General features: G+C 44.2%; 6 protein-coding genes and 1 long non-coding RNA gene across 13 annotated transcripts; 6 read left to right on the top strand and 1 right to left on the bottom strand.

Moving 5' to 3' along the window:
* The first annotated feature begins 25566 nt into the window (after positions 1-25566).
* On the top strand, positions 25567-28323 carry LOC124669985. The gene is made up of 6 exons (XM_047206508.1): positions 25567-25596; positions 26301-26460; positions 26556-27212; positions 27371-27815; positions 27946-28027; positions 28111-28323. Exons 1-6 carry the CDS (start codon positions 25567-25569, stop codon positions 28321-28323), a joined length of 1587 nt encoding a protein of 528 aa, XP_047062464.1.
* A 5617-nt stretch (positions 28324-33940) lies between these two features.
* Positions 33941-42273, top strand: LOC124677431 (serine/threonine-protein phosphatase 6 regulatory subunit 3-like). Of its 3 annotated transcripts, none has more exons than XM_047213417.1 (20): positions 33941-34015; positions 34997-35152; positions 35240-35343; positions 35786-35872; positions 35942-36017; positions 36120-36194; positions 36293-36346; positions 36773-36832; positions 36996-37112; positions 37809-37903; positions 38025-38227; positions 38782-38879; positions 39150-39253; positions 39323-39488; positions 39581-39703; positions 39889-39971; positions 40271-40415; positions 40853-40882; positions 41006-41076; positions 41173-41321. In XM_047213417.1, exons 2-20 carry the CDS (start codon positions 35114-35116, stop codon positions 41207-41209), a joined length of 1767 nt encoding a protein of 588 aa, XP_047069373.1. In that variant the 5' UTR covers positions 33941-34015; positions 34997-35113; the 3' UTR covers positions 41210-41321. The 3 variants fall into 3 exon arrangements, with proteins under 3 accessions (XP_047069373.1, XP_047069374.1, XP_047069372.1); XM_047213418.1 differs by having other exon boundaries at positions 33948-34015; positions 34988-35152; positions 41159-42273; XM_047213416.1 differs by having other exon boundaries at positions 33948-34015; positions 34988-35152.
* A 303-nt stretch (positions 42274-42576) lies between these two features.
* Positions 42577-44165, bottom strand: LOC124671325 (RPM1-interacting protein 4-like). Its single transcript, XM_047207712.1, has 3 exons — positions 44133-44165; positions 42791-43042; positions 42577-42690 (listed from the first exon to the last, which is right to left on the bottom strand). Exons 1-3 carry the CDS (start codon positions 44163-44165, stop codon positions 42661-42663), a joined length of 315 nt encoding a protein of 104 aa, XP_047063668.1. The 3' UTR covers positions 42577-42660.
* A 562-nt stretch (positions 44166-44727) lies between these two features.
* Positions 44728-51765, top strand: LOC124673881 (nucleolin 2-like). Of its 5 annotated transcripts, none has more exons than XM_047209925.1 (21): positions 44728-44831; positions 45880-45964; positions 46050-46207; positions 46437-46616; positions 46849-47019; positions 47127-47285; positions 48368-48457; positions 48545-48646; positions 48799-48882; positions 48966-49040; positions 49301-49405; positions 49484-49543; positions 49636-49701; positions 49774-49914; positions 50000-50088; positions 50166-50283; positions 50388-50476; positions 50610-50700; positions 50789-50880; positions 50968-51323; positions 51416-51765. In XM_047209925.1, exons 2-21 carry the CDS (start codon positions 45892-45894, stop codon positions 51442-51444), a joined length of 2328 nt encoding a protein of 775 aa, XP_047065881.1. In that variant the 5' UTR covers positions 44728-44831; positions 45880-45891; the 3' UTR covers positions 51445-51765. The 5 variants fall into 5 exon arrangements, with proteins under 5 accessions (XP_047065881.1, XP_047065880.1, XP_047065884.1 ...); XM_047209924.1 differs by having other exon boundaries at positions 44740-44831; positions 45873-45964; XM_047209928.1 differs by lacking the exon at positions 46437-46616 and having other exon boundaries at positions 44740-44831; positions 45873-45964.
* An 801-nt stretch (positions 51766-52566) lies between these two features.
* LOC124671324 (disease resistance protein RGA2-like) lies at positions 52567-58129 on the top strand. Its single transcript, XM_047207711.1, has 4 exons — positions 52567-52682; positions 52797-53141; positions 53468-56009; positions 56092-58129. The coding sequence occupies exons 2-4, from the start codon at positions 52838-52840 to the stop codon at positions 58127-58129; spliced, it is 4884 nt and encodes a 1627-aa protein (XP_047063667.1). The 5' UTR covers positions 52567-52682; positions 52797-52837.
* A 2741-nt stretch (positions 58130-60870) lies between these two features.
* Positions 60871-61234, top strand: LOC124673882. Its single transcript, XR_006992858.1, has 2 exons — positions 60871-60901; positions 61000-61234. It is a non-coding gene; the product is annotated as an uncharacterized LOC124673882 (long non-coding RNA).
* A 1985-nt stretch (positions 61235-63219) lies between these two features.
* On the top strand, positions 63220-66550 carry LOC124671323 (disease resistance protein RGA5-like). The gene is made up of 4 exons (XM_047207710.1): positions 63220-64040; positions 64366-66006; positions 66112-66325; positions 66446-66550. Exons 1-4 carry the CDS (start codon positions 63220-63222, stop codon positions 66548-66550), a joined length of 2781 nt encoding a protein of 926 aa, XP_047063666.1.
* The last annotated feature ends 2219 nt before the right edge of the window (positions 66551-68769 follow it).

The raw sequence follows: 68769 nt of genomic DNA, 5'->3' as shown, positions 1-68769 counted from the left end.
CACAAGCTCAGTGGTGAGCAATGACCCCCGCCTCAGCCTCCAGTTCACCCAGGTTACAGTGGGTGGCATTCTGCACAGGTTCCGTGGAGTGATCTTGATTCTTGCATTCAAAGGTCCAACCTCACTCGCCGCTCTCCGGATGCCCCTGACACTGATGAAGAAGAAGAAGAGGAGTACCAGTCCGACAATGACGATGGCTCCGAGTGATCTCCATGGGGCGAGTAGCATCGCGCTTGTCCCCCTTTTTGGCGTCTCGATGCCAAAGGGGGAGAAGTGTTCTATTAGGAACTATCTCGACGATTTGCATGGTGGTTTGGGCACAAGCATATGCGTTTATCACTCTTTTATTGCTTGTGTTCCCTCTTATTTGAACTATTTGGTTTGCTTGTGTTCCGTTTAAAACTATGTGCTATGTGGTGTGAGACATTGTTATGGTTTTCGGAGTTCTATATGTTGAGATCAAGGCTATTATATTATGTGTGATGCTATATCTCCGTATTATATATCTACACATGGGTATGATTTCGAGCATCCTATCTCAACTTCATATATGTCTATGTCTCTTGTTAGAGCTCATGTTGGATACCTCTTGTGTTGAGGCACCTCTCTCCTATGTGTTGTGTATTTGTATTCAAATGCAAATTACTTATATGCACACATGTAGGGGGAGTGCCTCTATGTTTTGCCATCATGCTTGTCTCTATAGTGATTATCTTGCAAATCCGTATATTGTCATCAAACACCAAAAAGGGGGAGATTGAAAGAACATCTCTCATATTATGTTTTGTGTGTTTGATGTCAATGTATGAGATACACTAATGTTTGTTTAAGTGGTACATGGATTATATAGATACATTTTTATGTGTGTTGGATGTGGTCAGTGATGTCTACGTTTCCCCTCCTTTCCTGTAGACAGTGTTGGGCCTCCAAGAGCAGAGGTTTGTAGAACAGCAGCAAGTTTTCCCTTAAGTGGATCACCCAAGGTTTATCGAACTCAGGGAGGAAGAGGTCAAAGATATCCCTCTCATGCAACCCTGCAACCACAAAGCAAGAAGTCTCTTGTGTCCCCAACACACCTAATAGGTGCACTAGTTCGGCGAAGAGATAGTGAAATACAGGTGGTATGAATATATATGAGCAGTAGCAACGGTGCCGTGAAAATAGCTTGCCGGCGTGTAGTTGATGGTGGTAGTATTGCAGCAGTAGTAACGCAGTAAAACAAGTAAACAAGCGTAGTAACGATAGCAGTATTTAGGAACAAGGCCTAGGATTACACTTTCACTAGTGGACACTCTCAACATTGATCACATAACAGAATAGATAAATGCATACTCTACACTCTTGTTGGATGATGAACACATTGCGTAGGATTACACGAACCCTCAATGCCGGAGTTAACAAGCTCCACAATTTGTTCATATTTAAGTAACCTTATAGTGTAAGATAGACCAACGCTACTAAACCAAGTACTAACATAGCATGCACACTGTCACCTTCATGCATATGTAGGAGGAATAGATCACATCAATATTATCATAGCAATAGTTAACTTCGCAATCTACAAGAGATCATGATCATAGCATAAACCAAGTACTAACACGGTGCACACACTCGTCACCTTTACACACGTGCAGGAGGAATAGAACTACTTTAATAACTTTGCTAGAGTAGCACATAGATAGTAGTGATACAAAACTCATATGAATCTCAATCATGTAAAGCAGCTCATGAGATCATTGTATTGAGGTACATGGGAGAGAGCTGAACCACATAGCTACGGCGGAGCCCTCAGCCCTCGGGGTGGATTACTCCCTCCTCATCATGGAGGCAGCGATGGCGGTGAAGATGGCGGTGAAGACGGCGGTGGAGATGGCTCCGGGGCAATTCCTCGTCCGGCAGGGTGCCGGAACGAGAGTTCTGTCCCCCGAATTGGAGTTTCGCGACGGTGGCGGCGCCCCGGAGTCTTTCTCGGAGTTTCGTCAATTGGTACCGCGTTTTTAGGTCGAAAGGGCTTTTATAGGCGAAGAGGCGGCGCAGGGGGGCACTCGGGGCGCCACACCCTAGGCCGGCGCGGCCTAGGCCCGGCCCGCGCCGCCATGTGGTGTGGTGGCCCCCTGGCCCCTCTCCGACTCTTCTTCGGTGTTCGGACGCTTCCGGGAAAAATAGGAGGTTTGGCGTTGATTTCGTCCAATTCCGAGAATATTGCCCGAACAGCCTTTCCGGAACCAAAAACAAGCAGAAAACAGAACTCGGCACTCGTGGCATCTTGTTAATAGGTTAGTTCCGGAAAATGCATGAAAATGATATAAAGTGTGAACAAAATATGTTGGTATTGTCATAAAACAAGCATGGAACATCGGAAATTATAGATACGTTGGAGACGTATCAGTCAGTTCTGTCAAAAAGATGCAGCAAAAAGATCATCAGGCCGGATAATCCGGGCCGGATATTTCCAAAATATCCGGCCCCCAATTTTTCGGCTAAGGACTTGAGGATTTGCGACGCAGTATAGGGGCCGGACATTTGCCCGGATATTGTCCCGGTTTTGTCCCAAGGCCGGATTATCCGGGCCGGACATTTCGAAAATATCCGGCCCCCTCGAAAATGGCTAAGGACCTGAAGAAAAACAAGTCTGGTTAGTGGCCGGATATTTGACCGGACATTGTCCCTGTTTTGTACCTGAGGCCGGATTATCCGGGGGGGGGGGGGCGGATTATCCGGCCCTTACTTAGGCCGGAATATCCGGCCCCCCGGAAGCCCCAACGGTTGGATTTTGGGGAGGGGTATTTATACCCCTCTTCTTCTTCCTTCCTCCTTTGCTCAATCATTGCAAGAAAAATCTGCCAAGCTTCACCACCATTAGAGCCACCTCAAGAACACAAGATTTACAAGATCTCCTTCCTCCCCCAACCAAAGCTCTTGATCTTTGGAGATTCGAAGGAGAAGACACCGATCTACATCCTCACCGAAGCATTTTTCATTTCCCCTCATTTGTTTGAGGGATCTCATGCTAGTGTTCCTATTTGGTTCCCTAGTTGATTTGTGTTGATGTATTGTTGTTGATTGTTGTGTTGTAACAGATTTGGGAGCCTCCAATTCGGTTGTGGATGTGTGCCCCAAGAACCTTGTAAAGGTCCGGTTTCCGCCTCGAGGAAATCCCTTAGTGGAAGTGGGCTAGGCCTTCGTGGCGTTGCTCACAGGAGATCTGAGTGAAGCCTTCGTGGCTGTTGGTTTGGCTTTCGTAGCAACCACACTCCTCCAAACGTAGACGTACCTTCTTGCAAAGGAAGGGAACTACGGGAATCATCTCCGTGTCATCGCGTGCTCCACTCTCGGTTACCTCTATCCTATTCTATCTCCTATATATATTGTGTAGCTATATCTTGCTTAGTTGATAACCTTGTCATATAGGGAAATTCACTTAGTTGCATATCTAGAGAGTTTACCTTTGTGTCAAGCCTAAATTGAAAAAGAACTAAAAATTGGTTAGCACCTATTCACCCCCCCTCTAGGTGCGGCATACGATCCTTTCAACATCAGCGCATCGAGTGGTTAAGATGCCCATGTCCTTAGTCTTATCAATCTTCACACAAACGGATTTCTCGGTCTAGATTAAGTAAGATCACCATGTGTCCATTGCCAATCCATCTTCTTCAATGTGAAAGTCTAGAAGGTGCCTTGTTTTGTAGTTGACTAAGAAGTACTGAAATCGAAATAAAATCATGCATATGTTAGTTAATTACTAGTTTCTATCTACATTTTCAACATGAAATTCAAAGTATCATTAAACATGACTTGCTATAATTACTTACCTCTTGCTTTTGCCAACGATGGCATTGACTTTGTCACCTGAAAAACATACAAAGAAATGTAAGGAACACATTCATGCACGTGTCTCCTAAGACGATTGAATTGTAACCTAGTCATATCTAGGTAATTGGCACATACGATGTGACGCTCAAACATTTTTTCGCTTTAATGTACGGGCCTATTTATAATATACATAAGCATGAATAGTTTGTGCTACTTACAAGATAACTGTACAAACAAGTCAGCATATTGATTAAATCAAAACTCTATGATAAACTTAGTTTTGTTTTGGTTATCGTACTCTGTGCTGAATAGGACACTCGTTATCAGCATTGCTACCACTGGTAATGGCAATGAAAACTGTGGATGCCATTCCTAAATCATCAAAAGTGAACAATGAAAATCCTACATCTGAACAAATGAAATCCTACTAAAAATAAGAGCAAGAGTGAAAACAAGAAAACCCTAATTAGCCGGCTAAGCTTTAGTTGGGGGAGATTGATATTCATCTAAAATATGGATAATTACTACGGATCCGAGGGAGATCTAGCTTCATCTCCACCAAGATATAAATTATCCCCTCGAATCCGATAAATATCGGAGGTTATTTCGTGAGAAAGACGGTCTAATACTAGTAGAAAAGGGAGCAATAGTAACTAACCTTGTGCGCTGCATATACGGAGTCGAGGAGGTGGCTTCTTTTGTTTGTCGCCATCAACTAGAGAAGATAAAATTAGGAGAGTGAAAAGAAGAAACATGGGGTCAGTGAGGGTTTTTCATATCTGAAAGTGCATGGAGCCCTCACCTGCGGTTTTGGTAATTAATGATAATCCCTATGGACTAATGTTTGCATTGAGTTATATTTGTAGAAATTGTCCATAGGCAATGCTTGAACCATGTGTTGGCTTCAAGGTTGCAATAATAATAAATTGATGAAGAATATCAATTGTCAAGTATGTCTTGAAGATGAAGATGAAGATGAAGTGAGCCCTCAAGTTCTTCAAGACATTGATACGTCTCCGACGTATCGATAATTTCTTATGTTCCATGCCACATTATTGATGATATCTACATGTTTTATACATACTTTATGTCATATTTATGCATTTTCCGGAACTAACCTATTGACGAGATGCCGAAGGGCCAGTTGCTGTTTTCTGTTGTTTTTGGTTTCGAAATCCTAGTAAGGAAATATTCTCGGAATTGGATGAAATCAACGCCAAGCATCTTAGAATCCCCGGAGCTTCCGAACACCCGAGAGCCGCCGGAGAGGGGACACAGTGGGCCCACACATGGTGGCGGCGCGGCCCAGGAGGGGGCGCGCCGCCCTAGTGTCCGGTGGCCCCGGACCCCTCTCGACGCCGCCCTTCCGCCTACTTAAGGTCTCCGTCGCGAAAACCCTACCACGTTCGACGAAACCAGAAAAAACCTTCCAGAGCCGCCGCCATCGCGAAGCCAAGATCTGGGGGACAGGAGTCTTGTTCCGGCACGCCGCCGGGACGGGGAAGTGCCCCCGGAAGGCTTCTCCATCGACACCACCGCCATCTTCATCAACGCTGTTGTCTCCCATGAGGAGGGAGTAGTTGTCCATCGAGGCTCGGGGCTGTACCGGTAGCTATGTGGTTCATCTCTCTCCTATGTACTTCAATACAATAATCTCATGAGCTCCCTTACATGATTGAGATTCATATGATGATGCTTGTAATCTAGATGTCATTATGCTAGTCAAGTGGATTTTACTTATGTGATCTCCGGAGACTCCTTGTCCCACGTGGTAAAGGTGACAGTGTGTGCACCGTGTGGGTCTCTTAGGCTATATTTCACGTGAATACTTATTCGTTTGTTATGAATGGCATAGTGAAGTGCTTATTTATATCTCTTTATGATTGCAATGTGTTTTGTATCACAATATATCTGTGTGCTACTCTAGTGATGTTATTAAAGTAGTTTATTCCTCCTGCACGGTGTAATGGTGACAGTGTGTGCATCGTATAGTACTTGGCGTAGGCTATGATTGTGATCTCTTGTAGATTATGAAGTTAACTATTGCTATGATAGTATTGATGTGATCTATTCCTCCTTTCGTAGTGTGAAGGTGTTGACGTCCGAAACCCACCGGCGGGCAGCGACGGGCAACACCGTAGAGCCGGGAACAACCTAGGGCTGCGGCTGGCCGAGGTCCCTCCGAGCGACGGCCCGCAAAGCCTTCTGGTCACACGTCCGATGCTGATTGCAAGGCGTGCCACCGACCTATACCCGGTCGTGAAGGTGATGGAGATGCCTCGCTTAGTTTCTCGCATGGCATACACGTAAACATTAAATACGAGCCTCGATCGGCTCTCAGGTTATCCTCGTGAATCGGCTCAAGGAGCCGATCCACCCATGATTCGTACGGGGTGCACGAATATATGGTGGTCCCGCTTGATCAAGATAAAGCTAATGAGATCTACGGCGATTTAGGGTTTTCACCGCATAATCGGATCATCCTACTCGAGATTGGGCCTCGCGGCCACGCACGGTGATCGTAAGCCGATCCTAGACAAGGCCTAAAAACCAACACGAGGTTGATCCCCGGAACATCCTGTCTAGGACTAGCAAACGACACCCTACGTGCCGCTGGATCCTCCCGCCCTTTGTAAGGCCTAACTATTGCGAGATATTAAACTAATCCTTGATGAACAAGGAGTAACCGTAACGGATCGGATCTACTAAATAATGATCAAGCGGGTGCCGCCCCTACACCTAAGATAGGTGTAAGGGCGGCTAGACATGCAAGGGTTGCACTACGATAGCATGTTACACGAAGAACTATGCTAACCCTAACACATCTATGATAACTACGTTGCTCGCCAAAAAAGGCTTCGATGACGAGCAACGCATGAACAATGTGGAGCTTGTCTCTGCCTAGATCGCAAGATGCGATCTAGGCAGCATGTTGCTTACCGGTAGAAACCCTCGAGACGAAGGAGTTGGCGATGCGCCGAGATTGATTTGATTGGTTGAACGTTTGTTGTTGTTTATTCCATAAACCCTAGATACATATTTATAGTCCAGGGGACTTTCTAACGTGGGAATAATCCCCACCGTGCACGATACAAACTCTAACTTTTAATCTAAGATACAATCTACTATAACTAAAGATACACGGGCAGTCTAGCCCAAACTCTTCGCGCAAGGCCGCGTCAGAGATCTTCCACGTGTGATCTTCCAAGCCCATCTCTCTTACGGCCCACTTCCTGATTTGGCCAAAATCTGGTGATAACATATGCCCCCTGGTTTTGGTAATGATAATTTCAAAACCACTCTGTTTTTCCTTCGAAGGGTCATGTCGTGGCAGAGCAGACCTGTCGCAGTATTCTTCATCATGATGCCCTGTCTTTTCAGCTTCTCTGCAAAATTCGATAGCTTTGGCATCACTTCCTCGGAAACTGCCATGGCATTAAATTTCCACCAGGCTTCTCATTATTTAACCGTGCCGATTGATTAGCCCTCTTCATCCCCTTCCTCTGTTCCAGCTATCGGCACCCAAAAACCCTCTTCTCCTGTAGCGATGTCTTCCTCTTCCTCTGTCTCCTCTGGCCTCTCCCTCCAATCCTTCTCTTCGAGCGAGCCGGAGTGGAACTCTGATCACGCGCTAGAGGGCGACATGCCTCTGACCGATGGGGAAGAGGACCTCAAGTTCCTCATCGATGGGGAGCTGATAAGCGAAAGTGAAGACGACCTCCATCCCTGGGCGGACCCCACCTCCCCCAACGGGAAGGGGGAAGAAGTAGAGGAAGAAGAAGAAAAAGAGGAGGGCGGCCCCTCTTCCCCCGCTAAGCTTCTGCCGGCCAAGCGATTCCGCGCTTGGGCGGACGAGCAAGACGATGATGATGACGAGGAGGAAGAGGAGGAGGATGAATCCTCCTCCTCCATCGGGTATCCGCCGACCAAGCGCTTCCGCTCCCGGGCGGACAGCGAGGATGATGATGATGACGAGGAAGACGAGGCTCCGGCCAAGGGCCGGGCAGCAGCGACGAGGAGCTTCTCAGGAGCAGCGCCGACGACATCGACGGCGGTGATGACGAGGACAGCGACGACTAGTAGAATAGGACTAGTAGTAGCAGTGCACTAGGCACCGAGATCCTCTTTTGAGAGCCATCGGCTCTTTCCTGTAAAGCCGCTCCTTTGAATTAATGAAAATTGTTCTTTCAATTCATCTTTCAATTAATCCAATTTCATTCCTTCCGCCTGTCATGCCAAGACCGATAGCAACGTATCGGATTCCTTTTCGTTTGGACGCCCCTGAAGCCAGACTCACATGTCGATTAGCCCGTCAGTCAAGCACTTCTCAAATTCAGGCTGCGATTTGATATCCGACCATAATCTTTCGCAATCCCTTAGCCGATGACTACTCATCGGCTATTTTGAGACTCCAGTCCCTTTCCTTTTCTTGCAGCGACAGGACGGTCCAAAACTCCGTAAAGCCGACGGCCTCCTTTTCCGGTTCCTCTCCGTAGCTTTAGCAGTTTTCCTTTGCAACACCTGAACTGCTTTCAGAGAAGATCACGATGCAGGGTCAATCGATGCGACTCCAATCGGATCCCAAAATAGAACATCTACCAAATTAGCTGCCCCCCGAGCCTTAATCAAGGCGAGAATGCCGGCGAGGATGCACAGATCGTTGATCAGCTTTATTCCACTGAACGTCGATGTTGATGTGAACTTTGAGCACATAGCCAGTGGGTCTTGGTCTTGTGTAACTGTACTAGAGTCGATGGCTGCGCATCGGCTGCTTCTCAATTCTAAAGTCGATGCCCTTGCATCGGCTGTCTGTTAAAAAACTTTTTTTTTACTGGCCGATTTTTCTCTAATCGGCCCCTAATGTTTCGTTGTACACATGTTTACTGCACATGTTCATCTGACTATATGCCCCCCGAGCCGAATCTGCCAGGTGACTGCAGATATCGGCTTTTATGGTTAGCCAGGGCACTGCACTTGTATGTCGGCTCCGCAAGGATTCGTGCTGACGCTCATCTGCCGACGTGGCCGCTGCCCAGTAGATCGATGCTGAACACAGGCATAACATGTGGTGAAGATAATTTTGGCCGATTGCTGGAATCGGCCTCCATATCCATTGAAGCGCTGACTGAAGGTTCTGTAATGCTCCTTCATAATTTTTGGGGCCGATCACAAGGATCAGCCTTGCCACGTTTGCTCATCGCTTTTGCTTCAGCTACATGGTCAGGCCAGTGGATAAAACCAGCTTAACCCTTCCCTTCGTCACGTCGATGCGCTCGCAGTCGTCCAAATTGATCCCTGAGAGGGGTTCTTGGCCTGCTGCTTCCCATGCGTTCATGCCAGCCCGTTGAAATTTCGGGCTGAGTCATCGGCCCGGACGACCTCTACCTCATCTCCATCCCACCGAATTATGCATTGGTGCATCGTGGAGGGAATGCAACAGCTTGGCGTGGATCCAATCTCTTCCTAGCGTAACAGCATAAGTGCTCGTGCTATCGACGATGAAGAACGTTGTAGGGATAGTTTTCCTTCCTACGGTCGGATCCACGTTCGTAACACCTTGTGCGTCGACGCTTGGCCGTTGAAATCGCTCAATGTCACGTTGGTCTTGATTAGATCCGAGCTAGAGCGTCCCGGCCCGACGTAGCATAGAGTACGGCATGATGTTGATCGCCGCTCCGGTGTCTACCAAGCATCTTATTTACAGTGCCTCCCATCGATATAACCTCGCAAGTACAGGGCCTTCGGATGTCCGTAGCTTCTTTCTCGTGGCTTCTCAAAGATAACCGGCCGTGGGCCGCGACCAAGTTGTGCCACAGGTGCCTCGTCTAATCCTGGAGCACTGAACTCCGAAGGGAGGATGAACACCATGTTTGTACCAGCCGATGTTTCATCATCGGCTTTCCTTTGCTTGGGACGCCACTCCATTTTCCGTGGACGACCCTCTTCATCCAGGGTTCGCTGAACCTTCACAGCCAGATCAGGTCGTGCCTTCCTTAGCGTATGCAAGTATAACCTTTCGGCTTCCTCCGAGCCGCGCAATCGCCGAACCCCGCGCTTTTGGGAACGGCTGAGTCCATCAGGGCACCACCTTGGACGGTGGTACCTGTTTTCTTCTTCTTCTTGTCCCTCGTCTTCTGAATCCTCGAGATCCGCCCACCGAGGGGACTCAGCGCGTTTGCTTTGTGGTGGGAGAGGCCCTAAGCGCCTGAACACAGATACGTTGGCTGCCTCCTTCTTCTTCTGGTTGCATTCGGGCAATTGCCGATTGTGGGCAATCGGCTCATTCCCGAATCCCGAGCAGTGTCCGAAGAAGGGGCAGTCCCAAGGCTCTGTCGTTGTCATCTTGCTCCCTTGATTCTCCTTTGGCACGGCGCTCGTGCTCCTCCTCATCGCGATCATGCCGACGATGTCTTCTCGGCTTCTCTAGCCGGACGATCTCTTTCATCATCATAGCCGGACCGTCGGCGTTGGTCATACCGACTTACATACTTGTTGAGGAGGTGATCGAGAGGGGTCGCCGATATCTTATGTTCTTCACTTCTCCTCTCGTGACGTAGCGCTTGCCATCATGATGGAGCCGATCGCGTGGAGCGGCCTCCTCCGTGTCCTTGCTACGAGAGCAGCTGCCCTCGTCTCCATCTTTGCCAGAGTGGTGCCCAGGTCCTACCATGTTGATGTTAAACGAGGATCCCGGGCCGGCAACCTTCGTGGTAAGTGCATTCTACCATGTTAACGGCGGGGAAGGGCCGGGTGTCGACCTTCATGGCGTACCGGTTGAAAATCGGACGCCCTTTTTCTATCGCCGCTTGGATGTGCCGACGCCATACCCTGCGGCCGTTGGTGGCATGGGAGAGCGAGTTATGCCATTTGCGTATGGCTTTCCGTTCAGCTCTTGCACCGTGGGGAATTTGAGACCTTCGGGAATCGTCAACCGCTTCTCCTTGAGCAGGAGGTCGAAGATTTGCTCGGCTTTGGTCACGTCAAAATCAAACCCTCGGGGCGGGCTCGGTGGCTTTACCCATTTGCGGGACACGGGGTTCCTCCCCGAGTCCATTCAGCCACCTGCTACCTCTTGACCTCCCGCAGAAACTCCGTCTTCCTCTCGCATCGACCAGGACCACCGCACGTTTGAATTTATCCCGGTACAGTCCGGGTGGCGCTGTTCATATGCCGACGCTTCGAACCATGTGCGCCGATGAGGGGTAGTCTCGCTTGGGAGGCCATGTCCTTGAGCGGTGTTACAAGGCCCGCTACCGCCAACTCGATCGCTTCCTTTTCGTTATACGAACCGAATAACATCGGTTCCTAAGATTCCTGAAGCGCTGGATGTATTCTCGTCACTCGTTTCTCCACGCTTCGACGTAATTGTGCTAGATCGGCAATGCCGGACTCGAAGCCTCTCGAATGGTACCGCATATGGAACTGCTCTTCCAACTGCTTCCAAGTCCGGATGGAGTCTGGTGGTAGCGAGGTGTACCATCCGAAAGCCGATCCCGTGAGGGACTGTGAGAAGAGCCTCACGCGTAGTTGATCCGACACTGAAGCCGGTCCTAGCTGTGCCAAATATCGGCCTACGTGCTCGATGGAGCTGGACCCATCTGATCCACTGAATTTGGAGAAATCAGGGAGCCGATATTTAGGTGGCAGCGGGATCATCTCGTAGTCGTCAGGGTACGGCTTGGAATAGTCGATTGCCCTCCTTTTCGGCACCATGCCGAACTGATCTCTCGCATGGTACCGATCCGATCCGCTGTGGCTGGGCCGGCAGGAGTTGAACTCCGAAGATTCGCCGGGGTGGCGTACTTAGCCAGCCATGTTCGCTTTCCAGCTTTGAGCCAACCTGCAGGAGCTGAGCTCGGAGGTTCGTCGGGGTGGCGTACTTAGTTAGCCACGTCTCGCTTCTCAAGCTCGTCGCCGACGTCCCTCCTCGCTTTCCTAGAAGTCCCCGATGTTGTGGCCTGGTTTGTGAGTGCCCGAGCTACCACAATCCGGCACATACGTGCACGTGTACCCGTGAGGGATCTCCTTAGGCGCCTCGAGCAAGAACCGGTAGTCACTAGGGTCACCACCGATCTTGTAGACGACGAATGCCGGTGAAGCCGGCACTTCTGGTGCTGCCAACGCATATGGCAGCGGCGGACGGGACTGGAGTGGCAACTCTCCTTGATGCGTCCCGAGAGCTGGTCCTGACGGCGAGTACTGGTGCCTCATGATCTCCTGGATCACGCGAAGAGCGACACGCTCCAACGTGTTGACCAGGTTCTCAGAGTGGCGGTGTAGCGAGTGAGCCACCAAGTAGTTGATCTCCTCGCCGCAGGGACTCGGTGCGTTCTTCCGACGGGCGCAGAGGTCTATCCCATCTAGTGCACCATTAGGCGAGAACCCCTTCCACCTGATGCCATGTGAACGGGTTCTGTGGAAAGAGCCGATGAGGTCGGCTTCGAGGATGACTTTGATCTCGTCATACTTCTTCTTGAGTTCGTCGGTCAGATCCTCGTATGTGACTGGCGTGCCGTCCGCCATCTCAGATGTAGATAGCGATGTGGTTGATGTAGAAGTCTGTCCCACCGGGCGTGCCAGAATGTGTTGACGTCCGAAACCCACCGGCGGGCAGCGACGGGCAACACCGTAGAGCCGGGAACAACCTAGGGCTGCGGCTGGCCGAGGTCCCTCCGAGCGACGGCCCGCAAAGCCTTCCGGTCACACGTCCGATGCTGATTGCAAGGGCGTGCCACCTGACCTATACCCGGCCGGGAAGGTGATGGAGATGCCTCGCTTAGTTTCCTGCATGGCATACACGTAAACATTAAATACGAGCCTCGATCGGCTCTCGGGTTATCCCGTGAATCGGCTCAAGGAGCCGATCCACCCATGATTCGTACGGGGTGCACGAATATATGGTGGTCCCGCTTGATCAAGATAAAGCTAATGAGATCTACGACGATTTAGGGTTTTCACCGCATAATCGGATCATCCTACTCAGGATTGGGCCTCGCGGCCACGCACGGTGATCGTAAGCCGATCCTAGACAAGGCCTAAAAACCAACACGAGGTTGATCCCCGGAACATCCTGTCTAGGACTAGCAAACGACACCCTACGTGCCGCTGGATCCTCCCGCCCTTTGTAAGGCCTAACTATTGCAGATATTAAACTAATCCTTGATGAACAAGGAGTAACCGTAACGGATCGGATCTACTAAATAATGATCAAGCGGGTGCCGCCCCTACACCTAAGATAGGTGTAAGGGCGGCTAGACATGCAAGGGTTGCACTACGATAGCATGTTACACGAAGAACTATGCTAACCCTAACACATCTATGATAACTACGTTGCTCGCCAAAAAAGGCTTCAGTACGAGCAACGCATGAACAACGTGGAGCTTGTGCTGCCTAGATCGCATCTTGCGATCTAGGCAGCATGTTGCTTACCGGTAGAAACCCTCGAGACGAAGGAGTTGGCGATGCGCCGAGATTGATTTGATTGGTTGAACGTTTGTTGCTGTTTATTCCATAAACCCTAGATACATATTTATAGTCCAGGGGACTTTCTAACGTGGGAATAATCCCCACCATGCACGATACAAACTCTAACTTTTAATCTAAGATACAATCTACTATAACTAAAGATACACGGGCAGTCTAGCCCAAACTCTTCGCGCAAGGCCGCTTCAGAGATCTTCCACGTGTGATCTTCCAAGCCCATCTCTCTTACGGCCCACTTCCTGATTTGGCCAAAATCTGGTGATAACAGAAGGTGACAGTGTGCATGCTATGTTAGTACTTGGTTTGGTTATGTTGATCTGTTATGCACTCTAAGGTTATTTAAATATGAACATTGAATATTGTGGAGCTTGTTAACTCCGGCATTGAGGGTTCGTGTAATCCTACACAGTTAGTGGTGTTCATCATCCAACAAGAGGGTGTAGAGTTTAGCATCTATTTATTTATTCTGTTATGTGATCAATGTTGAGAGTGTCCACTAGTGAAAGTATGATCCCTAGGCCTTGTTCCTAAATATCGCTATCGCCGCTTGTTTCATCGTTTTATCGCTTGTTTACTTCTCGCAATATTACTACCATCAATCGCACGCCTGGCAAGCACTTTTCTCGGCGCCGTTACTACTGCTCATATTCATTCATACCACTTGTATTTCACTATCTCTTCGCCGAACTAGTGCACCTATTAGGTGTGTTGGGGACACAAGAGACTTCTTGCTTTGTGGTTGCAGGGTTGCATGAGAGGGATATCTTTGACCTCTTCCTCCCCGAGTTCGATAAACCTTGGGTGATCCACTTAAGGGAAACTTGCTCGCTGTTCTACAAACCTCTGCTCTTGGAGGCCCAACACTGTCTACAAGAATAGAAGCACCCGTAGACATCAAGCACTTTTCTGGTGCCGTTGCCGGGGAGGAAAGGTAAACGGCACTCACACACCGGATCCCGGCAACGAAGCACTTTTCTGGTGCCGTTGCCGGGGAGGAAAGGTAAAAGGCACTCACACTCCGGTCCCAGGTAACTAAGTACTTTTCTGTTGCCGTTGTGTATGTGCTCGAAGCTATTTCCTTTAGATCCTGCAATTGCATCTTTTTGTTTCTTGTTTACACTAGTTAGGCATAATGGACAACAATAAGCTTCTTATTCTATTTCCTGATTTAAGACATGGATGGTTTGATGCAAAAATTAAAAAACCTATGGAACATATTAGTATGAACGCTTTGAACACCATTGTTGCTAATGATATGGAAAATTCTAAGCTTGGGGAAGCTGGCTTTGATGAGCATGATATTTTTAGTCCCCCAAGCATTGAGGAGAAAATTTACTTTGATGATACTTTGCCTCCTATTTATGATGATTATAATGATATTGGTCTTTTAGTACCGCCTGTTATGGAGGATAAATTTGATTATGATTACAATATGCCTCCTATATTTGTTGATGAGACTAATAATGATAGCTACTTTGTTGAATTTGCTCCCACTGCAATTAATAAGAATGACTATGCTTATGTGGAGAGTAATGATACTTTTATGCATGTGAATAAGAATGCTTTATGTGATACTTATATTGTTGAGTTTGTTCATGATGCCTCTGAAAATTATTATGAGAGAGGAAAATATGGTTGTAGAAATTTTCATGTTACTAAAACACCTCTCTATATGTTGAAATTTTTGAAGTTACACTGGTTTTATCTTCCTATGCTTGTTACTTTGCTCTTCATGAACTTGTTTATTTACAAGATTCCTATGCATAGGAAGCATGTTAGACTTAAATGTGTTTTGAATTTGCTTCTTGATGCTCTCTTTTGCTTCAACTCTTATTTCTTGCGAGTGCATCATTGAAATTTCTGAGCCCATCTTAATGGCTATAAAGAAAGAACTTCTTGGGAGATAACCCATGTGTTTATTTTGCTACAGTACTTTTGTTTTATATTTGAGTCTTGGAAGTTGTTACTACTGTAGCAACCTCTCCTTATCTTATTTTATTGCATTTGTTGTGCCAAGTAAAGTCTTTGATAGTAAGGTTGATACTAGATTTGGATTACTGCGCAGAAACAGATTCTGTCTGTCACGAATCTGGGCAGAATTCTCTGTAGGAAACTCAAAACAATCTGCCAATTTACGTGCGTGATCCTCAGATATGTACGCAACTTTCATTCAATTTGGGAATTTTCATCTGAGCAAGTCTGGTGCCATTTTAAAATTCGTCTTTACGGACTGTTCTGTTTTGACAGATTCTGCCTTTTATTTTGCATTGCCTCTTTTGTTATGTGGGATGGATTCCTTTGTTCCATTGACTTCCAGTAGCTTTGGGCAATATCCAGAAGTGTTAAGAATGATTGTGTCACCTCTGAACATGTGAATTTTTGATTATGCACTAACCCTCTAATGAGTTTGTTTCGAGTTTGGTGTGGAGGAAGTTTTCAAGGGTCAAGAGAGGAGGATGATATACTACGATCAAGGAGAGTGAAAGCTCTAAGCTTGGGGATGCCCTGGTGGTTCATCCCCGCATATTTCAAGAAGACTCAAGCATCTAAGCTTGGGGATGCCCAAGGCATCCCCTTCTTCATCGACAAATTATCGAGTTCCTTCTCTTGAAATTATATTTTTATTCGGTCACATCTTATGTACTTTACTTGGAGAGTCTCGTGTGCTTTTGTTTTTGTTTTTGTTTGAATAAATGCTTGTCCGGGAGAGAGACACGCTCCGTTGGTTCATATGAACACATGTGTTCTTAGCTTTTAATGTTCATGGCGAAGGTTGAAACTGCTTCGTTAATTGTTATATGGTTGGAAACGGGAAATGCTACATGTAGTAATTGGTAAAATGTCTTGGATAATGTGATACTTGGCAATTGTGGTGCTCATGTTTAAGCTCTTGCATCATATACTTTGCACCTATTAATGAAGAAATACATAGAGCTTGCTAAAATTTTGTTTGCATAATTGGTCTCTCTAAGGTCTAGATAATTTCTAGTAAAGAGTTTGAACAACAAGGAAGACGGTGTAGAGTCTTATAATGTTTACAATATGTCTTTTATGTGAGTTTTGCTGCACCGGTTCATCCTTGTGTTTGTTTCAAATAACTTTGCTAGCCTAAACCTTGTATCGAGAGGGAATACTTCTCATGCATCCAAAATCCTTGAGCCAACCACTATGCCATTTGTGTCCACCATACCTACCTACTACATGGTATTTCTCCGCCATTCCAAAGTAAATTGCTTGAGTGATACCTTTAAATTTCCATCATTCGCCTTTGCAATATATAGCTCATGGGACAAAATAGCCTTAAAAACTATTGTGGTATTGAATATGTACTTATGCACTTTATCTCTTATTAAGTTGCTTGTTGTGCGATAACCATGCTCCTGGGGACGCCATCAACACTTTGTTGAATATCATGTGAGTTGCTATGCATGTTCGTCTTGTCTGAAGTAAGGGCGGTTTTCACAAATCAAATGGTTTGAGTATGCATACTGTTAGAGAAGAACATTGGGCCGCTAACTAAAGCCATGAATCATGGTGGAAGTTTCAGTTTGGACATAAAACCTCAATCTCCTATGAGAATATTAACTGTTGAATGCTTAAGCATTAAAAGAGGAGTCCATTATCTCGTTGTCTATGTTGTCCCGGTATGGGTGTCTAAGTTGAAGAATGATCAAAAGCGAGAAATCCAATGCGAACTTTCTCCTTAGACCCTTGTACGAGCGGCATAGAGGTACCCCTTTGTGACACTTGGTTGAAACATATGTTATGCAATGATAATCCGTGTTAATGCAAGCTAATTAGGACAAGGTGCGGGCACTACTAGTATACTATGCATGAGGCTTGCAACTTGTAAGATATAATTTACATGATACATATGCTTTATTACTACCGTTGACAAAATTGTTTCATGTTTTCAAAATAAAAGCTCTAGCACAAATATAGCAATCGATGCTTTCCTCTTTGAAGGACCTTTCTTTTACCTTTTATGTTGAGTCAGTTCACCTATTTCTCTCCATCTCAAGAAGCAAACACTTGTGTGAACTGTGCATTGATTCCTACATACTTGCATATTGCACTTGTTATATTACTTTACATTGACACTATCCATGAGATATACATGTTATAAGTTGAAAGCAACCGCTGAAACTTAATCTTCCTTTGTGTTGCTTCAATACTTTTACTTTGATTTATTGCTTTATGAGTTAACTCTTATGCAAGACTTATTGATGCTTGTCTTGAAGTACTATTCATGAAAAGTCTTTGCTTTATGATTCATTTATTTACTCATGTCATTACCATTGTTTTGATCGCTGCATTCATTACATATGTTTACAATAGTATGATCAAGGTTATGATGGCATGTCACTCCGGAAATTATCTTTGTTATCGTTTACCTGCTCGGGACGAGCAGGAACTAAGCTTGGGGATGCTGATACGTCTCCGACGTATCGATAATTTCTTATGTTCCATGCCACATTATTGATGATATCTACATGTTTTATACATACTTTATGTCATATTTATGCGTTTTCCGGAACTAACCTATTGACGAGATGCCGAAGGGCCGATTGCTATTTTCTCGCTGTTTTTGGTTTCGAAATCCTAGTAAGGAAATATTCTCGGAATTGGACGAAATCAACGCCCAAAGCATCTTAGAATCCCCGGGAGCTTCCAGAACACCCGAGAGCCGCCAGAGAGGGGCCACAGGGGGCCCACACATGGTGGCGGCGCGGCCCAGGAGGGGGGCGCGCCGCCCTAGTATCTGGTGGCCCCAGACCCCTTCTGACGCCGCCCTTTCGCCTACTTAAGGTCTCCGTCGCGAAAACCCTACCACGTTCGACGAAACCAGAAAAAACCTTCCAGAGCCGCCGCCATCGCGAAGCCAAGATCTGGGGGACAGGAGTCTCTGTTCCGGCACGCCGCCGGGACGGGGAAGTTTCCCCGGAAGGCTTCTCCATTGACACCACCGCCATCTTCATCAACGCTGCTGTCTCCCATGAGGAGGGAGTAGTTCTCCATCGAGGCTCGGGGCTGTACCGGTAGCTATGTGGTTCATCTCTCTCCTATGTACTTCAATACAATAATCTCATGAGCTACCTTACATGATTGAGATTCATATGATGATGCTTGTAATCTAGATGTCATTATGCTAGTCAAGTGGATTTTACTTATGTGATCTCCGGAGACTCCTTGTCCCACGTGTGTAAAGGTGACAGTGTGTGCACCGTGTGGGTCTCTTAGGCTATATTTCACAGAATACTTATTCGCTGTTATGAATGGCATAGTGAAGTGCTTATTTATATCTCTTTATGATTGCAATGTGTTTTGTATCACAATATATCCGCATGCTACTCTAGTGATGTTATTAAAGTAGTTTATTCCTCCCGCACGGTGTAATGGTGACGAGTGTGTGCATCGTGTAGTACTTGGCGTAGGCTATGATTGTGATCTCTTGTAGATTATGAAGTTAACTATTGCTATGATAGTATTGATGTGATCTATTCCTCCTTTCGTAGTGTGAAGGTGACAGTGTGCATGCTATGTTAGTACTTGGTTTGGTTATGTTGATCCGTTATGCACTCTAAGGTTATTTAAATATGAACATTGAATATTGTGGAGCTTGTTAACTCCAGGCATTGAGGGTTCGTGTAATCCTACACGATTAGTGGTGTTCATCATCCAACAAGAGGGTGTAGAGTCTAGCATCTATTTATTTATTCTGTTATGTGATCAATGTTGAGAGTGTCCACTAGTGAAAATATGATCCCTAGGCCTTGTTCCTAAATATCGCTATCGCTTGCTTGTTTATTGTTTTACTCGCTTGTTTACTTCCTGCAATATTACTACCATCAATCGCACGCCAGACAAGCACTTTTACAGCGCCGTTACTACTGCTCATATTCATTCATACCACTTGTATTTCACTATCTCTTCGCTGAACTAATGCACCTATTAGGTGTGTTGGGGACACAAGAGACTTCTTGCTTTGTGGTTGCAGGGTTGCTTGAGAGGGATATCTTTGATCTCTTCCTCCCTGAGTTCGATAAACCTTGGGTGATCCACTTAAGGGAAACTTGCTGCTGTTCTACAAACCTCTGCTCTTGGAGGCCCAACACTGTCTACAAGAATAGAAGCACCCGTAGACATCAGACATCAACATGATGAAGAATGAAGAAATGAAGTGCAAGTTCAAAATGAGCCAACTCAAAGAGAACATATGCTTGAAGCTTGCCATCCATTTGGTGATCATGGATATGTGAACATGCGCCGAAGAAGAAGCTCTCAGATAGTGGATTATGGGGGAGCAATCCGAAAGACTTCATCAATCAAGCACAATCAAGAAAGGCATTCCATCTTGTTGCTGTCAAGATCGTCATCCTCGAGCTCAAGTGAAACGTGCAAGGTTAAGGTTTGCTTTTGATAGGGTTTATTTCTTACCGGTCTCATGGTGTAGTTGGAGTCCGGTTTATTGTTTAGTTGTCGTACTATCAAGAGGGTTCTCGAGTGAGTAACTCAATCGTATCCTTCGGAGAGCTCAAACCTTTGCCACCTTGCATCATATTTACTGGTTGTTATTTGTATCTTATCCATGTGATTTTTTTAGAACTTTTGCGTATTCCCATGACAAGCTCTAGTTCATCGAAAATAGATTCCGCGTGAATCACTTGTTGTGTTTTCGATATTCGAGTTTTCCCTGATTCTTTGTATTGAGAGGTTTCACCTCTACATTCGCGGAAAAATCTACCCCACATTTTCTTAATATTTTTACTCTTTGTGGGGTAGCTCTTTTCATCATCTTTTCAACAAAATTGGTTTCACCTAAACCCGAGTTTCCTAACACAAGTTGTTGCATTTTCCATTTTGGAGGTGTTACCAGTTTGTTTCTTATAGATAGGTTAAACCTTTCCACATTTTTTATATCATACCTTGTTGTAATATTATGGTTCTCTGCAAGATCTTTTAGAGCTTGTTTGTAGCTTCAAAACGAGCCCAAGATCATCAAAATCGGAGTCTGGATGCTCATGTTATGGCCGTTTCAATTTCAGTCTTTCCCGGGGTACGGAGTCTCCGGTCCGTGTCCGGAATTTCCGTTCCAGGGCCAGAGACTCCGGTCTTGGGGGGGGGGGGGGGCTGGAGACTCCGGTAAAGACCCCGGTCTTGCTGTTTCGAAGTGTGCCTTGCTCTCAGATGAGAGGGTACAGACTCTCCGGTCCTAGACCCGAGTCTCCGGTCTAAAAAGGTTGTAACAATCAGATTTAGTGGGGTGGACCTATATAAGGCCCCCTTTCTTCCCCAAGAAAAAAGAGCTTCTTCCCCATTACTCTCCACTATTTCTTGACCTTGAGAGCTTTCCCTAACCCTCTATTTCTCCTATGTTTCTTTAATATTTTGAGGGAAAAGTGAGAGGAAATCTACATCTATATTTCTACCAATCAAATCCCTCTCTTTGTGAGTGGAATCCTCCAGATCTAGATCTTGGACTTCTTTGTAGATTTCCTTTGTTCTTCCTCTCTTATTATCTCACAAGTTTTTGTAGCTTTGGTGGAATTTGGGAGTGAAGGATTTGCCATTGCATTTGGTGCATCGGTTTGAGCTTTTCACGGTGATTCGTGGAAGTGAAAGTGAGAAGGTTTTTCCTATTGGGTTCTTGAAACCCTAGACGGCTTAGTGATATTTGTGGTGTTCTCGAGGTATCCAATTAAGTTGTGGAGATTGCCTCAAGTTTGTAACTTTGTGGCTTAGTGGTGTTCTTGGGGCCTTCAATTAAGTTGTGCAGATTCCTCAAGTGCAAGGCCTTTGTGGCGATATATTGGGAGTCTCCAATTGAGTTGTGGAGATAGCCCCAAGCTTTGTGCAGGTTCGGTGACCACCCTAAAGTTCCATAGTGGATCGATGTCTTCCCCTTTGGTGGGAAGGGTCGAGCAGAATACGGTGAGGCCTTCGTGGCGTTTGGAGTGCTTTGTCCTCCACACCGCTCCAACGAAGACTAGCACTCACAAGAGTGTGAACTTCGGGATACATCGTCGTCTTCGTGTCACCTCGGTTATTCCTATACCCGAGCTCTTTACTTATGCATTTTACTTTGTGATAGCCTTCGTGTTTGAAGTTATATATCTTGCTATCACATAGTTGCTTATATTGCTTAGAGCATAAGTTGTTGGTGGACATAGGTGAACCCTAGTTATATAGGTTTTGTGCTTGACAAATGAAACACTAGTTTTATTCCGCATTTGTTAAGCCATAATCGTAAACCGCCTATTTATCTCTCTCCTCTAGGCGGTATCCGTGTCCTTTCAACATCCATTCCCCGCTTAAAGGCAAGACGGAATGTGGGCTTCCATCATTTGCCCACAAGTACTTAAAGAAAAAACATGTGCGAAAATACTTATTAATAATTATTTAGTCTGCAAGATTACTTAACTGCAGGTAGAAAATATTATAAAACCCTTCCCCCCTAATTTTTTTGAAAATAATTTTTGAACCAATCTGGACAAAAATATGCGGGAAACCCTACACACAATCAAAGTACAAAAGGCGTTTGAGATGGCTGTCAAGAAAAATAACACCAGAAATAAGTAAATCATAGGTAATTATACAAACAAAATTATTACAAACTTTTGTGTGCAAACTTGCAGATATTGGCTGACAACTTTTCCCTTTGAAATCATTTGCGAATATTCACACACGGTTAAGATCGTTTTTTCCGTGTGCTATGGCTTCGGCTGAGGCTAAGCGGGCGGTAAGCTTTTTAGGTGGTCAACATTGTACCACACAACACACTAAAAAATCCTTTTGTATGCCATGGGTAGGATTAAAGACCAAATATGTACTAGTAATAGTGAATCCACCATGCACGGGTTCAATTCCCGTCATTCGCCTCACTTTTCCAAGATAGAAGAGAAGCAAGTTAAGGATTGGTTTGCCTTCCTTTGAAGCAGAAATAAATAGCTAGTTTGGGTCATTCCAAACTTTCTTCCACAACCCCACAAGGTCTCGAAAATAGGACATGAACCAGTTTCAATCATGCCAACAATCAAGCATTCCAAAATAATCAAATTTAAATAATCCAATTGTCTTCGACATTATTAAGCTATTCAAAACAATTATACTATACTTTCATAGAGAGAGTACATGTTTTGTTGTTGTATATCTGGTTTGATATACAATGCTTGGTTGGTAGTGGAACAACTAAAATATGGATCTAGCTTAATACAATACATAACTTTGTTGAACTTCACGTATAGCTTTGCAAGCTTGAATGTACTCCTCTGTTCCAAAATATGTTTGTGAGTTTATCCAAATTCGTATTTATTTACACGCTAAAACGCGTCTAGATACATATAAATGTAGATAACTGTACAACAACGGAGGAAATATACTGCTTTGTTTGGTTTAGTTTGGTTAAAAGTTTCATATTGCTTTGTATGCGTGCAAGGACAATTGTTCAGCGTCCAATCTGTGTCTTACAAGCAAGAGACAAAACGGGACATCCCTAATTAGTTAAGAACACCTGATAAATGCAAAACAAGTTGGGTGCTCAATCATCAGCATGTTTGACCAGTCAAACGTAAAAAATTTGGACAAAATATATGCTCCATTCGTACAGATGCTGGCTGGCCACCACGCTGGACCACGGTTTTAAGGCTACCACTGATGATGAACCAATTAATCAGTCCCGCGGACTACAACAAATCATGCAACACCGATTCAATCATCTAGCAGGAGTAGACCGCACACTAGCACTACGTGACCTACTAACCTGTAGCGTGACTCGCCCGAGTCACATGTCCAGAATTCATTCGTACCAGTGAATCCAAAACACATGAACGAGACCAATCAATGCCGTTCCCACAGAGCATGAGCATCAAGGGCATGGGCTCGATATATTTTGGACAGGAAAAGTGTCCGTCATATATCTACCTGGGTTGGGAGGCTGCCCGAGCGAGGGGAGGAAAGGCACAATGTAGGCCATGAACACGTTTCCCGCCGGGTCGCGTAGGTTCGCAGGAATTATGTGGCTACTCGCCACCAAATCGTCGTCGCGCCGCCGTCGTCGAGGGAGAGCACCACCTGCGCGCGTGGGAGAAGGCCCCGCCGCCGCTGTCACTGCTTCGACTCCATCTGGCGGGACCTCTGGCAACGACAGCGAGGGAGAATGCTCGAAGGCTCGAGGCCGGTGGCGCTAGGGTTCCTCCCGGGTCGCCCACTCGGGAGCGACACGGGAGTCGCTCCGAGATCGTTTTCAAGATTTTTCCATGTAGTGAAATTTCTCATATACTTTCTTTGTTCAAATAAGTGACTCAACTTTTTTTTAGATACGGATATATCTATACACACTAAAAACACTTCTAGATATAGCTATATCTTGAGAAGACACTTTATTTTATATACATAGAAAATTTATTTTTGATACATGCAAAAAACATAGCGAGTACATCGTACATTGCATTGTTCAGCCGTGCGGAGAAAGCTCCGGTCAACTTTGGCGAACGCGAAGCGAGGGTAGAAGACAAAAGTATATTCATCCGGTGACGACACCGATGGCAGCCTCGTGATCCGGGGACGAGGGTGAGGGCATGATGACATGGGACGGGACGGTGAAAAGCGCCCAGAGATCCGAGCAATAATATTTCTGGCACGGCGAGGTGTGCTGTGGCGGGGCCGCCGCCCCATCCCTCCCTCTGCGTCGTGCACTCGTATTTCAGAGTGGGGCTGCTGATGCTCGGATAGGGCTGGTGTCCAGTCCAGTCCACCGGCATTGGGACCTCTGTTTGACCACCACCGTGCTGCTCTGATTAGACGAATAATACTATTCCGAAAGGGGCTTTGGGGTTTGGAGTGTTAAAAGCGCACGCATCTCGAGGGGAGCTGAGGGCTTATGTTTACCATTTTGTTAGATCTGCTCAGCAGAGGGAGATAACCTTATTATGTAATGAGAGAGTGATTATGTTAATCTAGAGAAAGCTGAGCGTGCAAAGAGGGTGGGCACTTTGTGTGTAGGAGGGAAAAAATTGTGTCCAAGAGCATCTCCAACAAATGATGTAAAATACGGTGTCATTTCTTTTTACGGTTTTTTGGGCACCAAATTTCAGAAAGAAATTCCGAAAGATGTAAAAGAGAGCACCAAGTTTCATCGTCAACACTACAAACACTAAAGTTACGAAGGTCATTTCTACATTGCATTGAAATGAGGACATTATTTTCTAAAATTGAAAAACAAGGACAACGATTTTTATTTTACCTTTGGGCCACTTCGTTGATCATATTGCGGTCGGTCGGCGCGAATGGGGTTGTCGGCTCCTCAACCACGGCAGCGGCAGCAGCGAGACCACAAATTGGCTGGTGGTGATACATGGTAGCCGACATGCTTTCCACGATCGTCGACGACCTTCTTCCTTGCTCCATGGGGTGGAAGAAGGGGTGAGTGGATGTGCCAACATGGACAACGCCGGCTCTTCGAGCCGGTAGTCTTGGCCGTGGGCCGCGTCCCCTTCGACTTCGGTGACGCCACGACAGCGGAGTTCGAGGGAGAGTTGGTGTGCGGCGTCGTAAAAACCTGTAGGCGGAGTGGCGAGGATAGGGTTTGCCGCGGCGGCACTCAATTGCGGTATGGATGGGGCGGGGTAGGGTGTTGGACTAGCCAGGGGCAGCATCCATGTCCAAGATTTGGTCGGAAGCCACGGGGAGCGGTCATTCCGGGAAGCGAATGGGAGTCGCGTGTGACCGGTGTTGGCAGTTTGTGCGCACGGACAATGTTCGATTCTATTTTGCGGCAGCTGGTTGGTTTTGTATATTGCAATACTAACTGTAAATTTTAGGGAACGTTGTAAAATATTTGAGCCATTTATTTTGGGCATCTGTTGAAGCCAATTTTTTTTATCAATATGCCCTATCAGGTAGGTTTTTTGGTTTTACGTATTTCATTGGAGATGCTCTAAGTTTGTTGGTACTCACTATTTGTGCCTGTTGCTAGCAGGCAGCATTGTGTTTTTTACTCGTTTGATGATGCATTTCTAGCAAGGAAATTGTCATGGCCAGTGAACTGACCTGTGGTCCGTGGACTCCTGTCCAGTGGGTGTAATAATAAAAGAACTAAAAAAGGCCAAGCATCACAGCGTGCCTGTTAGATCTCTGCTTACAGTAGCCAAGTCCCCACCGCTGTAGTGTTCAGTTCTCCCCTCACGCTCCTACCCACCACCCTCTTCTTCTTCGTCCCTCCCTCCCCCTCACTCACTCTCTGCAGCCGCCCAGGCAGAGGCACACAGAGCAATGGAGTACGAGAGGATACACAAGGTCCAGGTACGAGCTTCCAGCCAAGCCACCGCAGTGGCTCGTTCTCATTGCTGTTCTTCTGACGCCTCTGTCTATGCTTCATTTACGTTTCCCTTGATTTGCTTTTCCGGAAACATTTCATTTTTCGGGGTATAGATGTGCTTTTCCCCCTCCAAGTGTACTGGTAGTCCTCCTTTTTTCCCATAAGAAGATTAAAGCTATTCTCTTGCTGTAACAATGCCAGAGTTGAGCAATTTGGGGACAAATTGAGCGCTTTTTGTTAAGAGTATCAGAAGGTTCATTAGCGGTTTAGAGTTTTCGCTCTTTCGGTATATCTGTTTTATCAATGAAAGGGCAGCTAACAGCATAGTTAAAGTAAGCGTATTGCTAAATATGTGTAGAGAAAACTACCCCTTCTGCATTAGTATAGTGGAAATCACGAGCGCCCATCCTGAAGAATTCGGCATTTCGTACCATTTACAGGCTAATAGTGATGATTTCACTACCCCGGTACACCCGGCCAGGAAATAGTAGAATCAAATGTCTAAAATCTTGCATGACACTGCTACTTTTGAGTACGATAATCTTAACGGTTTACAAAATTCCAAGATTCCTACCTAGAAAGAGCAAAATAGTATAATAATAGAGGTTAATTACCACCTTGAAATCAAGACACTTTAAGTTAATAGTGCCTCCACAGATAAATACTTACCTCTTTGGTGTTCATGCAGGCAGGTGCCCTTTCTCCCACAAAGCTTAGGATGAAGCTCCTGGGAGCCCAAAATCGCGTGAGGGTCATCAGCAACAGCTCGGCGCGGACATCGCCTTCAAAGAGCGTTGAGCCATCACAGGCGCAAAACAGACTGTTAGTTTGTGATGTTCTTGAAGAAGGTACAGACATACTGCTAGCCTATCTATGCTTAACTTACTTTTTTCCTGATGAAAAAAAAATCACACATCCATCTTGGTGTGCAAAACAGTTTCAGACAGCTCTGGTGCCTCCAAATGCCCTGCAGCAGTTGGCAACACTGAAGCTTTAGATAAGGATCAAGCAGTGGATAGCTATAAAGTTCAAAACATGCCCAAGAATTCAGCTCACCAACCTGCACCTAGCAGCTCAAGTGTGATACATCCGGTACGAATTGTCGAGGAAGACAGTAATGAGTGTGACAGCGGTCTTGACAATGCTAGTACCAGCAGCTTTGAGTTCCATGGGGGCGAGAAAACGGGGGCGCAGAATCCGACGGCGGGGTATTTCTCTAGACAGGCTTCCTCCAAGTGGAATGACGCGGAGAAATGGATCGTGAACAAGCAAACTGTTCAGCAGAACACCACCAAGGGGGCATCGCAGAACCAGAGTGCGTACCAGGTGAATTCTGCTGCACCCAGGGGTGCCATTGTGCCCAAGCATCCAAACCGAGGCGCATTTGCTCGGCCCATTCAGAACATGAAAAGATTCAATCCGGCTTCGTCTGCTTCTCGAAGCATATTGGAGAGGCTGTCTTTTGCTTCACATCAGCCGAAGGTGGTCCGGCATGCAGATATATGTCCAGTTGAAAGTTCTATTAGTGCCACTGCAGAATATCAGAAGGGAGTAACTCATACCAGCTCAATTGCAATTCAGCCCTGCAATGAACCAGAAGGTAGCTTTCACACTTGTTACTGTATTAGCACTACAGGAAGCATCTAAATAATAATGCAAGTGATCTGAGCTTGACAGTTAAATTTGTGTGCCTAACTGTCAACTGATATGAATTATTCTCCCGCAAAAAATAAAACTGATATGAGTTATTGCATGCAGCTATTTCTACAGTTCAATCGGTGTCTGTGAGAGATGTGGGCACAGAAATGACCCCAATACCAAGTCAGGACCCTTCAAGAACTGGAACACCACTTGGGTCTATGACACCAAGTCGGAGCCCGAATTGTTCGATACCATCAACTCCAGTAGGAGGACGATCGACAGCATCAATAGGAGAAGACAATGCAGATGATGGTCCTTATTTCAACAGAAAAGGTGGCGCAAATGAAATGTCCGAGGATGAAATCAGGCTTAAGGCAAGGAAAGAAATTGCCGCTCTAGGTGTACAACTTGGAAAGATGAACATTGCAACATGGGCTAGCAAAGAGGAGCTAGAATTAGTCTCTGCAACACCGACTATTGCTGATCTCGAGCGGATGAAGAAGGAATATGCAGCTCGTGCGGCAGCATTCGAGGGCGCAGAAAATTCTAAGCATACAACTAGGTTGGTCAGACTATCTAATACCTTGTCGTTTCTTCTAGTATTGAGAGCTTAAAAGGGAGATAGAAACATATTTAAATCTTTTGGATGATGAGTTCTGTATCTACTCTGAAATGTATTTTGTACTACTCAGATTCAAGAAGGAAGAGCTGAAGATCGAAGCATGGGAGAGCCGCCAAAGAACAAATGTTGAATTCGAAATGAGGAGACTAGAGGTACATTTTCAGTCAATTTTGATCACCTGCATAATATCTTCTTTTACTGTACCAACAATTACTGAAATGTTGTTCTGTGACAGGAACGTGCGGAGAAAATGAGAAGTGACGCGATGGCAAAGATGGCTGAAAAGCTCGAGATGGCACGCCGTCTGGCCGAAGAGAAGCGGGCCTCTGCCAACGCCAAGATGAACAAGCAAGCAGCGAGGGCGGTTCAAAAGGCCGATCAGATTCGCGAGACGGGACGAATCCCACGGTCGCATATCCTATGCTGCGGCTGTTTCTGTGAACCTTAGCATATGTTTAGCAACTCCTAGTAGGCTGTTAAATATTGTCGTGAGAAAAATCTAGTTTCCTCGTAAGTTCTGTAGTCAGCATTCCTTGGTTTTAGTATGGAAAAGAGAATGTCTGGCTAGGTAATTCAGGTGTACACATTCTTGAGTGTCTTATATAAATAATTTGAGTGCCTACATTTGTTTGCTCAGTGTGAAATGTGCCAAGTTGTTGTTTTTTGAAGAAAATGTGCTAAGCTGTTCGTCAGTGAATCTTCAATCACTAGAATCAAGAAGCACAATGGGCTGGCCATATGTACAAAAAATCATTTATAAATGACTAATGGATTCATTTGGTTTTCTTTCCTTTCGTGATAAACCAAGTTGCAGGTCATGCCATGTCTTGGATCTACATTGTTGTTTCTGTTACTGTTCACGGGTCTCTTTAGACAGAAACGTTCACGGGTCTCAGAGAGCAGTACATTGGTACATCTCATGACGCAGTGAACAGCAAAACGAATAGTGAATGCCGTGGGTGAAATCGACCAGAGAGAGATGGTTATGGAATAGAAGGACCAACGGGCAGCAGCTGATGATGAATAAAAAGGTGCGAGGAAAGTACTTTCAGTTCGTGAAACCTGAAACAATGGACTGGCTGACTCACTTTGGTGTCAGCAAGGGTTCTAGCTGGTAGCGTGTGTAGCCGTAGTGCCGTACCTTCAGTCCTTCTGCAAAGCAGCCCGGTTGTCATTACTCACTGAATCTATCTACAGTTGACATTTCATATCGTGCTTCACCCCTCCGTACTGCAAATAGAGCCGAAACAAATCATTATTTAGCCTTGCAATATACGGTTGGAATCATGTGGTTGGTGATGCTGGTATTTATACGTCGATAATGTGGAGTACTTGACCAGGCAACTGAATGCATGAATATTCACAATCAAAAAAAAGTGCATCCTTCCTCTGAACATCTAAGTTACAGAATTGCAGAGTCCTGGTATGATTTACAACGGAGAGCCGCAAATAGAACCAAGCTGAACACCATCCGGCAAGTATTGTGCAGATTCGTACGATGATCGGCAACGACTGATGGACAAGTGACTCTGCATAAAGCACTGAACAGTTGGAATATGGACATACTCGAGTGCCCGAGCTGAGCTACATGTCCCAGACCTCAAATCTTACATGACATCGTGAGAAATCTCAACATCGAACTATCTTCACCCTCACACTAAACCACACATGACACAAGTGTCAGCACTCAACAGTGCTACATTATTAAGCAAGTCTGGAACTAAACTACGGCGATTGCTCAGCGCATTTCAGGTCCCAATCATGTAGATCACCGAAGCACATGAAAATCTCACGTCTCCGGTCAGGAAATGCGACCGCGGTTCCATCGGCAGCCTACGATTGCGCTTGCGCCATGTGCAACAGACTAGGGCTGGGCAGAATCGCTTTTTTGTTTTGTTTTGGCAGATAGCCAGGTACTGGTCGACATGTGCGACAGGCTAGGGCACATGCCGCGCATCGACATTGCAATATCTCGATCAGACAGCCGTTCTCCCGATTCTTAAGCTAATGCGTTTCGGCGTGTGATCCATTTGAAATTTTGAATGTCCGATGAAAGGTTAGAAGGAAACAGGAACCGATCTAAACCCTTGCAGAAAGATTGCGGTAAACAATGTAAAGCTTGGAATCGGATCGGACATGAGAATTACCTTATGTGGAGATTTCAGTGACTTTGGGCCGGTTGTGATATTTGGAAATCCTGTGGGATTTGTAATCGCGAGTACACAGTAAACTGACTCTTCCTAATGGATTGGGGATTAGGGAAAAATAAAAATTTGACGGAACTGGGTGAAGACAAAGGTTCACCCAACTCTATGGAAATTATCCTCACCAATCCCTAGTTCCCTACAAATACAGTGGTGCCAAAAATAGCTTATGTGTGCAAATTTTGATCCGTCGTCACCACAACATATAGGCATCGGTTCTGTCATTTGACAAAGGTTGTGGAAAATAGTCGAAATATTTAGAACAAGCCAAACCAAAATAGCATATGTCGAGAAGAAATCTACACTCAATTTACTACACCTCGTCGAAAAAACTCACCTCGTTTACAAACATATGGTTTATAAAAATATATGCAACATAAAACTAATGGACACATCAGCCGCAAACCACCTTTGCAACATGAATACAACCATTCACATTGGACACCCATAATTACAACATGTCTTTTTTGTGTATATAGCAGATCCTATATGAACTTGAAACATGTCAAATGAACTTATGCAACAAAGAAGTTCTTCAAACTGATAACCTTTCATCATCAATAAACAGGGGGCACCAACCTCGCCAACTCGGGCTAACCGACAATGAATTAGTATACTTGGAGCTATGCCACCACCGTACTTTGAACGCCCGTAACTATCATTTCCCACCCACCATCATAGCCAAGCTCGTTTGGGTTGTAAATTTTTGTTCTGAGCTCCAACTCAAGCTCATAGTGAGATCATGGCAACACGATCCATGTACTTACTTGGTGAAATAGGAAGAGTTTGTACGGTAAGTGTATAAGCCGAATAAAGAATATTGTGGCCAGGGGGGGGGGGTGGAGAGGGGGAGCTGGAGGAGTTGTGAGCTAACACGAATCTAGTTTGTTCCATTCTTCTAAAAATAGAAAAATCTACTTTCAATATGGCACTAGTGAGATCATGTAAATTATTTAAAGTTTTGTATTTATAATTTACACTTCGTATTACTATTATCCACTCTTCCAAAGTATCCCTTGAAGTAACATGCTTGTTTGCCACACCCAAGTGGTCGATTACACATCTTCAACAATCAATAAAGCTTGACCAAGCCTTCATCTCCTTTCATGCACCTACTTCTATATTTCAAGCAAAGCTAGATTTGGCAAGACCGAGTGACCTGGGTTGATTCAAATCCAGTCATCAGTTATGCTAAACAAACTATACATGTACATATTTGTCGATCACATGAACTTTAGAGGTGGAGGTACAAGGAATATATTGTGATATTTCAGTCTTTGGGTTGGATGCATGGGGTGAAATGAGTGTTAATATTTTTTTCTTTCTCACTAATGCCATATTGAGGGTATTAGTTGCATGTACTAGAAAAATGGGTGCTGGAATTTTTCAAGTTCGAAAAAATAGGAAGGAACCTTCTTCTTTGGATTATCTTCTTTTAGAGAATATAGGCTGTCAATTTTGCGTATTTTTCTACCTCTTACTAAAGAAATTTGTGTGTGAAAGATAGGGCAGAAGATGCATGAAACATGAAGGTTTGCACATAAATATGCAAGATTCAATTAGTCACATTAGTCAAGAGGCTAAAATTTCACCAAAATTGAATGGTTGCGTATATTTGATCAATTAGAGGCAGAACATTAAGTTCAAGAATGCACCTTATTCATGTTGTTTTAGTTAAAATCATATAGAAGATGAAATTAACGGATTGAAAACTCGATGATGTGGATACCCGACATGAATAGAAGATATCCATGTTGGTGTCTTTTTTTCTTTGCAAATGTCCTTAGCACTTACATGTGGAAGAATAAACAATGGCCAATGCAACTACATGATTTCATCATTTCAAACAATTGGAAGAGATATCACTTGGTTAGCTAAAACGATTAAAGACGAAACAAAATTGTTGTGTTTGAGTTGCACATGATTTAATTCTACAATTGTATTCACATGGTGTGATCTAATCAATTAGACAACTAAAAAGGACGAAATGGATGGTTTAAAAAATGATGATGTGGATTCCTTGAATGTCGAGATAGAGTATCACTAATGCATGATATTGGTTTTTTAATTGCTCTATAGGAGATATTGGTAAATGTTTTGTCTTGCGCACGTTTTTGCTGGGGGGGGGTGGTTGTTGCGAAAATAATAGGCAATACAGTGCAAATGTCCCTTAAGAGATCCAACACATAGTAATTGCATACCAAGCCCAAGCACATGACAATTATCCAAAATAATAATGTGTCCATCCCAAACTCGCCCACAAAAAATATTGGTTGGAATTTTTTACGTTAAGGTATTTGCTGCATAAGATTTGACAAATAGCCGGAAAAAACACAAGAGTATGCAAAAAACGGCGGCCATCATCTAACCAAGGTGTAGATGACATATATTCCCATTAATTCCAGATAACCTTACAAGTGCGATAGAAAGAAATTACACGGATTCCAATGTATTGAACTTGATATTCTAGTTGGGTTTGGTGCAACTATTAGTTCCACGAGAATAGTTCGGTCAATAAAGAAACGATGATATATTTTTAAACCACATAAGTAAGGGTGTTCGGACAATTTACTCTGTGAGAATTTATACCTCCACGGAGGCGTACATCACACCTGGCAAACAATAATAAACCGATAGGTACCCGTTGAGTGAACAAGAGGGCAAATGAAGTGGCAATTATGATTTTTCAACCTTGGAGTAACACGTATCCAATTGGGTCTGCCCACATACACATCAACTTTTACGTAGACAGAACCATTTGAATCATCGAGATTGTACTTAACACACGTAACATACGAATCAAGTAGTCCCTTAGATTAAATCAAAGTTCAAATCTTCATGCCCAATCGGTAAACTATAATTTATTCGTTTTGAAAAAACAATCGTTCTAGCCGTTGTTGTTGTCCCAGTGACCGGTGGTCGCCGATGCGCGTCCCAGATGCACGAACACCTGAACACGGCCGTACAGGTCGCGTGTCCAGCTGCCTACTGGGCCCCAAAACTCGTGGCCCCACCTCGGCAGTGTGTGGAGAAAAAGTCGGTCGGAGCAGCCCGGGTTGGGCAGGCACTGCTGCCCGTACGCCAAACGAGTGTCTGTAGCGCTGCGGAATCCGCCGAGATCGAATCTCCATGCTCTGCCAGTGCGACGGCCCACGGACACGTGGGCCCCGGAGCCGCATGGACCCACGGGCAGAGAGTGACGGGGGCTACAGCTTTTCCGCTCTGGACAGGGACGGCCGCGCCGGTACGAGCTCTCCGCCCACTGTCAGCCCCACGTGCCACGTCACGGATCTCCAACCACGCACCGCGCGCACCACCGGCAGTTACACTGCGCCGTGGCTCCCACCTGTACATGGACCCACCCGTCAGCCACCCACCAGCGTTTTAAAGGACCGAGGCACGAGTGACTGTACCGCACCTCACTGGCCCCAAACCCTCCGGCGCCACCGAGAAATCTAGCCCACCCTCACCGCCACGTGGGGCCCGCGTGGCGCCGGGCCCACGCCGCAGCGAGACGGGCGCATATACCCGCGCGCCCGGGCGGAGACTCCCCGGAGTCCAGCTCCCCATGCCGCATCGAGACGAAGCGAGAGAGAAAAAAAAGGGGAAGCTTGGTAGATTATTATTCTCCGGAAAGTCTCTCTCGCGATCGAACCCTCGCCCTCGCCCTCTTCCTCTTCCCCACCCCACCCGTCGTCTCCTCCTCCCACTCCTCATCTCGCGATTGCCCAATTCCATCCAGGGTTTCGGGGATTCGCGCGCGGATCCACCCGCGGAGCTCCTCTAAAAGCTTCGGATCGCGTGAGAGCCCGCGCGCTGCTCGCTCGCTCGCTCGCTCGCTGCTGTCTACCCCCTTCGCCAGCCGCCGCCGCCACGACGAGGACCGGCTGCTCTCCCTTCGCGCTGGACTCTACGCCGCGGCTCCGTTGACATCCGGTGAGAATCCTATCTCCATGCCGCTGCTAGCGCTGTAGTCTGAAGTCTGAACTACCACTCCGCCCCGTGCTGTATCTGGCCGCGGGCTCGATTCGATGCGTCGGAGGGCGAGCTGGTCTGCCTGACTGGAAGCTAGTTGGGGGATGACGACATAGTTCGCGTTTGTGCGCTCGCTTTATCGCGTGTCATGTCCGAGTGGGTGGGGGCGGCTGTGGCGTTGTTGTGTCAGTCAATCAGTCAGCCCGTCATCGCTTTACTAGCTGCCTCGCTTTGCGGGAGTTGGTGCTTGTGGAGCTGGAACCTCGTAGGATTGCTTTGCCCTTTTTTTCTCAAGCGGTTTAGGCTGCCTTTGCGGATGGGGACTGGGAAGCAAGCGGGGACTTCGGGGGTTGATGCGCTTCCGAATTTGATACGATCGGTTCCAGGTTCGTTGCCTTCGCTTTTCTACTCTGAGGAGTAGCCTTGTGATTCTGGGAGATCATTTGGTGTGTTGGTCGTGGCTCTAGATGCAGCTGTATGAGGATTTCGTGGGTGCGCATTTGGGGAATGCATTTTGTGACGCATATATGTTTGAGGATTCGGATGCTGGACATCTGGGGAATGCATTTTGTAGTGCATACATGCTGAGGAGTAGTTGCTGCTCAATACAAACATCGTGTTTATTTTTGGGGAGGCTTTCTTCTCTTCAGGGGTTTTAGCTTTCCTGGTATTTCGAGGTTGTGCTTACAGGGAATGTTTGGTGGCCTTTTCAGTCCGTGTTTTCATTTTGTGTTCTTGCCTTTTTCTATGTGTTGATTGAAGCATTAGGATTTTCCAAAATATAGGCGGGCGTACACATTCTGTAGCAGTACTGATACTAATTTTTACTGGAATTCGTGGGTTGATCCTAGTGGATAAATGATGCATGATTAATACGAAAGCTGACTCTTCTTCATATGGTTGATCTTTTACCGACTAACGTCTCACGGTCAGCTATTTCAGGGTCTGTTCTCAATACTCTGGGCATGAATCAGTCCACAAAGTCGAAATCAGAGTATTAAATCTGCTTGGTTTGTGAGATCGTCACCGTGCTGGATACTTACGGAATCGTCATTGAAGATGTTTTGGCACGTACCTGGACTCTCTGCCGCATCACCAGTGAGTGCTTGCACTTTCGAATACATTCTGTGTAGGGGACAGATTTGAATTTTTATTTAATAATGGACATTTTTCTGATTCTTTCAGGTGGATACTATTTTAGACAAGGAAAATTTTAAGTTGGAAGACCTTCTTGACGAGGATGAAATAATCCAGGAGTGCAAAGCACTTAACACCAGACTAATTAATTTGTACTATTTCTCTTCCTGAACACTAACTTGTGTTCATTTTCTCATTTCTCTGAGCTTTGGATTTCGTTGGAACCTCTTCATTTGCTGATATTGTTTTAACTTTGTTTATTATGTGTGATTATCCATATATATGGACTTATTAATTTATTATGACTGCTGTGCATGTTTTCTGTACCTAAATATATGTGTTTAACTTGTCTCAAAGTTTCTACTTGAGTTTGTATTAAATTTGACTGGTATATAATCATCTCTAAATGTTACCACATTGAGTTTTGCCCTTTAATTTCACTGTCCACATCTTTGTTACCTGGACCTCCTTATAATGCTTATGCACCAGAAAACGGAATGTCCTTAACAGAAAATCATATATATGTAAGATATTAGAATTATGAGAGCAATAAATTATTTGATAATAAATACAAGTTCATTATGGATGTTGTAGTTTACGAGACAAAGTTCAAGTGGAGTTACTGCTCCGCTACATTGTGGAAGAGACACCTGAAGATGCTGAAAAGAAGAGGATATTTAGGTAAATGAAACGTTTTGTGTTGTGTCCTACCATGGACTTTGCTCACCACCATCAGTGCCTGGTTTGCAGGTTTCCTTTTATAGCTTGTGAAATATTCATATGCGAAGTGGATGTCATCTTGAAGACATTAGTGGAGGATGAAGATGTATGTTTTACATTTAGCTTTAGCTTTTTTGTTGATGCAACAGTATTACCATAGTATGGTGTATTTTTTCTTTGCAACTGATGAGTTATGCTCTCTGCGCAGCTTATGAATTTACTCTTCTCCTTCCTGAAGCCTGACCATCCTCATGGGACTTTATTGGCTGGCTACTTTGGCAAGGTACTTTTATGCAATCCTTAGCTCCTGGAAAAGTTTGGTCTCTCTTGGCTGATTAATTGGCAATGCCCTGATTTTGAGCCTGACATACTGCGCTGCAGGTGGTTATTTGCTTGATGCTGAGAAAGACACTCCCACTTATGAATTATGTACAGGTTTGTATAGTTTTGCTTTTATTTGCCATCTCCTATTTTGGTCTTCCATAATTTGTTTGATACAGAGATTTCCCTCTTCAGCCATTCATGTACCTTACATATATGTGGTATGTACCATAGTATTAAAAAGCTCAAATATGGGGTAGTCAACTAATACCAGAATCATCAACTTAGCGAATAATTATAGAATCAAACACTAGTCCATTACTGGGAACAAAAACTATACTTGTAAATGACTTAAATATCCATCTCAGGTTTACGAGCGCTCAAGGTTTATATATGTTTAACCCATTTCTGCCAGTTCCTTGTTACATGCGTATTTATTTAAAAGTTGTGTGTGCAGAGTATCCATGTAATTGGTTTTCTGTTTGTGTGCATTTCATTCTAACATTTAAATTTTTGCGTGCTATTGTATTCCTCCTGCAGGGCCACCCTGAAATAGTTAGCCAACTTGTCGATCTTATTGGGATCACTTCTATCATGGAGGTTAGTTTTGAGGACAAATTTAATTGCATTCTACCATCTATCTGTGGTTCTGACTGAAAAAGGAGCCCTGGTCCTCATTTATATTTTGAAAATTGTGACTTTTTGCAGTAAGATTAACTGAACCGTACCAGATAATTTGATAGTATGTTGGTCTGCAATGCAGGTGTTAATTCGCTTAATCGGCGCTGATGAAACTATGTATACAAGTTATGCAGATTCCATGCAATGGTTAGATGACATACAAGTCCTTGAGATGATTGTTGACAAGTTCAGCTCATCTGTAAGAACTAAACACTACTTTTAGCATCTAACCATGTCATTCGCTCACTTGCGCTGTTTATTCAATTTTCAAACTATTTCAAATTTGTCTATGCTGATACTTATCCACACCATGTTACTTTGTTAGCAAAGGCGTGTCCTGGAAAGCCTGCCTTTTGGATGTTAATTAATTAGCGAAAATGCATTATTCTCCAAAGGCACCATTTGTGAATTATCTGAAATTTGAATCGTCTTTTTCTAGCAAGAAACTTGCGCAGAGTTCTACATAACACTGACATACATTATGTTTGTCTGATGCCACATGATTGACTAGCTATTGACTTGGGTTTATCTCCTCTCATCCATTACTTAGGCTTGGCTAGTGAAGTCCTCTTTAGAAATACATAATCACCTTCAGATGTTAGTCTTGCCTTCTAGTTTCTGCTTCACATCCACATGTTTCTTGAGTAGTTGCTCTTCTTTACCCATACGAATTTAAGATGGTGAACCACCAGGCTATGTCCATGTATGCTGCAATGATATTCAGTTGCATCGTTCTGTAGTTACATCCTCACAAAGTATAAGGTGGCACAATATTTTTTCGCAAAGCATGTATGAATTGTGGCTATGTCTCTTCTGTTGAAATTTTTCATTGTTCTTGGGATTTTGTGGTTTATGCTTTTATTGTCAACCTGACTCCTTTTAATTTTCTTTACAGGATTCTGCTGAGGTTCATGCAAATGCTGCTGAAATCCTTTGTGCAGTGACTAGATATGCCCCTCCAGCACTTGCTACGAAAATTTCCAGTCCTAGGTGCTTTTGATTTGTGCACTCTTACATTGTAATGTTGGATATGTTGTCTCAGGGCTTTTATCGTTTCAAATTGGTATTGACCCATCTCTGTCTTCTTTTCTTCTTTACATCACATTTGCAGTTTTGTGGGGAGATTGTTTCATCATGCCTTTGAAGATTCAAGACCTAAATCAGTGCTGGTCCACTCATTGTCAGTGTGCATATCTTTGTTAGATCCTAAGAGACTTGTATCGGCGTCCTACCAAGCTTTCCGTAGTCAGTTAAGTCATGGAACATTAGTCACTGCAAGTCCAGAAACAGTCAACGGCATGCTGGATAGCCTTGGTTAGTGGTCTATACTTCTTTTCACATGGAGGGACGCTCTAGCTACAGTTATTTAGGTCTTCATGATTTTCTGCCAGTTTTACATTTTGTATCTTCCATAATCCACAGTGAAAAATAAATAGGAAATGATACACATATTCAAGGATTTATATCTCTTATTTAGAGAAAGTGTTTTATACATCATGAATACTGTTATCTGTTGACATGGAGAGACGCTGTAGCTACAGTTATTTAGGTCTTCATGATTTTCTGCCAGTTTTACATTTTGTATCTTCCATAATCCACAGTGAAAAATAAATAGGAAATGATACACATATTCAAGGATTTATATCTCTTATTTAGAGAAAGTGTTTTATACATCTCTGAAGTAACATGAATACTGTTATCTGTTGAATGAAATCCTACATGATTATTTCTGTTCATTCTTCATACACTTGGTTCTGTTAAGTATTAACTATGAAGTGCTGGCACTGCCTATATTTACCGGTTGTTGGAAACCAATGCTCCAAGTATATTATCCTCAAAATTTCTAAATTTGTGCTCATAATTTTCAGGTGATTTGTTGAAGCTGCTGGATGTTTCATCTGCTGAAGCTATACTGCCGACAACATATGGCAGCTTACAGCCTCCTCTTGGAAAGCATCGCTTGAAGGTATGTGGTAATTAATTTTGATCAGATTTACTTATTTGAACTAGTCCTGAAATTAACATGGAGCGCACGAAACCTATTAGTGAAATTTGTCTAATAGTCTTGGCAGAATTTTGAGGTACAGTTGACTATCTTGTTTTTACTGGAAGAATCTCAAGTATTGAGATATGTATGCAAAGCATTGTTGTTATTTGTCTCCTTGTTCTGCAATTTGTGTTCAGGTAAATTCTACTTCCTTTGTTATAATTGATGGCAGTTATTGTTCTTTTGCAGATTGTTGAGTTTATCTCTGTCCTACTGTCGATTGGCAGTGAAGTTGCTGAAATGCGTTTGATCCACCTAGGAGCAATCAAGCATGTTATAGATCTATTTTTTGAGTAAGTTAGACACTGCAAGCTTTGCTTCACATAAACTTGTTAAAGAGCTGACAAAGTATTTATCATCAGGTACCCTTTCAACAACTTTTTGCATCATCATGTGGAGAACATAATTGTTTCCTGTTTAGAGAGTAAGCAGGATCAGCTGATTGCACACGTTCTTGACGAATGTAAACTAGTTACAAGAATTTTGGAAGCCGAGAAGAACTCTGCGCTGTCAGTAGATTTAACAAAGGTACCAAATAATGTCTCGTCTTTGATATACTCCCAACCGGCTGATAGGTCTACTTTTCCGACTGATATATTCACTTGTTACCCTCCTTGCAGCGTACGCTATCTGCAGAGGGAAAAACTCCACCAAGGAATGGATTTGTTGGGCATATTACACGCATATCCAACAAGCTCATTCAGCTGGCCAACAGCGACAGCACAATCCAATCACATTTGCAGGTTTAATTTGTTTTGTTATCTAGACCAAAATTTTGCTACTATTACCCTTTCTCACATGCTACTGGATTTGTTACTAGTCCCTTGCTAATTTCCTTGTTTGTTTGGCCTGATTCCTATTATATTTCTGCATTGAACTTTGGTTGAAGCCATTACATTGAACTTTTATGTATATGATTGGGTTGCAGCAAAACTCTGGTTGGGGCGAGTGGCACTCTAGCATCCTAACAAAGCGTAATGCGGTAGAAAATGTTTACCAATGGGCTTGTGGGTAAGTGTCATTTCACTCCGACTCATGAAATCATCTTCTGTACTGTTAGTCTATGCTTTTCTGTATTGATTGTATGTTCCTAGTTGAGCTCTCTTTTTGTTCATGTTGCTTCCTTATAAATCATAATGCTTTGCTCTGTTGAATGAAAATGATTCAAGTCAGTATGATCGCTTTAAGAATGTGATTTATGTATTCCAGAGTCCATACTTTATCCACTTGCTTAACTTATCTCTTTGTTAAATGTCCTGCATTCTTCCATGGGGAAAAAGTCATGTGCTGAAACATTTCTTTGGTCATAGCCGACCGACATCACTGCAGGATCGAGGTAGGGACAGCGATGATGAAGACTTCCGAGACAGGGACTATGATGTGGCTGCGCTTGCTAGCAATCTGAGCCAGGCATTTAAATACGGTATTCACAGTAATGAGGATGTTGATGATGAGGTCAGTATTTTACTTTTATTTTTTACCAGTGTCAGTATTTCCTTTTTGCATGTCACTCTTCTGTCAAGGTATAGCTAACCACTTGTAAAACAGTTGTACTTGCTCCTGGATTTGCCATCTATTATATTTTGTTTAGATCTTTCAAACTCATCTGATCTGTAAATGAATCAGTTCTTGCATATGTATTTTTATTATATAATAGAACAGGACTATTCTGTGGCCTTTGCATCCGAAGATGCACACAACACATCTCTGTCTAAATATATATGCAGAAATGTTGGATCTCTAGAGCATAATAATCTTCTATTATGATTATGGCAAATCTATGTATTAGATCTCTAGAGCATAATAATCTTCTATTATGATTATGGCTTAAACAGTGGATACACTGTTCAGATTTATTTGGTTAATAACTCATGTGTGGGTTATATATGCAGGCTCAAGTATCACAAGAGCGAGATGATGAGGTATGTTCAGCTTTGTTTTCTTAAGTTCATGCACCATTATATACTGTACAAACATGGTGATATTTGTATTTCCGGGACATGTAATGTGGTTGTTTGTGTATTGATTGTTACTATCCTTTGTAGGATGTGTATTTTGATGATGAAGCGGCTGAAGTAGTTATCTCCAATATTCGCTTTGGTGATGATCATGACAGGTATTTTCCTTGTCCATACAATTTGATTATTTATTTTCGTATGTACATTTTGTTTGATGTCTGCAACAACTGGCTGATGAAGAATATGCTTTGCAGGGGCTCCCTTTACAAACTCCAACTGGTTTGCGTTTGATGAGGACAAAGCACTGAATGATGGCCCAGAAGCTTCCCTTTCCGCGAATTTGGAGTTACCGTCACCAAATGTGGATGAGGATATGGATGAGGTCATTCTTGGTGAACCTATAGATGTCACAAAAGGTTTGGATCCACTGTTAGCTGGCTCTGACAGAGACTTAAATGAAGAGTCTGGTCATGCAGTATTGACAAATGGCCCCATCGATAAGCTGGAAGATGACATCAGACCGCCAACCCCAGATGTAAAAGAGAGTCCACCTGAGTCTGTTGAATGGACAGAGGAAGATGCTGAACCTGCTGATGTGTCAGTGAATACTGCTGTTGTAAATTGTGAGGCAGGAGACGAGAAGGCTATGGATGCCACCGGTGGAGTTATGTCCGGTACAACACAATTAGGAGAAGAACAAGGAAGTGTGAATTTGGTTGAATCCTCGGTTCTCCAGACCACAGTAGAAAAGATATCACCAGATTCATCGGATGCTAGTTCCGGAGGCCATTCTGAACCAGGTGATGGAAACTCTAATCTGGAATGTCCCTTGGCTGAACAGAAGCACGAAAATAATGAAAGCTAGGGAAATGAAGTGGATCCGAGGGTAGCAGTATAGCACAGTTTTGTTCTCATGGTGCTGGATGCCTGGATGGCATATGATCATGGGTGTGCAGTGCAGGTGCTTGGGGGAACGGGTGAGACCATTCTTGTTTGAACGCCCCATGGGCTGATGTTTTGATACAATTTGCATTTGATGGCGCTGCCATGCACCCAAAGATGCAAACATGCTCTTGTCGAGCCGCTCAAGCTTGTCTTACTTCTGTTGGTCACTGTACTCGATCTGTTGGCAACATATGATGCAGAATACCTAACAGTAGATATCTCTTTCTTCCTGCAAACACGAAGTTGGTCTCTGCTTGGATCGTGTCCGGTAAATAACTGATTATTGGTGATATCTGGTCTTGATACTTGTTCATTTCTCTAGGTGGTGATGTTAGTACTAAAATTTTGACTCGGATTTCGGGAGATATATTCTCATATGTGTAATACTATGAATACCATTTTTGTTTGTTTTCCCAAGTACCTATTACTTTACGAGTCTGTTCGAACTGTTGGATTTCATAATTATTACGAATCCAAATATGCACCTGAATGAAACTTGCCAAGGTGGTGGTGGTGATGAATGAATGATAGCGATGGTCAGCATGAACATTTGCATCAGACTAAAAGGGACACAATTTACAGGTAGTTTTATTCGACAGAAATGAGTCATACATAATCATCATTCATTGATGATGCTCTGCACATCAAATGCGGTGATCGAGCGGGAGCAAAAACGCCACCCGATTGCCAAAACTTTCACCCTGGCCTCCCATCGAATATGTGCTTCAGGTTCTGGTGTGGCACGGTTTCACATCTCTTTCACCAACGGTGGCAGCTAGCCCTGGCGTTCGATACAATCAGAAGCTGCCGCAGAAGAACCACTTCTTCTGCAGATAATAAAATGAGGATATTCTTCCGTTAGACCAAAAAGCGCACACAACCGCAAAAATCTTACCATACCCGCATGTCTGTAGGCAACGTAGGTACCTTGACACGTTTGGGCGATGCCACCCTCGAGTACGGGTAGCTGTTGCCGGTTTTGTACGGGGAGCCGGCGGAGCCGTAGCCGTAACCATTGCCGTTGCCGTTCCTGAAGGCCAGCGGGATGCCGGACTGCCCGGGGCCGCCGGTGGTCTTCTTGTTGTCGCGGGCCTTCTGGAATATGACGGTGAAGCCGTCGGCCGTCGCCGGGTTCTTCACGTCCCACTCCCCGAATTTTGGTAGCGGCCGGCCCTTGTTCTGTGAGCATCGATCGATCAGAGGCGATATGGAACCACATCAACCACAGGACAGCCAATCGTAGCAAATGCACGTCAGAAAAGGATGAGATGTAGGAGGAGAATGTGCACCATCGGCGTTGTCATGGCGAGAGCTTGTTTGCCCGCGCGAGGACGAAGGATTCCGACGACTTCCCGGCCGGCCGCCGGGGACGAGGTGAAAGAGATCGAAAGGGGAGGAAGCCGCGACCACCAGAGAAGTGGAGATGAAAATAGACGGGAGAGGGTGATGGAGGGGGAGGAGGGCGCCGCGTTTTATATAGCCGTGGAGCAGGGAACCTCGTCCGTTCTTTTCTCGGCGTGTCTCTGTCTGTAGCCTGGCTTGTGCTTGTCCCTCGGACCCGGGCTCGGGTAATTTCCCACCGGTCAACCAAGAACAGGTCTGGCCTCGCCAATCATGCCGGTGCCGTCGTGGCAGAGTTCCATGGCGACGTCCCGCGTAGGTCCGTGAAAAGAATGAGCTAGTGCAAACTGAACTACTAATTCGCTAAAAAATGCTATAACCAGTCTAACAGATTTTGACTTCGAAGTGTCCGGATCGGGCCGGCAGAGGTGGCATGCGGCAAGCTTTGTGCGTCGGTTATCTCGTAAAAAAAACACATCGAGGATGGAATCGACCTCACCGATGACGGGGACAACGTCCGGTAGAATAAAACTTAGGGTAGGGTGGGGTACTGGGAGCTCGCTGACAACATATTTAGGGTTGGGGTGTGGTAAGGGCTCACTGGCCAGTACATGAAATGAACGGTGAGAGTTAAGAGGGATGCCGAGGGCGGCGGTGGACCGATGGTGGGATGCGGTCGAGGACAACATGCTAGCAAAGTAATACGGGGGCGATTCCGGCCACGGGTGGCAGCAGCAGGCAGCCTAGCATGTGAGGAAGAGAATGTGATGGGATTGTTGGGCCAGAGCCACAAACTCTGGCTGCAAGCGTCGACCCCTTCTCTGACGTTGAGAGCACCAAATAGGTTCCCCATGCAATGCAGGTGGCACAACGCGCACCTCCACCTTCCTCGTTTGGTTGTTGAGATGTAGAAGAAGACTATGCCCACCTCGAAGGAGAAGGGGCGGATGTGGTTGGCCATGGCGTCTCTGGCAAAGCTGAGGCGGAAAACCTTAGGGTTTAGGGTGGGGTGCGGTGAGGCTCTGACAACTTAGGGTTTGTGGTGGTGGATTAGAAACCTAGCCAAAGTTGGAGAAATGGGAGGTTTAGAGCGAGGTCGGAAGCGGTGGGGACCGGCGGAGACGACGGCTTGAGCAGGGTGGTGCAGCGAGACAGCGGCGGGGAAATGCACACCAAATTTCAAATGAGGCAGCACATAACAAAAGCAACAGGTTTTTTTTTTGAGGGGAACAAAAGCAACAGGTTTTTTTTTTTGAGGGGAACAAAAGCAACAGGCGAAGGACGAGCCTGGGTCATCTGACTTGTGTTGGGCCGCCGCATGAGGCCCACGAATGGAAAAAATCAAGCCAGTTTTATGAACCGCACCCCAGTAATTTAGATTATCCAACATCGCATCCCCCAACCGGGTAAACGCGCGGGCCAAGAAATACAGGCAAAGCTGGCGAGGCAAAACGAGAAAATCGCATATATCGCGGCCGGAGAGAGCCCTCAACTCAATAAGGACACCGCCGTCCCTATAAACACCGAGCCGCCGCCGCCGTCTTCCGCCCAAACCCTCCCCAAAACCCTACTCGATTCGGGAACTAGGGTTCCTCGCCGCCTCCGCCGCCACCCCCTCCTACCGCCGGTGAGCCGCCCCTCTCCCCCCTCGTTTTTTCTTGCGGGGTTGCCCCTCGGCGATTCGTCTAGTTCGATGGTTCGCTGTACTGTTCGTATCCGTTGTCCTGGCGCTTGATCGGTGAGCCTCTTTTGGTTCGGCAACCCCGAATTCGAGGGAGTGCTTGCTGTGGGCGTAGCGTTGCAGTGTAATCGAGTTCGTAATTGCGTCGATTGTACCTGGCGGCGCTGGTTTCGTGTTTGCTGTGACTTGGGCAGGTAGAATAGTTTTTCGTTTTATGGCAACTCTCCGAATTTTTGATTTAGCCTCTAGGTGACAGAAAATCACTGCAAGTGTCAAGCGGGCAGAGTTCAGCATTTGAGAGTACGCCCTTTGGTTAGCCATTGTTGGATTAGTAGCACACATTGGGTCGTTTTGTCATGTTTCGCTATGCTGCGTTGTGTTCATGTGTAGCTCTTGGTATCAATGGGCTATCCTGGAGTAGCTTTCATGGATATATTGTTTTAGTGTAGTTGTTGGTATCGATGGGATATCCTGGAGTAGCTTTGCATAGATAAATTGTTTTCCCGTACATAAGAAGTGATGTGCTGTATTGCTGTACTGTTGTTGATTTAGTGCTAGCGATTGTAGTGTAATCGAGTTTGTAATTGCACCGATTGTGCCTGGTAGCGGTGGTGTTGTGTTTGCTGCGACTTCGGCAGTTAGAATCGTTGTATTTTATGATGACTCTTCCGAATTTTAGGTTTAGCCTCGAGGTGACAGAGAATCATTTGCAAGTATCAACCAGGCAGAGTTCAGCTTGAGAGTATGCCCTGGTTTTGCTTAGCCATTGAGTTAGCATTACCCAGTGTTCGTTTTGTTCTGTTTCGTTATACTGTGTTGAGTTTATGCGTAGTTGTTGGTACAAGGGGCTATCCTTGGTGTGATGAAAAAGTACCATGAGGAATTGAGTAGCTTGCGTAGGTAAATTGTTTTCCCGTGTGTAGTTAAGAACCGGTGTGCTGTATTTTCGTTTGCTCTTAAGTTGATGATGCTCATCTCCTTTTGTAGAGCTCAGACAATAAATACTATGGTTAAGTTGAGCAAGAAGTCTGCTGCCAAGGTTGAACCTGCCGCTGTGTCAGCCGTAGATGGAAAATCAGGTAATTTTGAGTAACACATGTCTCGTGGTTTCTATGTAACATAGTTCTGTGGTGCCAAAATCCTTTTTTTAATCTCAATTTGCAGGCAAGAGAAATGCAGAAGATGATATTGAGAAGGCTGCCAAGAAGCGAAAAACTGCACCTCAGCTCATGCCGGTGAAGAATGATCTCAAGAAGCAGCCCCCTCCAAAGAAGGCCGAGAGCAGCAGTTCTGATGAGGGTTCTTCAGAGTCCGAGGAGGAGGTGCTTCCCATGTTCTCTTCTCTTTGGCCTCTTTTGATTAATTATAAATAATAAAATGCGATTGGGTAATTGAAGGCTGTATTATTTAATTGTGATACTGCAAATAATATTATTTGGTTCGAATGTACTTATTTGCATTCATTGAGGAGCTCTATTTTGTGTCATATTGAAAAAGAGGCATATATTTCCATTACGCTCTGAAATTAACTTCCTGAATAAATCTTTCCAGCTGATGGTCCAACCGAAGAAGGCTGCACAATCTGCTAAGCAGGAGTCCAGCTCTGACAGCAGTGATGACAGCAGCTCCGATGAGGAACCTGCAAAGCCTGCTGCTTCTTCAAAAGGACCTGTTGCAGTTGCTGAGTCTGACAACAGCAGCTCTGACAGCGACTCTGATGAGGATGATGAAGTGAGTGTTTGTTTTCATGACATGTTCATAATTGTTCCTTCTCTTGTTCTACATATTAAAATGCCATTGTGTACTTGAAGGCTGCATTATTTAATTGTGATACTACAAATATTATTTGGTTTGAATGTACTTATTTGCATTCATTACGGAGCTCTATTTTGTGTTATTATTGTAAAACAGACATATATTTCCACTACCCTCTGAAATTAACTTCCTGAACAAATCTTTCCAGGTGATGGTCCAACCGAAGAAGGCTGCACAATCTGCTAAGCAAGAGTCCAGCTCTGACAGCAGCTCCGATGAGGAACCTGCAAAAAAGCCTGCTGCTTCTTCAAAGAGACCTGTTGCATTTGCTGAGTCTGACAGCAGCAGCTCTGACAGCGACTCTGATGAGGATGATGAAGTAAGCATTTGTTTTCATGACATGCTCAAAAATTGTTCCTTCTCTTCTACATAATCTGCATGTATTTTTCTCCCATTTTTCATTTCCTTCCGAATAAATCTGTTCAGGTGACGGCCAAACCAAAGACGGCTGCACAATCTGCTAAACAGGAGTCCAGCTCTGATAGCAGCGAAGATAGCAGTTCTGACGAGGAACCTGCAAAGCCTGCTGCAGCTTCAAAGAATGTGGAGTCCGACAGCAGCAGCTCTGACAGCAGCTCTGATGAAGTGAGTGTTGTTTCCAAGACATCTTCATAATTCTTCTTTCTTTTCTTTTGTCAACATCATATTTCCATTTTTAAGCATGGTCATCATTTCTTGTTTCTTGACTCATTATATGTTAAGTTCAACCTTACACTGTTAGCTATGTTGTATACACTGGTCGTTTGTTTCTCTTGATGGACCTTTTGCAGATGTGATATGAAATACTCCCTCCGTTCTCTTTTAGTCTACATTCTAGGAAAAATCACACAAATTAGTAGTGCATTTATTAGTACTACTTAAATTGATAAACAACCAATCCAAGCTACATTGAAAATAGTGACATCCAATAGATAAAGGAGGACCACTTCGTTTTCCGTATTCCTGTTGACTTAAAGCTAGAATGTAGAGTATTTTAGAACAAATTTTAGACCTAGAATGCAAAGTATTTCAGAACGGAGGGAGTAGGTTCTCTTGATGTCCACAACAATGCATTATTATTTTGAGCACTAAAAGCACTACATTTTCTTTGAGTTGTTGTATGCTGAAGGAAAATGTATCTTGAGTTTATTTTATATCAAATTATCGGAAATTCAAAGTTGAACTTGGGTGCATGTGCACCTGATTTAAAAACAATTATGTTATAATTGTCAAGAACAAATCTGAAACAAATTCACAAGTTTATGTCCATGTTCCATGAGCAAATGTAAAGTTTCGTTGAAAAAATACAATCTTGGTGGCCTGTGTTAGAAAAACAGATCTGGTGCTTCAAAAAATGCTTTTGAGAGACCTGATTTTTGTTTATTTTATCTAGGACACACTGTGTCTCTTTTCTTCATGAAACTGTACAGTCAGGTAGAAGACATAAGCATCTGCGTACGGTACACATAACTATTGATATGAATATGGTACAAATATCTGTTGATATCAATTCTCATGATAGGTTAGCAAGCATATTTTATACCTTCACATCTCTGTGGGGTAGTAGTACTCCTCGGGCTTGTCCTCATATTCTCCTGATTTCCTGGTCATATTTTTCTGGAGGGCATGCATAGTTATCTCTATCTTCAGCAATATTTTCTTAGTCCGGAGTGTAACAATGTCTGCAGGATATGCCCGTTAAAGCGCCAGCATTAGCCAAGAGGATTGAGGAATCCAGTGAAAGCTCTGATTCTGAAAGTTCTGACTCTGAGGATGAGGTAATCACTTGCTGATTTCGAAATAGAAGCCTCATCATTCACAGTCTAACATCCTTTTGCCTTATTTGACTGTTCATTTGTTTTCAGAAGCCAGCTACTCGAGTGGAGAATTCTTCAGTTTCCGCTGTACAAAAGAAAAACAAGGACTCGGACAACTCTGAAAGTGATTCTGATGATTCATCAGATGAGGTAAGCATATTCTTGCCAATTCATCAGATGTGAATACTCACTAATCATACTCCCAGTTCCCTGAACTTATGATTTTAATTCTGTGGATTATGCTCAAGCATTGTTCTTAGCCGTCATTAGTTCTTAGTCCTAATAACTGAAATTTTATGCAGGATATGCCCACTAAAGAGCCAGTCGCCAAGAGAATGGAAGAATCCAGTGATAGTTCTGATTCTGAAGCTGACTCTGAGGATGAGGTAATCATTTACTATTTATTTCAGATTGAGGCATCATCATTCTTAGTCTTTATAATGTTCTTACATTTTCGATCTACTTGCAGGATACCAAGGCTGTTGTTGCTAAAAAGAACGAAGAATCTAGCAATAGCTCAGATGCTGACTCAGATTCTGATGAAGTAAGTGTTCTGGGACTTGTTTTCTCTTGGTAACTTTCTGTTGTGCAACATTCATATTTCTTCTCCACTGTTTTGTGGTCAGCAAAATCTTGTTACCCATGCTACTACCTCTGTTCTGAAATAAGTGTCACAATTTTGTCTAGTTTCAGGTGTATCTAGACACCTTTTAGTTGTATATACATCTTTATCTAGATAAATGTTCGACACTTACTTTAGAACAGATCGAGTATCTTTCTAATGTGGATACTTGCTATGTCCAGGAAACCACTGCTAAAATAGTTGGATCTTCCAAGGCTGTTGTTTGTGAAAAGAAAGAGGAATCTAGTGGTAGCTCGGATTCTGACTCAGATTCAGATTCTGATGTAGTAAGTTTCCTGTTACTTGCTTATTTGGCCACCTTTTTGTTGTTCAATGTTTAAAACTCCTATCCAATGTTTTTGCAGCCAGCAAAACCTACTATCCCTGCGAAGAGACCTTTGGCAACAGAGAAAAACAATGGACATGTACACATTCTTAAAAACTTTATTTTCTTGAAAGCATCGTCTTGTGTACATCAGATCTTGTTGTAATTCAGCAGAAATTTTTTTTTTTGCAGTCCAAGGATGATTCTGATGATAGTTCTGATGAGAGTGATGACGAGCCTCCACAAAAGAAACTTAAGGTGCTTATTTTTTGGTGTTTGTTTTTTCTTGTGAAGATTTTATTGATATCACATTTCTTATTCTCTCTGCAGGATTCGTCTGGTATTGCCAAGCCAGCCTCTAAGGTTGCCAAGAAAGAAAGCAGTGGTGATGATGACAGTTCTGAAGAAAGCTCCGGTAGTGATGAGGAAAATGACCAATCAGTATCAGTGAAAAAATCTGCTCAGAATGAAGTATGATTCGAGTATATTTATGTTGTTCTAAGCTTTCTCTCGTTTGATAGATATTTGACTTCATTCTTAATTTTATGTGTTGCAGCCAAAAACTCCTGCCAGTAGTCAAGCTACTACTGCGTCAAAGACCGTTTTTGTTGGGAATTTGTCGTACAATGTGGACAAGGAACAAGTGTAAGTTCGTGAGATGTCATTTTTTGTACTTTTCTGAGAGATGTTGTTCTTGACCTATTTTGTTCCACACCCCGCAGGAAGCAATTTTTTCAGGAGGCAGGTGAAGTTATTGATATTCGTGTTGCGGTCTTTGAAGATGGGAAATCCAAGGGCTTCGCGCATGTTGAATTTGCTACAACTGAAGCTGCTCAGAAGGTACTTACTACGTTTCTTGGTCATCTATAGACCAGCTGATCCGTGGAGCAAGCATTTAATTGCCATCTAAGTTATATTTGGTTACCATGTTCTGAACCTGATAGGCATGTGAATTAAATGGCCATGATTTGATGGGGCGGCCTGTCAGGCTTAATTTTGCTCAAGAGCGAGGCGCGTTTACTCCTGGCAGCGGGTGATTTTCTATCCCACTGTCTGTGTGATTATCTTCCTGAAAATTGCTTGGATAAGAATAAGATAATCATTGTCTTTTTTTTTTCCAAAATGGATAAGCTAATCATTGTCGAGCCTAATTTTTCAATGTTCAGGAGGGACAACAATTCTTTCAAGAAGCCTGGTCAAAGCTCTAACAGTACTGCCTTTATTAGAGGGTTTGATTCATCTCTTGGGGAGGATCAGGTAACTAGAAGTGCTAAGCATTTTTTTCTTGGTACTTAAGTGTGACATCCATGCCTTTTGTATTATACTAACCATTTTATATCACCAGATCCGAAGTTCACTTCAGAAACATTTTAGTTCATGTGGAGAGATCACAAGAGTTTCAATTCCAAAGGACTATGATACTGGTGCAAGCAAAGGGTAAGTTGGCTCTGTTATATGAAAGTGCATTTACTCCCTGTTGTCGCTCTTGTGAGTGACTCTTGGCTGCTTGGTTCTGTTGTACAGGATGGCGTACATGATATTCAGTGATAACAGTTCCTTGTCGAAAGCCATGGAGCTGAGCGGATCTGACCTTGGTGGCTTCAGCTTGTTTGTGGACGAAGCGAAGCCTAAACCAGATAACAGAGATGGTGCTGTTAGTAGCAGCAGAGGAAGATCTGGCAGGGCCCGTGGTGATGAAAGAGGAGGAAGATCAGGATCTATGAGGGGCCGCAGTGATGGGCGTGGACGTGGCAGATCCTTTGGCCGAGGTGACAGGGGCGGCAGATCCTTTGGCCGAGGTGACAGGGGCGGCCGTAGTGACAGAGGGCGTGGTCGGGGTGGTGCACCTCAGAGGCAGAGTGGTCTTACAGCTAGTACAGGTTACTTCCCGCTTTCATGAAATAGCAAATTGCTCCAGTTGTCTTTTGTTGCCAGAACCACCAGTCTTACTATACATTTGTTCCTTTCGCAGGGAAGAAGATCACTTTCGGTGATGACTGATTCAGAAGCTTTAAAACACAACACCTGTGACTGGTGAAATGCGAAGAATTCATTTTTGTGCCTCCAGACTATCATCCTCTGTCGTTATGTAATTTTTTACTGTAGTCTGTAGACCGTGTTGGTACGTCTGACAGATAATTTTTCGGTGGGTTTGGAGATTTATACTTGCGTGATAAATTTAGTTGCAGTGTATACCCTGATATATTACCTTTGTGTCTTGTCATTTTTTCTAGCTATTTTGGAGATCAATGTGTATGTTTGGATGCATGTGTATTTTTGGATACCGCCCAAAGTGCACCCTACCACTTATTTTTATCATAACCCCAAAAATGGTTTATGCTTGGACAGTTGCCACTTTTTCCGCATGTGGATGCGATTTCATTGACTGTTTTTCTAACCAATGTTGTCCAAATCATGGTCAAGCAAATCCTCAAACCAAAATTCTGGCTATCCAAATATTTTGTAGGGCAAAAACTTGGCCAGAAACCAAACACACCCTAAGACTGGTAATGGGACTGTTCGTAAAATCGTTGAAATTCTGTCCAAACTCACCAACAAGGGGGTGGTGCTGCTCTGGAAACTGCACTCGATGAGCCATCATGGCCTCGGGTCGGCGCCACCACTCCATACTCATTCCCCCGTCAAACTTTTGTTTTTTCTGCGTCGCCGGCAGCCGCATCAGAGAATCTACCACCCGACCTTCACCTGCGGCACTCATGGGACAGGGGAGCGCCCGTCTACCTCGCGTTCAGAAGTGCGCGCGCATGTTCGCGTGTACCGACCCGGTCCAGGCCACCGCCCTGGGCGTGTTCGACGAAATGCCGCACCCGAAAACTTGGGCGATCATCATGCCAGCATCTCGGCGTGTAGCGGGCTCATCTTGCCCATGGGTCTCCCCTGGCAGCTCACCAAAAGTCTCTGGTGATTTTGTACCACATGTTGCCTCCTTGGCCAGATTACCCGTTGTCTGTAGACCAAGCGAATGTGTTGTTTGTTAGCAGCCCAGTTTCCACGAAAGTACTCTGCACTTGGAAGCTGACAGCTACGTTTTGTTCAGTGGTCAAGAGGAGTTCATTGCACAGCCACACAATAGTTCATTGCGGAGCCAATACCTGACCCAAGGGCATCCACACTTCCACGGCCGTGCGGACCTGCTTCGAGCTGCCATGAGAAAGGCTTGCGCGTCTGCCGAAGCTTGAAGGGATCCTAGTGCTACTTGGCAAAGCTAGCTGGTTTTGGTGCGTAGTTTGACGCTTCCCATTTGCTGCCTGCCTTCCAGTTGCTTCCTTTCGACGCATTATCACTCCTCTGCTCCCTTCTGATCCATCTGTTTTGTTTCTCCCCTCTGCAAGGCCTGCTTTTGCTCCTGCCGTTGCCGTGCTGCCCTAGGGAGATGGCGGGGTTTCTTGGCACGGTAGTTGACGCAGCAATAGGATGGATGGTGCAAAGCATCCTCGGCAGCTTCTTCACCGGACAGATGGAAGCCTGGACTCGTGAAGTCGGGCTTGCTGAAGATGTGGAGAAGCTCAAGTTTGAGATGAGGAAAGTGGAGATGGTTCTTGCTGCCGCCGAGGGAAGGAGGATTGACAACAAGCCTCTGGCCCGGTCACTGGATGATCTCAAAGAGCTGATCTATGACTCAGAGGACGTGATGGACGAGCTCGACTACTACCGGATCCAGCAACAGATCGAACAAGGTGCTTCACTTTTCTTCCATCTATGTTGCTTTCAGCTTCTTTTATATTGTTGTGATTATGACCACTACTTGGCCTATAGTTTGCTGTGCAACCAAGAGCAGCTTCATATAATTGGCAGTTCGGCACCGCTTCTCAGTTATCTCTTGCTTACATATCATCTCTTTTCAACGATTCATTTTTTGTTATATGTTTAGGAGAAAAGTAGAGGACTCATGTACATTACGTAGCTTTTGTGAATTATTAGCAGATTAGCAGTTACATGATAATATCTGCTTTTGCTCAAGTGCTTTTATTTGCTTGTCCTCAAATAAGTTTTTTTTATGCAGGGAATGGTTCTAGTCTTCCTAGTGGTTCTAATCCCGAGGGAAGCCATGCGTCATCATCCGCTCCATCTTCCGCTTTTGAATTGGTATACAATGCCACAAGTCAAATAACTAGTTGGGCATCATGTAACAGAAAAAGGAAACGTGAAGACGAGGGGCCAGCTCATAGCACCATCATGACTTTTGAGGTTAAAGATGACATTTCTAAGAGGATCAATATAATAGTGAATCATTTATGCACTATTGGAGATTCTGTACAAAGAGTTCTTCAGCTTGTGATCGCTCACCCCATTGCAACACCAAGTCAGAGTCAGATTATTGCCAGGAATGCCCGCATGACAACCTCTGTTCCAGTTGAACGTAAGGTATATGGGAGGGATGCAGAGAGAGACAGGATAATAGAGTTGTTGATAAACAGGGGATCTAATGATCTGAATGTTTTGCCAGTGGTTGGCATTGGTGGTGTTGGGAAGACGACACTTGCTAGATATGTATATAGTGATGAGAGAGTTTCAGGTCATTTCGATTTGCAAATGTGGGTTTGCGTATCCACGGACTTCAGTGAAAGAAGGATTACACTTGAGATCTTAGAGCATGTCTGTAAAGATAGACAAGAGTATGAAAATATAAGCAATTTCAATGTACTACAGGAGATCCTTTTGAAGTACATCAGAAATAAAAGATTTCTACTTGTATTAGATGATGTGTGGGAAGACAAGGACAGGAGTGGATGGGATGAACTGTTAGCCCCATTGAGACGTAGTCAAGTAAGTGGCTGCATGATTTTAGCAACAACTAGAAGAAAATCAGTTGCAAAATTGCTAGGAACAGTGATTGAAGTTGAGTTGAACGGTCTAGATGAAAAGGAGTTTTGGATTTTATTCAAGGCATTTGCATTTGGTAATGAGAACTACGAGGACCATCCTAGTTTGCAATCTATTGGCAAACAGATTGCTAAAGCACTTAAGGGTTGCCCACTTGCTGCACAAAGTGTTGGTGCACTTCTGAAAACAAGCATTAGCTATAAGCATTGGAGGAGAGTTCAGGACAAATGGAAATCTCTTCAAGAAGATGCGGATGACATTTTACCCATCTTGAAGATCAGTTATGATTATCTACCGGTCCACCTTCAGCGTTGTTTCTCATTCTGCTCTTTGTTTCCAGAGGACTACCTATTTAGTGGGGAAAGATTGGTCCGTGCTTGGATATCACAGAATTTTGTGCAGTGTGAAGACCCTACCATGAGATTGGAGGAAACAGGGCAACAATATTTGGATAGATTAGTGGATTTGGGTTTCTTCCAAAAGGTTGGCTCACACTATGTTATGCATGACCTCATGCATGAATTGGCAGGGAAAGTTTCATTAAATGAGTGTGCTACTATACATGGATTCCAATCCGAGGAAATTCGCCCAACTGTTCGCCATTTGTCAATCATAACTACTGCTTTTATTAAAGATAAAGATGTCCATGGTCCCAATGAGAAATTTGATAAAGTCATACAGAAGGTTAGGTCTTGGCACAAATTGAGGACCTTGATGTTGTTTGGGCAAAGCACTGAAAATTTCTTAGAGTCATTGCGTACTTTGTGCAAGGAGGCAAAATGTTTACGGCTCCTAAGGGTGATAGATGCTGACATCAGCTCTATAAACGATTTCTTAAGTCCATGCCATCTTCGTTATGTATCAGCATACGGACTCCATCTCAAGCAGTTTCCTCAACCTTTGACAAGATGTTATCACCTTCAAGTATTGGATGTGGGCATTTCCAGCAAGTTAGCTGTACCTACTGGTATGAGTAATCTCATTTATCTGCGCCATCTTATTGCTCATGAGAAAGTGCACCACACAATAGCTTGTGTTGGCAACATCACCTCTCTACAGGAATTAAAATTTAAGGTTCAAAATGTTGGCAGTTTTGGGATAGGACAACTTGAGTCCATGAATGAGCTCGTATTACTTGATATTTCTCAACTTGAAAACGTGAAGACTGAAGAAGAGGCGAGGGGGAGCAGCCTTATAGACAAAGAGTATCTAAAAACATTGTCCTTGTCATGGGAGGATAGCAGCATGAGCCTTCAACCTCAGGCAGCAAAGAATGTGCTTGAAGGTCTTCAACCACATCAGAACCTCAAAACTCTTAAAATAACTGGATATGGTGGTACCACGCCATCCTGGCTTTCCAGTACTTTCTCAGTTATCTCACTTGAGATACTTCATCTAGAGAAGTGCAGGGAATGGCGAATTCTTCCAACTCTTGAAATGCCTTTCCTTAGGAAGCTGACATTGATCAGGATGTTGAATGTAATGGAAATCTCGGTTCCTTCGTTAGAAGAGTTGGTCTTGACCGATATGCCAAAACTGGAAAAATGTACTGGTTCTTATGGAAAGGAATTGACTTCTCGTCTAAAGGTTTTGATGATCAGGAACTGTCCTCAACTGAATGAGTTTACTCTGTTCCGGAGTTACTCTTCTTTCGACGCTGAGCAGAAGTCATGGTTTCCATCTCTCAAGAAACTCTCCATCAAACATTGTCCTCAAATAATGTATAAATTTGATCTCTATTTTAATTCCTGCACAGTGCATTTGCGAGTTCTTAGGCACTTACTTTGATAAATGATGTTGCAGCAAGTGGGAGCTGTTTCCACTACAAGAAATGGTGAACCTCAAGGAGTTGGAGTTGATGGACCTACATGTTGTGAGAGAGTTGGCAGTCCCTTCTCTGGAGGAGTTAGTGTTGATTAAAATGCCAAACCTGGAAAATTGTGACAATCTAGCAGCTTCTGCACCTCCGCAATTTTTACCTTCTCAAGGAGATCAAAACAGATGGTTACCTAGTCTCCATAGACTCACCATCCATGATTGCCCTTGTTTGACAGTGTCACATCCTCTTCCGCCTTCTGCTCTGATTTCTGATTTGTCCATCAGGGGAGTTCCGACAGTTCCAAAAATGAGTATAAACTCAGTATGGTTCACTATCGAATCTAATGAGTTGAGTGTGCTGGATGACCGTATCTTGGCATTCCATAATCTTAGGGGCATAACAATGTTGGAGATAAAAAATTGTCTAAATCTGATATCTCTTTCAAGTGAAGCTTTCAGCCAGCTCACCGCCTTAGAGGATTTAAGTATACGCGACTGCCCAAATCTGGCCAACTCAAACATTATGTCAGAGGTTGTTCTGGAAAATACTAGGTCTACAAGAAGCCTTCTGCTACCATCACTCAAATATCTCGTCATCAGCACATGCGGCATAACAGGGAGTTGGCTTACGCAGATGCTTTCACAAATGCAGTTCCTTGAGACGTTGGTATTAACGGATTGTCCAGCGGTAAAGTTTCTATCAATCAGTGAACCTTCAGAAACCGAAGGAAACAGTAGTTTGGTTTCAGGAGTGATGACGTCAGCCCAAGATGAACATCAATTGAAACTGTCATATAATCTCTTATGTTCTCTCAAGATTTTATGTATTGAGCAGAGTCCAGATCTGGAGTTCTGTGGGGGTAAGAGAGACTTCCTAGGATTCACCTTTCTTACTAAGCTATCCCTTTTTGGTTGCCCCAAGCTGGTCTCATCGTTGGTGGGTCCCATGGGTGAAAGGAAAGATGATGGTAGCATGGAAGCTGGATTACTCCCACCATCACTTGAAGGCCTTATTATCAGTCAACTCCCAGAAAACTTACGGTCCTTTATTCCTGAAGGTCTACTCTACCTCAAAATGTTGACTCTATTAAGTAGCCCCTATTTGAAGTCTGTACAGCTGCATCCATGTATTGCCCTAAAGGAGCTGTGGATCTCGGGGTGTGTCCAGCTGGCTGTACTCGATGGCTTGCACTTCCTCACCTCCCTTCGATTTTTGCATATGGAGATGAATCCCGAGCTGTCTTGTGCATGGGAGCACAAACTGCAGGAGCAAGAACAGAGTGGCAATCCAATTCAGCTGCTTCCCCCGTCACTTGAAAAGCTTGATGTCCAGAAGCTCACCGATGGGGTCCAGTCCGGTCTCCTAACCTGCCTCCCCACCATCACCGAATTAGAAATATGGGAAAGTCCAAACTTGACGTCTCTACAGCTGGGATGCTGCAGGGCACTGAAAAAGCTGGAAATTCGAAACTGCGGCTCGCTTGCATCGATGGAGGGCCTCCAGTTGTGTAGAAACCTGACATCTCTGACAGTATTTGACTCCCCCATGGTAGGTTCCTTTTTGGAGCTTGTGCCGCACCAGCAGGGGGGCTCTGAGATCTGGTCTGGACTGGAAGCTCTTGCCATTTCTGACGTTTCTGTCCTTTCCGTGCCCTTGTGCAAACAGCTCACATCTCTAAGACGCCTACAATTCGGCCCTCAGGTTGGTGAACAGCCAGAGATCATGGTGAGTCTAACAGAGGAACAAGAAAGAGCGTTACAGCTTCTAACCTCCCTCCAAGAACTTGACTTTTCGTCATGCCCGAATCTCTTATCACTTCCTGCAAACCTACATAGCCTGACCTCCCTCGAAACGCTATATATCTGGAATTGTAAGAGCATCACAAGCCTGCCAGACATGGGCCTCCCACCTTCGCTCAGAAACCTTCAGTTATACGAGTGCAGTGAGGAGCTAGGTGCGCACTGCAGGAGCGCAGCAACGGATAAGCTTAGGGTCAGGATTGATTATCTGTATGTCGATTAATCAGTAGTGGCTACTTCTACGGTACGCTTTCGGTGCATTTTGCCTACAAATTAGTTTGCATGCTCACCCTCGCCTTGCTAACATTAATCATCTCTCTGACTGCAGCCATCTCAGATGTTGTACATATTAGTGCGCTTGCAGTCACAGGCACATTCATGCAAGTGCCGCCTACTCATTTGGCATTCCGCAAGCTACTCTAGTTGCACTGATGGATGGACGCAGAAATTATGGGTGGAAGTGGCAAGCTTTTCTGTCTATCAGGGACATTCTGACCTTTCACCCATTCTTACGTCTCCTGTAGTCAGTGCCTGGCAGTAACCTATGCTACAGGCTATAGCTAGGCTTTTCCACGGTGTGTAATTTTTTTTGCCTCTATATTTATCCTGATTAGTTTTGTCGGTGGCTCAGTGCTGTAGTTGTTAACTTTCTTTCTCGGTTATATCATGACTGAGTGATGAAAATATTCAAATCTGTTTTATGCGACCTAAATACGAATCCCATCGTCTCCAGTATCATTAAATCACATATGTGCTTATTATGATCTGCACATACCAATGGTAACTATAGACAACTTAATGCTGACACGTAATTTCTTATTTTACCCTTTTCTTTTGTTAATAGCATTTGACCGTCTCGTTTTTCTGTTCATAGTTGACTGTTCAGCATGAGATATAAAGGTTTTACTCCCGTCATGCCAAAAGTTGACTGTTCACCATGTAAACTTTGACCAAGTTTACACAAAAAACATATCAATATCTAGAATATCAAAACAATACCACTAGAAACATCATGACATATATGTATTAATATGGTATATATTCGGTTTTGTAGATAGATACTTTTCTCAGTACACTTGGTTAAAGTTAATGCAGTTTGACTTTCACGGAAACCAATGCGCACTATATTATGGCAAAGAGGGAGTACTATTTACTAGCATCTGTCTTTTGATACAGTTTCGCTGTGAAAAGGATGTTCTGTTTGGTAGATAAATTCAGCCATTGCTTATGAGCCAGTTGGCACTTTGGAGAATTACATTCATGTGTTTGCCTTTTTTTTATATATGGTAGACATTTGTTTCAGCAATCGGCTAAGTTATATCATAGCGGAAAAAAAGAAAGTAAAATTCGCAAAAAAGTTTGTAAAAGTGACAAAAGAATTGCAATCGTTGAGAAGAAGTGAAGTGTACAAGTTACAAGTTTATTGTTCACCCAAGGGCTCATGTTAGCATCTTATATAAATGGAATAAATTAGGAGCTTAGTTTATTAGTTTTTACCTCTGTTAGTATGGATCTTGCAACAAGCATCTAATCTTTCTTTTTTTTTTTTGGGGGGGGGGGGGGGGACAAACATCTAATCTAACTAGGATGAATTTACTGATCAGCCGCTTTACAGACACTGGATGCTGTAGTCGGGCCTAGCAACTAATGTATATGCCTGAAGTCTATCGAGCTACATGGCATCAAGAAGCAATTCAAGAGCAAAGTAAAGACCATATGGCAAGTGATCACACGCAAAACCAATGGAACCATTTCTCGAAGAGGATCAGGTAATTTGAAGTGCTAAACTCAGTTCTTTGGCTCATGTGGAGAGATCACAAGAGTTTCAATTTCGAAGGACTATTTTTTTTTTGAACGAGGGCAAAAGCTTTGCCCATTCATTGATTAAGAAGGAGTTTACAAGAAAGTAAAAGGTTGAAATAAAATATTACAATTACTCTCGCGGTATCAATTGACTCAAATTCTTAGCACCGGCAAGAACCCAAAGCTTTGCCTCTTTTGTGATCCTCTCGAAGATGACTTGCGATGTGGCACGCTTGTTCTTGAAGACCCTATCATTTCTCTCGTTCCAAATCTCCCAAATAATAAGCATGGCAAGCGATGTAATGCCCTTGCGGTTTTGGCCCGAGGAAATCAAAGTCCACCAATCCGGGAAGGTTAGACCCGCCCAAGAGTTTGTTTGAAGAGAATGAATATCAAAACTCTCTTTAGCCTTGTCCCAAAGACGTAAGGAGACGCGGCAATGGACAAGAAGGTGGTCGACGGATTCGAGGCATTGGTTGCAAAGTGGACAAGCACCACAATTTGGCCAACCCCGCTTGGCCAAACGATCGGCGGTCCAAATTCTATTTTGGTAGACAAGCCAAATGAACAACTTAATTTTGGGAGGTGCCCACATCTTCCACATTGACTTGTATAAACTTGAGTAAGTGAGTCCCATGAATTGCATATTGTAGGCGGACTTGGTGGTGTAGTGCCCACTCTCGGTGAGCTTCCAAGAGATGTCGTCCTCAACGTTTTCATTGAGGTTGAAGTTTTGAATGAGAGTCCAAAGCTCAATGAATTGGGCGAGGTGCCCAAGAGTTTTCGAAGGACTATGAAACTGGTGCAAGCAAAGTGTAAGTTGGCTCTGTTATATGGAAGTGCTCTGTTATATGGAAGTGAATTGGCTCTTGTCAGTGATTCTTGGCTGCTTGGTTCTGTTGTACAGGATAGCGTACATGGTGTTTAATGACAACAGTTCCTTGTCGACAGCCATGGAGCTGAACGGATCTGACCTTGGTGGCTTCAGCTTGTTTGTCTACGAAGCGAAGCCTAGACCAGACAAGATAACAGCTATTAGTAACAACAGAGGAAGATCTGGCAGGGCCCGTAGTGATGATAGAGTAGGAAGCTGAGGATCTAAGAGGGGCCGTAGTGACGGGCGTGTACGCGGTAGCTGAGGTGACAGGGCAGCCATAGTGACAGAGGCAGAGTGCTCTTACAGCTAGTACAGGTAACTTCCCGCTTATTACATGAAATAGCAAATTGCTCTAGTTATCTTTTATCGACAGAACCATCGGTCTTAAGCATACATTTGTTCTTTCTTTGCAGGGAGGAAGGTAATTTTTTGGTGATGACTGGGCCAGTGCGTGATCTAGAAGCTTTAAAACACCAAATCGTGCGACTAGTGAAATGGGAACAATTCTTTTGGTGCCTCGAGACTTGTTATCCGATCTTGTTAGTTACTCTTACTGTAGACCGTGTTGGTGCATCTGCCAAAAAAGAATCGTCTGTTTTGGAGATTTATACATGCATGATAAATTTACTGTTTTGGAGATTATGGGTATGTTTTGGTTGTGGCGAAGTGCCTCCTACCACTTCTTTTTGGCCATAACCCAAAAAGAGATGCATCCTGCCAATTTTTTGGCATGCCAATGCGACTTAACCGTTTGTTTTTCTAACCAACAATGTTGTCCAAATAAGCAAATACTCAAACCAAAATTGGATCCTAATTAATGGGATTATAGTCCGTAAAATCGTTGAATTGAGACCAAACGCATCAACAACGGGGTCGTGCTGCTCTGAAACTACACTCTTCGTCTGGTCAGTCATCAGACGGCCTTTGCGCCACCGCGCCACTGTTTCCACCGTCCTCTGGAGTGTTTCCGCGCCGCCGGCAACCGCCCTACCACTATCGCGGCACCCATGTGCGAGTCCATCTACCTCGGCGTGCCGACGCGGTCCAGGCCACGGACTTCCAGCGCGGCTGCGCCCTCAACGTGTTCGAGGAAATGCTCCACCACAGAAACTGCAGCCAAAGTCCATGGGGGGCCAACGCCCGGGGTGGCGGGAGGGCCGTGAGACCGTCAACATCTGCCATCTCTGTCTAGGCATCCGTCGAATGGTAGACTGATGTGGCGGGTTCATCTTGCCCACGGGGCTCCCCTGGCCCTTTTGCGGCTCACCCTCACTGGTCCGCGGCACACAGGTAACAAAAGTCTCTCATTCTGAATCACATGTTGCCTCACCCCTGGCGTTATTACCTAATGTCGACAGTACATGCCAACTCGGAATTTTGTAACATATCCTGCGCAGGATAGCAATTAGGAAACAACTGTCGCCTCACCTCTATCTTAGATTAGGGGAGTTTTTTTTTCCAGTCTAGCATTTGGAGGCTATACATACTTATCAGAAACCTTCAACATTAACCATCTCAATTAATGAGTGAGGATCCGGTCATAGTAACCCGGAAAATTTACCGTGGCCGCTACCTACCATTATAGTTTTCACCATTGATTCATACTTCAAGATTCTACCTCATATAATCGACCTAAAGATAACTATGCGTGGTGGCCTGCACATTTCATGGCGTAGTGTACATCTTTTTATAAATAGTTGGTGTTCATATTTTTATAAATAGTTGTTTCATTGTTTGAATAGGCCTGTCGAGGCAGTTCACCTGCTGATTTAGCGCATTATATTTTTACAAGTTTTAACATTATATAATTTGATGGGACATACAGCTAGCTAGCTAACCTAACACGCCAAGGTGTGTTTAATACAAAGGAACAGGCCAGCGCTTTAACCATTTAAGTCAAAGTCAGTGAGTGTGTTGAACTCTAAGACAGGAAAATAAAAATGACGCTGCAACAATCGCAGCTATATATGCTTCAATAGATCGAGTAGACATGATATATATATATATATATGTGATGGATCCAGTTTGTGGTTTAAAATGGTGATCATATCACGATGTCTCGAAAAGATAAGCTGACACGTCGCTAATTAGATTATGCTGCAATCGGTTCCAAACCTTACGTTGGCATTTATAAAATAGTGTGTAATGACGACCGTCTAAATACATTCATTCAACCGCATCCAGCGAGCATGCATGATTAATTGACTATAGTGGCAAGTATGATGACGGCTGTCTAGCTAGATACATCGAACCTGATAATTTTTTTTTATCTAAATGGTAGTATGTAGTTAATCATAGCAAGGAACATTTGCTTCAGCATTTCGATGGCAAGCACTGGACTGCTTGACCTAAAACACGGCATGTGTATTTAATTATTGTGTCCATTATTTTACAATTTGCGTACCTCTGCATAGAAACAAACCCACGTCTCTCCGTGCAAGAAAATTGGTCGGGATGAACATATTCCTTTTTTTTGCGTACTTCATACTATATATATCCCATTGGTAGTTGAATACGTGCTTATACACTATAAGGTTGAAATCTATAAAAAGCAACCCCTGCATACTACCGCTCCTACACACCAGTCAACCAAACAGCGAAGGGGGTGTGTGACAGAGAAAGAGAGAGCATTCATGGATCTCGTAACAGGGGCCATGGGCTCACTTCTCCCCAAGCTTGGCAAGCTCCTTAATGAGTACAAGTTCCAGAAGGGCGTCAAGGAAGACATCAAGTCTCTGGAGAAAGAGATGAAGATCATGCGTGCTGCTCTTCACAAGGTGGCAGATGTGCCACGGGACCAACTCGAGGAGGGCATCAAGATCTGGGCAGGGGAGCTCAGGGAGCTGTCCTACAATATGGAAGACGTTGTAGACAAGTTCCTGGTGCATGTCAATGGCGAGAGCTCTGACCCCAACTCCAACAAGCTCAAACAGCTTGGGGATAATATGATTGGCTTGTTCACCAACTGGAAATCTTGTCATCAGATCGCCAACGAGATCAAGGACATCAAGAACCAAGTCAATTATGTGGCCAAACAACATAAGAGGTACAGGGTCAGTGGTATTGTTGCTGCTAATGTAGCTGCTACAACAACAACTTTTGATCCTCGTCTACCTGCTTTGTACAACAAGGTGTCTGACCTTGTTGGCATCAATGAGCCAAGAGATGAGTTAATCAAGAGGTTAACAAACAAAAATGACCAAATAGAGATAGTCTCTATTGTTGGATTTGGAGGCTTGGGCAAAACTACTTTGGCTAAAGCTGTATATGACAGTCTCAAACCACAATTTGATTGCACAGCCTTTGTTTCTGTGTCGCAGACTCCTGATATGGTAGGGATTTTCAGGAAGATGCTACATCAGCTTGATAAGAAAAACTATGCCGACATTAATGAAGCATCGCGCGATGCAACAGAGCTCATTGATGAACTCAGAATGTTCCTCCGAAACAAGAGGTATTGATCATTCTTTGCTTTCTCATATGTAGTTTGTATGTACTTTCATTGATGTGATTGTGAAGTGCATCGATGCATTTTGCTCAAGACGGTGAATAGAACATGTGTACAAATAGTTAGAAACAATTGCATTCTTTATTTAAATTTCACGTTTTCTGTTGTCTTATTTCATTTAACCCCTATTTCATCCTTGTCTTATTTCTCCATGAATTTTATTATTTTTGCCCATGCTGCTTATATAACATACACATTCGGGAAGTCCTACGTTATCTTTATTCATTTCTCGATATGGTTCTCAAATTTTACAACTCATACACATCTATAGGTACCTCATTGTTATTGACGATATATGGAATCTACAATCATGGATAGAAATCAAACATGCTTTGAATGAGAATGACTGTGCAAGCAGAATAATCACAACAACTCGTGACCTTGATATTGCTACAAATGTTGGTGGTTCTTTTAAGATAAATCCCCTTAATCTAAAGAGCTCGAAAACCTTATTTTGTGGAAGAATATTTGGTTCTGAGGATAAATTACCTCGACATTTGGGTGAAGCGTCCATAAAGATATTGGATAAATGTGGTGGTGTACCACTAGCTATCATTACCATCGCTAGTGTATTGAATGTACCTAGTAAAATCCAAAACCAAGCAGTGTGGGATAAGGTATGTGCCTATATTGGTTCTGGACTTGAACATAGTCCTCATGTGAAGACCATGCGGATAATATTGTCCCTAAGCTATTACCACTTACCCTATCATCTGAGAACTTGCCTATTGTATCTAAGTATATATCCAGAAGATCATGAGATCCATAGAGATGACTTGATATGGAAATGGATAGCCGAAGGTTTCATACAACATAAAAATTCGGATGATAGCTTATTTGAGGTTGGACGCAGTTACTTTACTGAGCTGATAAATAGTGGCATGATCCTGCCGTGCATAGATTTTAAAGGTGATGTAACACGTTGCCGTCTGCATGATATGGTGCTTGGCCTAATCTGTTCATTATCTAGTGAAGAGAACTTTGTTACTATATTGAATCACAGCGGTGGTTGCTGCATATCTTCACCCGTCAAAGTTCGCAGGCTGTCAATCCAAAATAGAAATGAAGACAATCAAAGGAAGCCACTTGCTTTCATGAGTAAATCACAAGTGAGGTCTGTTACTACCTTTCCACCTGCTATTAATCAAATGATGTCACTGTCGATATTTGATGTTTTACGTGTATTGGATCTAAATGGATGTCATCTGGGGAAAAGCAAAAACCTTAACCTCGAGGATGTTGTGAATTTATTTCACTTAAGGTACCTAGGTCTTGCCGGTACAAATATTTGCCAGCTCCCAGCAGGAATAGGAAATCTGCTATTTTTGCAGGTGTTGGATGTAAGATACAATTCCAACCTAAAAGAATTACCATCCAGTATTTGCAAGCTGAGAAGATTGATGTGTCTACTTGTTAATGGTTACCACGCGAGCCTCCCCGATGGGCTGGGAAATCTTACATCCATGGAAGTGTTGAAGAAGATCTGTGCCACCCTAAATATTGTGAAAGAGTTGCGCAAGCTATCAATGCTAAGGGAGCTCAAAATTAAGTTTGAGCGTAATGCAAGCCTAGAGTATGGGGAAGCTTTTCTTGAGTCTTTACGTCACCTGAAAAAAATCCAAAGTGTAATTATTCGTGGGTATTTCCCTTCCATGGATCTCTTGGAGAAAAGTTGGCTGCCACCTCAGCAGCTCCGCGCATTTGAGTCAGTCAGGTGCGGAGCATTCTCTGGGGTGCCGGAGTGGATAAAGAGGGATCCACTGTGTCTCTCGGACCTCGCCGAGTTGGTAATTGGCTTCGTGGAACTACGAGAGGAGGACCTACTGATCCTTGGGAGGTTGCCAGTTCTTCGTCGTCTCTGGTTGTGGAGTGCCAAGCAAACGACGAAGGTGCTGTCCATTGGCGCTGATGGTTTCCACTATCTAACAAGCTTCACACTATACTGTGAATCACCCAGGCAGATAGTGTTTCAGTGAGGCGCTTTTCCAAAGGTTGAGGGGGTTCTCTTCAACTTCAATGTCAAGAAGGCAAAAGATGATGGCAATGGCGATTTCGACTTCGGCCTGCTGAACCTCTTATCCCTTGGGCAGGTCACTGTGGGAATTGATCGTCATGGTGTCACACTTGCAGACGTGAAGGATGCAGTGGTTGCATTGAGGCACACAGTTAACGTCCATCCCCTTCATCCTGTCATCACCTTTGATATTAGGCCGCTTATACAACAAGAGGAGGTACAAGCACCTTACCAATGCTTTCTTTCTCACAGGCCTATTGTGTTTTATGTCCTATCTAGCTCATGTGTCAATTTCATGATTATGTTTTCAACTTTTTCTCTCATCCTGATTTCTCAGAGGGCAAGTGAAATGAATCCAGAGTTTTTCTTTGATGAAGAACTGATTAGAGAGCAGAGGAAGCTCCCGGGGAAATTTCGGAAATTCCGTGCGGAAACTACCTAGTCAAGATTCAATCTCCACAATTTAAATTCAGAGAATATTATCCCAATTAAAATGAAATGGCAATGAGGAATCAACATGTACACTAGATTTCACATAGACTTTTATTTTCGTTTGGAAAGCTTCACATAAAGGGTCCATGCAAAATTGTTGACCCTGCTGAGATCCATCAAGGAAACTTCTGATTGCAATATGTCGCTTTCAGTTTGCACCTCTTGTTATCTGCATTTTCCTGTTAAGTGTTGTTTCTTCATCTGCATGTATGTACACGTTCGTTTATCAATTCAGTGCCCTCCGTGTAAGGTGTGACAGGTTGCATACCGAACAACTCAAGTATTGCATGACTTATTTTGTTCGGTCAAGTGGTTCAAAGTCGATCACACGTCCTTTGTTTATTCTGTTTCAGTAAGGAACTAGGTAGGCAATGCAAGTAGCAACGGAGAAGCTAGCGGTCACGAACTCACGATTGATGGTGAGGTTGTGGATTATGGTACAGTAGGTACACTTTCGGAGCATTCTACTTGCAGAATTACTCGACAACACTCACCGGTCTTCTTCCTCATGAGGAGTGCATAACGACCTTCTATTCATTCTTGTGTCTCATCTAGCTGGGGGGTAGGAGTGAGGCTATAGGTAGTCTTACCATGGTCCATGGTATGTATTTTTTTCTGCTTCTATTTTTATCGTGGTTAGCTTTGTCAATGGGTTCAGTGCTGTATTTTTTTGTGTGCGTGGGTCAGTGTTGTAGTTGTTTGGGCATCTTCAACTGGACGACGCAAAATCGAATGCTGAAAGTGATCACGCGCATCCGTTTGCGTCGGATCCGAACACGAAAATGATTGTTTTTTTACCGCGCGTCTGTTTGCGCCTGGGGTGCTCCCAACGGGCCAACACATTTGGCACGCGGACACGAATTTAGATCAAATAACAAAATAAACAGGTTCAAAATAATCTGTTACTACATCCAAATATTTGAAAGTCTGCATGTAAATGAGGCGATATTGACGACTATGCAATATTTTCATGGCCAAATAATGCCCGCTCAATTAAATCCTTTTGTAGGCGTTTGTACATGTGGTCGTCAGTAACTTCAACATTCATATGCAAATACCACTCCTGGTTGATGTCTGAGGGATGGCGCAACCAGCTCACCCTGGAAATCCCATAGGTGCTCATTGTGGCCATCAGGATGCTCGTCCTCAACGATAATGTTATGCATGATCATGCAACAGGTCATCACCTTATGCATGGTCTTCAGCGATCATGTTCTTGCCGGGTGACGCACAATTGCCCACCGAGCTTGGAGCACACCAAATCCCCGCTCCACATCTTTCCTAGCAGCTTCTTGCATCGTGGCAAACTTCTTCGTTTTTTCCGTGTTTGGATTACGAACAGTCTTCACCAGTGTGGCCTAGTTAGGATAGATGCCATCAGCAAGTTAATATGGCTTGTCATATTCATTTCCATTGATCTCGTACCTCATTAGAGGAGCTTTGACTTGCATAAGCCCATTGAAAACCGGAGAGCGGTGCAACACATTGATGTCATTATCGGAACCGACCATGCAAAAGAATGAATGCAAATCCATAAATCTTGAGATATCACTGTGAATTCCTCCACATGGCCGTTGTACCGACCTTGCCATCCAAATGAATAGTTTTTCAACTCCCAGTGCATGCAATCTATGCTGCCAATCATGCTTGGGAACCCTCTAGACTCGTTGATAGACAACAACTGCCTTGAATCCTAAACTGTTGGCTCCCTCAAGTAATATATCCGAACACGAGAATCACGGCTCGGCAAAACCGGTACATGGAGTCAAGGCAGGTGCTCTCACCCATTCTAAGATACTCATCAAATATATCTGCAGCCATTTCATATGATGGCATGCGAATAGCTGCGGAACATTTTTGGTAAGAGGTGAAGCCTAGCGCACCTGTGGCGTCGGCCTGCATTGGAAGTACGGTTCGTAGTCTCTGACACCCCATAGAATGACCATGAACATGTCCCTTGACAACATGTACCGCCGATGGAACAATTTTTTCGGGTATACCGGATCAGTGCGGTCGAAGTAGTCCTTGTAGAGCCGGAGGTGCCCTTCCACTATGTTGCGCGGCGGGCTTTTTGAGCGGCCCTTCATAGATCCCCAGTGCACTGGCGTCTGGCTGGCATTGTGCTCGTGGAGGATGGAGGCCGCATCAGAAGCCAAATGTGGAAATCAT

This window comes from Lolium rigidum, chromosome 7 (assembly GCF_022539505.1).
Source record: "Lolium rigidum isolate FL_2022 chromosome 7, APGP_CSIRO_Lrig_0.1, whole genome shotgun sequence".
NCBI classification, from domain to species: Eukaryota; Viridiplantae; Streptophyta; class Magnoliopsida; order Poales; family Poaceae; genus Lolium; species Lolium rigidum.
This window is presented reverse-complemented; position numbering and strand designations above follow the sequence as displayed.

What these genes read in the sequence shown, in the direction of transcription:
- LOC124669985 (XM_047206508.1), top strand. Translation starts at nt 25,567, where the DNA reads ATGGAGTACGAGAGGATACACAAGGTCCAG. An exon ending in AGAGGATACACAAGGTCCAG is followed by an intron (nt 25,597 to 26,300) that starts GTACGAGCTTCC and finishes GTGTTCATGCAG; the next exon opens with GCAGGTGCCCTTTCTCCCAC. An exon ending in TCGAAATGAGGAGACTAGAG is followed by an intron (nt 28,028 to 28,110) that starts GTACATTTTCAG and finishes GTTCTGTGACAG; the next exon opens with GAACGTGCGGAGAAAATGAG.
- LOC124671323 (XM_047207710.1), top strand. Translation starts at nt 63,220, where the DNA reads ATGGATCTCGTAACAGGGGCCATGGGCTCACTTCTCCCCAAGCTTGGC. An exon ending in CTGTCCATTGGCGCTGATGG is followed by an intron (nt 66,007 to 66,111) that starts TTTCCACTATCT and finishes CTTCAACTTCAA; the next exon opens with TGTCAAGAAGGCAAAAGATG. An exon ending in CGCTTATACAACAAGAGGAG is followed by an intron (nt 66,326 to 66,445) that starts GTACAAGCACCT and finishes CTGATTTCTCAG; the next exon opens with AGGGCAAGTGAAATGAATCC.
- LOC124671325 (XM_047207712.1), bottom strand. Translation starts at nt 44,165, where the DNA reads ATGGCCAACCACATCCGCCCCTTCTCCTTCGAG. An exon ending in TCCGCCCCTTCTCCTTCGAG is followed by an intron (nt 43,043 to 44,132) that starts GTGGGCATAGTC and finishes CGATGCTCACAG; the next exon opens with AACAAGGGCCGGCCGCTACC. An exon ending in CATCGCCCAAACGTGTCAAG is followed by an intron (nt 42,691 to 42,790) that starts GTACCTACGTTG and finishes TATTATCTGCAG; the next exon opens with AAGAAGTGGTTCTTCTGCGG.
- LOC124673881 (XM_047209925.1), top strand. Translation starts at nt 45,892, where the DNA reads ATGGTTAAGTTGAGCAAGAAGTCTGCTGCCAAGGTTGAACCTGCCGCT. An exon ending in AGCCGTAGATGGAAAATCAG is followed by an intron (nt 45,965 to 46,049) that starts GTAATTTTGAGT and finishes CTCAATTTGCAG; the next exon opens with GCAAGAGAAATGCAGAAGAT. An exon ending in AAAAATCTGCTCAGAATGAA is followed by an intron (nt 49,915 to 49,999) that starts GTATGATTCGAG and finishes TATGTGTTGCAG; the next exon opens with CCAAAAACTCCTGCCAGTAG.
- LOC124677431 (XM_047213418.1), top strand. Translation starts at nt 35,114, where the DNA reads ATGTTTTGGCACGTACCTGGACTCTCTGCCGCATCACCA. An exon ending in CATTAGTGGAGGATGAAGAT is followed by an intron (nt 36,018 to 36,119) that starts GTATGTTTTACA and finishes CTCTCTGCGCAG; the next exon opens with CTTATGAATTTACTCTTCTC. An exon ending in GTTTACCAATGGGCTTGTGG is followed by an intron (nt 39,972 to 40,270) that starts GTAAGTGTCATT and finishes CTTTGGTCATAG; the next exon opens with CCGACCGACATCACTGCAGG.
- LOC124671324 (XM_047207711.1), top strand. Translation starts at nt 52,838, where the DNA reads ATGGCGGGGTTTCTTGGCACGGTAGTTGACGCAGCAATAGGATGGATG. An exon ending in CCAGCAACAGATCGAACAAG is followed by an intron (nt 53,142 to 53,467) that starts GTGCTTCACTTT and finishes TTTTTTATGCAG; the next exon opens with GGAATGGTTCTAGTCTTCCT. An exon ending in AAACATTGTCCTCAAATAAT is followed by an intron (nt 56,010 to 56,091) that starts GTATAAATTTGA and finishes ATGATGTTGCAG; the next exon opens with CAAGTGGGAGCTGTTTCCAC.